This window comes from Manis javanica, chromosome 11 (assembly GCF_040802235.1).
Source record: "Manis javanica isolate MJ-LG chromosome 11, MJ_LKY, whole genome shotgun sequence".
In the NCBI taxonomy this organism is placed as follows: Eukaryota; Metazoa; Chordata; class Mammalia; order Pholidota; family Manidae; genus Manis; species Manis javanica.
The window spans coordinates 15548604-15620692 of NC_133166.1; the positions used below are offsets into that span (position 1 = coordinate 15548604).

The window sequence follows — 72089 nt, forward strand, 5'->3', positions numbered from 1 at the left end:
CATATTAAGGTCCCAGATATTAAGGTCCTTGAATAAATAAAACACCCGTTCCATGTCTTTGAACCTTTGCAGGAGCCTGAAGATTTCAGAAAGCTTTCTTTTGCTGTCTGGGCTTTCTTCTTAGTCTTTTGTTCATAACAGTGCAGCTTGAGGTCAAGGTAGTTGCCAAATTCATCTTCATTCCCCATCAAATGGCACACGGAAGAGGGAAATGGACAGTTCATATGTGTTACATTAAATAAAGTTTAAATTACAGATTTATCACCTAATATCTAAGTGCTTAAAGAATACATATCCCAGGAAAAGTAACAGATATGTGTTCACTTATTTAAACAGATTATTGAGTCCTTAACACATGTATAACACTGTGCTAGAATTTCAGGATATAATGACAAATTAGACCACTTTCTTACCTGAGGATTTTAAACATCTAGTTAAGGAGACATAGTCCAGTACCCGAGAGCAGAGAAACTCACGTGGTATTTATTGAATAGTAATGTGAGTCTTGGATTTAGGAGCTGTGGTCCAGGATTATTATATTCCCAGCAGCCAATGAATGATTAGCAGGTACACAATGAACGTTGGATAAATGGATAACTGAGGCTGCGATTTTTCCCTTTTTTTTCAATAATACCAATGATAGTTCTCCTTTCTTTTCAAACAACTCAATATAAGGTGAAGGAGAGAAGTAGGGAGAAAATAAAGTTTGGAGATTTTCTGTTTTTATCGGGCCAGCAATCCAGCAAACCTCCTTCCCCTGGGCTTTTCCACTGCAAAGATTGACTCACCCTAGGAAAGGCCAAATACCTCCCACCAGAATTTTTCCATAGGGTTCTTTCTGGTTCTAAAATATTTCTGTAGGAAACTGAGAAAGTCTGTTTCAGGAAAACACTTCAGTGAAACCTCTACCACTCCAGGGCCTCAATGTGTCACTGTACCCAGCTGACTAGCTGGGAGGTGCTCAGGAATTGGGGAGATCATGACTTTGTTATTTTAGGAACTTTGCACATAAGTAATTTGCATGCAACGTCATGTTTACCTAGAAAACAGCATCTACTTGTGGCAAACAGGGAAAACATGATATTTTGCTAAATGTGCTATTAAATGCCCAGGATATTTGTTTCCCATCTTTATTAATTGCCCTTACATTTGTGAGCAAACAGAAGTTTTGTCTCCCTGACTTCATTGAAATTTCATTATAAGCAAACAGAAGTGTTACAAATGACCACATATATATGCACATACACAGCTACAGGCTTTTAAATCATTTATTAATTTAAGAAAGGTGATTTTCTTTCTAAGTGGGACACACTGAGGAGAGGGAGCCTGCCCAAACTCTAGTTGAGACCTTACTGTGTGTTTGGTTCTTTGCCTACCTACACAATTCCGTTAAATCCTCATGACCATTAGTGGTTTTATATTGTCATATCCACTTTAAAGTGAGGAATCAAGGACTCAGAGAGGTTACATCATTTACCCAATGTCACAGATTAATAGGGAGAACTAGAATTCAAACCTTGAGCTAAGTGTGTTTTTTTAAAACCAAAGAGCTTGTTATGTCAAAATGACATGCAAAGATAAATACTATTACTTGTCCTCCAGTAGATTCCTCTTAATCTAAATCAGTCATTCTCAATAGGGGTGATTGTGTCTCCACAAGGGACATTGGTCTGGAGACACATTTGAGTGCCATGACTGAGGGGCTGCTACTGGCATGTAGTGTGTAGAGCCAGGGATGCCGCTAGACCTCCTCTGGTGTGCAGGGCAGCCCCACGTGAAAGAATGGTCCCAAATGTTAGTGGTGCTGAGGAAGAAACACTGGCATAAGTGAGAATAGAAGATACCATGTTAGCTACAATTCTTTTAGTCGCTAGAAATAAAACCAATATCTACTTGAATATTTTTTCAAGAATTTACTGGAAGGATATTGAAATATCTAGTGTCGTTAAAAGAGTTGAACAACCCAAGACTCGGGAGTGGCAGGTTGTTCAAGGGTCTTAGTACCAGGAATGCATGGACTTCAGTCTCTGGAACACTGCAGTAAACATACCTCACTCAACCGAAAGCATTCAGTCTCTCCATCTGGGAATAAAAGAATATTAACTCAATTTGGGTCAGATGACCATCTCTGTATATCCTGGTTCTGTGTGACCACCCATTTGCACCAGGGACCACTCCCCAAAAAGGCAACCTCTTCACAATAGGTCCACCACCAACCTGTATCGTTTCCTTCTGACATGAGCCAGTAAATAGTGTCACATGAGGACATCTGATATATGTCATGTGAGTTCAAGGTGAGTGATCCCATGGATCTTCTTTAGCTTGTTAGTGCCAAAGATTAACTATGTAACTTATTTTGTAAAATCCTTGGTGGTGTTTTGGATTCTGACTAAATGATCTCTTGAGCCTTCACTGAAGTTTGGGCTTGACCAGATCTTTAGATCTAAAGCTATAATTTAGTTCTTGGTGAACATAAATCTATTTAGCTTAGTTCTTAAGGAAACTGGGCTTTTTCTCATGGATCTCACCTTACTTGTAAAACTGTCAACCCAATTCTCTCGTCCAACTATCACAGGCACTATAATTTCAATTCAGGTTTATATTTGACAAATGTATATAGAACATCATTATGTTCTAATCACTTAATTTTAAATCTTTCTATCATTTAACAGTAGTTTATCGTAGACAGAGTAAGATTCATATGGTGAAGTTATTTGCATAATTTCACATAGGGAGTGGAGGAGCCAAGCCTCAGACACAGGTGTGCTGGTTTTTCTCTCTTACCACCTCCTTCCCCATCAATTTTCAGTCCTGTGCTGTTCTGTGCCCTGCAGCTGGTCCTTCTAGCATCTTCAGGGTTCTTTGCTCTCTGGTCTCTGGTCAGGTTTGGGCAATAGGAGGCAACCACTGTACACAGGCTGCTAATGGAAGAGAAAGGTTAAAGTATTGATGTCCCCTCTCTCCAGAATTTTGAGACCTGCTCTTTGGCTTCACTCTCTGTGCCTACAGCTGCTGGTGGGGGAAGCGCCCTCCGTGGCTCTGGCTCTCCCAGGCCCCAGGGACCCTCTCTCTTCCCCTTGATGTCTCAGACACAGCTGTGGGAAAATACCCTTACTATTGCTTGTCCTTCCCTGAACATGTCAGCGTTCTTACTGTTCCATTTAACCTTGACTCTTTCCATAGAAATTTCTTCATTCAACCTTCTTGACTTAAACCTTTCTAAGTGGAATTTAAGTGCTATATTTGGGTGCTTTGTGTGGTATATTCTCACCCTCCAAAGCTAAGGATGAGCTCTTCCCCTGTGTGGACCACCTCTCACCCAAGTATCCCATTTAAAGTTAGGCTGGGAACACAGCTTAGGAAATACAATTTACCACTAATAGGTTCCTAGAATATTGCTACTTAAATTTTATCTGGTATCTTTTAGATATATCAGTAATCCCCAAATGACTTAAATATATATATTTCCATAAAATCAAAATTGCATTTATCTTGGCTGCTAGGAAACATAGAACAAAATGTGATAATCAATTACAGTAATTCTATTTGTTTATTTTTAGAGCATTTTATTACCTTCTTCACTCTTTTTATTGCCATTTTAGCATTAATTGTATATATTTAATTCAGTCCATGTTCTTGTTGAGGAAAGATGGCTTATATACTGTTTATAATAGGAAAACAATTTGGCACAAGGGGAAAATAATGGAATTGGACTAGAGACTTGGTTTCAACATGAAATTGCAGTCATTTTAAAATTTAGTTTTCTCATCTGTAAAATGGCATTAATGTCTGTCTTACCCTAATTTGTGTAGCTTCACTTAAATTTGAAACAGATTCACAATTAGAATGTTGTTGCATGATGTTGTTAATAATATTCTTACTTCTAATTAGGTAATGGACAAGGTATGTTTGACAGTTAGAGGTCAAAACCCTCCAACATTCTTTACAGGAATGATAGGCTGACTAAGGGAAGCAGGGTAGGAGGGGGCACACAGGAGCACCCACCGGGACAGCACAGACACGGAAGTAGGACGTCATGGTGCCAGCACAGTACAGTACATTGTAGGTGCTCCATAAATGTGTACTGAATTGATGAGTGATAAGTATTAGAAATTCTTCCAAGAATAGTGGAGAGCCTTCTGTACTGACATCTGATAGAGGTTCCTGCTAGTTATTACCACTATATTCAATGATTTTCATGCAACCAAAACACAATTCAAGGGGATCAGTGAGCTCTGGGACAGAAGAGCTCTAACTGTGCCTACTGGATGACTGGGTTGAGGGGAAGGAAGGGGAAGTGTGTGATAGTGGAGAAGAATAGGAGAAAGCCTAGCTGGGAGCTTGGCATTCAAGCTCAGAATTCCTTCTGTACGTACAGAGATTGGCAATAGTGATGGATATCAGGCTAAGACAATCAGGGTATAGACCAGGTGTGTGTGTGTATCTTATTAGGTTTTCTACTTGCTAGCCTGTGACCTGGGGAAATTATAAACCTTTCTAAGTGGCAGGATTTTTGTTTGTTTTGATATCTAATCTGAAAATGGAGATAATGATAACATTTGTAGTGTTACTGTAAGTATTACACATGAAAATGCCTGCAATATGCTTAGTGATCAAAAAGTTACTACGGTTATGGCTATTCGCAAGAATGCAGTTCCAGGTCAGAGTTGTACCAGACATAAGTTCCCATAGATGCCTCTGACTCAAGGACTTCTAATAAAATATACAAATGACAGAGTATTTTTTATAGAACTGGGTAGCCATGCCACAGCTTGAGTGGGAGCCTGAGGGAATGGTGACAGGTTAAAGTGGAGGCTGATCCTGAGGATCTCTCAGATCGCATCCTGTATTGTGAGAAGACAAACCAGAAGCCACCAGAGAATCAGAGCCAGCAGAAGACTGGTCCACAGAGAAGAGGGGGCTATAGGAAGCTACCTATGGAAAATAGTCTTTAGAATCCGTAAGAAAGCAAGATGACTATTTGTGTGGAATCTATTAAGAAATGTAACTTAAAACATTTGGTTTATATTAAAACAAATATGGCTATAGTATGGAATATAGTGCATATAACTTTGAAAAGCTCCATGTGCCTGGTCCATAGTTTAAGTGCCTATTATTTGTCACCTATGTCAATTATTTCCCCTCTTTTCTACCACTTTGTACATGTTACCAGACCTACTGGAAAGCAGTGATACTTTCCTGTATGTTTCTTTTTCAGCAGCAATTCCTTGGTTCAATTTTATTGTGTTCCACATCTCAGTAGGCAAGCACTGGGTGTAACAAAAAAAATTATGAAATGCAATCTGTCTCTTTAATAAAAACAAGGAAATTGCAATCATAAAATTCATTCATAAAATACAGAAATAATTAGTTCACTGCACTGTTCACAATATCCTGTTTCTAAAGTGCCCTAAACCAGAATATTCCACTGAAACTCATGACATTTATTGATCTAATTTATAGCTTTTTGTTGTTTGCTGGAACCATAGGTTATGAAGGCTAGACAGTATTAGCCCAGGAAATCAGGATTCATCTAATAGTAATACGAATTCTGTTTATTCTCTTCATTTCATGGATAAGCACCCAGTTTTCTTTCAAGTTCACATCAGGTACTACAGATATTCACAGGCTGGCATTTATGAACACATGAACTAAGTAGATGGGGTGAATACTACCTTGTTATTTAAAAAAAAATCCTAAATGAAGCTTGAAAGAGGTGAATTGAGGGTAGTTAAGTGAATGTGCTGCTTCACCTACAGGTAGTAAAATTAAGGAGCTCATCAATCCCAGCAGTGTTATCAGTTTATAAATGTAATAAGAAAGAGGCAGTGCAATATGCTGCAAAGAGGCAGGCACACCTGGGTTTCAATCCAGCTCCACTATGTAAATAATTGCTTAAGTGTTGCAATTTGCAGTTCCCTTGTTTTTGAAGCTGGGCATTATGGTACTTGCCTTATAGGGTGGTTAATACAGAACAAGAGTTGTCTCTGCGGAGTACCAAGCACAGCGCTTGCACATGGAATATGTCCCATAAATGCTGCTTTCCTTCCTTTTGAGTAGATTTTAATAAAATAAGGGATGACAGATCTCTCTGTCATTCTCTAAAAATTGTCAAGACATAAGATTTCTCTCTTCTCCCATTTTTTCCAAATGAAAACATCTGTGGTAGCTTATTATAAAAAGACTTCTGCCTGACAGAAGTTAATATATAAGTATTTGTGTATACATACTCATGCACACATATATACATATATATTTGGCAGTTGTTGAATAGAGAAGAGTGAGAGTGAGTAAACAGAAAATGTTAATGAAAAATAACTTTTCAAGAGGGGGAAATGCAATCTACCTGACCACAGCATCAGGATTGGCTCTGCCTGCTCTGGGACCAGAGGGATGAGGAATGGGCAGGTAAGAGAGGTGAGGGGAGAGAGAAGCAGAAACCCTGTACCCCATGAAGGGGATACTCTGCTTGGAGTTTCAGGTTAATTAACTGAGAACTAGATTCATTGTGATTCCCACTTGCCTGTGTTATTATGTAAAGGAAGGTACACTTTCAGTAAGTGTAAAAATCTCCTATTTTTGGCTTTCTTAAATAAATAAATATTTATTAAATATAATATTTAATTATATAAATAAAAAATAAAAAGTCTTTTAAAAAAATAAATAAAAGACTTTCTTAAATGGCTTCTCTCCACCTTTTTATTCCAACAATGGTGAATCTTACAAATGGGGTCTTTCATTAAGGATCTGATATTACCTATGAGTACCCAGTCTCAATAAAATCCTTGTCAAAGAAATTGTATTTGCTTGATTCCATTAGTATTTTATATAGTGATCTTATTAGGAATGTCAGGGTTCAGTCCTTTAATATCTTACCAGCCTATTAAATATATTATACTATTTTCACTCTCAGAAAGACTCAAAATTTGGCTTTGGGGAACACCTGCTGCCCTGACATACGTCACCTTGGAGGAGGCAGACAAGAGTGCCGTGCTAAGATTCAGGGGGAAAGGTCAGAACACTTTGAGAGAAGCCTCTCCTGTTCCTGTCTCTTCCACTCACTTCTTTCTCCTTTAAAACTGATTTTATGTATTAGAAGAGAAAATGTTGATACAGAATGTCACCATCAGGCTTTTAGAAATGAGAGGTTTCCTGTAACACTTTCTCTCTTTCTCAACAAGATGAATGTTATATGAGGAGGAAAGTGTTAAAGAACATCAAAAAGTATGATTTAAAACTGGGGATTTCAGAAATCAAATCTGTAGAGAAAAGGAAACAGTATAAAGCTACTTAGCATTCTAATGAAGATGGCCTGGCTTTGAATGTGGGCGCACCCAAAGCTGAAGACAAGAGGAATCAAGGCTGTGCGGGGTGTTTGGTAGTGTCTCGCGTATGTGCCATCGGGATCGCAGAGTAAATGATCTCGATAGTTCTGCTGCTTCTCTAAAATGGATCAGTGTCTTGAATGATCTGCCTTTTCATTTTCCAAATGATTTATAGCAAAGTCTGCTTTAAATTACTGAAAAAGAACGCTTTCTTAAGACTAAATGAAAAAAGCCAAGCTGGGGGTATAATAATAACCATAACAATAGCAACAGTGCTGTTAACTTTTTTGAAATGGCAAAGCTCTTCAAGAAGCAGCATGGCGGATTCTGGACTTGAGTTATACAGATCTGGGTTCAAATCCTGTGTGACCTTGGACAGGTTATTTAGCATTAGCTTCCTTTTACATAAAATAGAATTAGAAACTGTACCTACCTCATCGGGTTGTTCTGATATTAAACATGGTAATATGTACACATTGCTTGGTACCAGAAAAGATGATAAGTTAGCATTCTTTGACCTATTTTTACATTTTATAAAGATCTAAATTACAGATGAGGAAACTGGGACACAAATCTTGAGTTAAAAAGTTAATAAGAGGTAGAATCAGAATGTGAATTCCAGGCTTCTTGCTGAATCTCATTCTCATTCCTTATATGCCATCACACAGTGATTCACCATAGTGCAGTTTCTCTACCCAGCTGAGGCTCATCAATAATCCCAATTAGTTACTCTTTTATTAGAAGAGTAAATTTGCATTTCTTGGGAACTCTTATTATATTCTCTTATTATATTCAAAAAGATATTTTAGTGCAGTACAACCTAGGCATAGTATTACAAACTTTATTTCCGTAAAATATATGGTAGCCCTATTGTGAAGCTTTTGGAATAATCAGCATTAGCCAGCTGCTGAGAACGTGAATTTATGGGTGATCAACTTATATCTGGGTTTTCATTATGTATGACATGTTATTGCAAGATTTTCATATAGTTAATCATTTCATTTGGTGAAAAAATTAAATATAATATTGATGTGGTGTAACTGCAAGATTAATGGTAATAGTAACTATGGCAGGAAATATGCTTCCATAAACACTGATAAATATCAGTTTACTATAGAGCCTCATTCCTGGGACACATAGGAAGACCTCATTTTCCAGCTTGCCTTGCATATGCAGGGCTGACATGGGAAGACTACATTTCCCACCTTCCCTTGCATGTGACTGTATGACAACTGGCCGATAGGATGAGGGTAATCAATTGAAATAACTTCCAGACCAGATCTTAGAAAAATCCCATACAACTCTTCATCCTTGATTTTACTTTCTGTAGTGGCCTTAGAAAGCACAATAGAGACAGTGTACTGGTAGGATGGGAGCAGCCAGGGGGCCTGAGCCACCATTCAGAGAACTGCTAAAAAGAGCTGCCAAACCCGCGCTGATGGCACTGTGAGTGCGAAACAACCTTTGTTGGGTTAAGCCTCTGAGATTTCAGAGGTAATATGTTTCCACAGGTAGCCTATCCTGTCCTGGCTAGTATGACAATGAAGCATTGAGCACTGCCCTTGTACTAGACACTAAATCAAGTACTCTATATATCTAATTTAATCTTCAAGACAGAGAGATAAAATAGGTATTACTGTGACAGCCATTTTTCGATGAGAAAATTGAAATTTAGAGCAGCTAAGTCATGTGCTTGTGATCAAAGCAGCTAGAAATGCCCAAACTGGGATTTGAATTCATATCTGTGTCTCCAGAGCCTGCCAACTTGATGAATAGGTTATATTTCCATATATTAGGTAAATAAACCATTAGTTGATAAGTAAGAAATCTCAGTAGGCCAGTCAGCTAATCTGCTAATCGTGAGGGCCTGGGCTCCAAGGCGCCTGTGAGGAGAAGGATGAAGGTAACAGAGCGTGGCAGGCAGTACACTGCTTAGAGTCTGCCAGTGTAGACTCCAGGATAAATGCAGAAGCTGTTTTCAGAGAAAACACCATCTTCAATGATGTTGCAGAAAAACTGCTCTATAATTTATTTTATGATACATTTCTGGGGTGGGAAGAATCTCCTGAACTGAGTAATGAGAGGAGGTAAAAACTGAGGTTGTGAAATAATACCTTGAATGTTTCATTATAAAAAATAATTTCATTTTTTATATTTTCAGTTAGTAAATGAAGTTTATGTTTGTTAGCTAGGAATTATAGAAGATATTCATTCCCTTGTCATCTCCATGTCACATTTCAGGTGACTGCTGCCAATTTAATGGCAATAACTCCTTGTGAGTTGTCTAGTGAGACTTTTTTTAGACCAAGGAAACACAAAGTATAAATTATTGGTTTGGGTTTTAGAAATCTTTTTGTTTGGTTTGGGGTAATAACATTTTATCAGTGCACATGTTAGAGGGAAAGTACTACATAGAGTATGAACCATTCCTTTGTTTTGAAGAAAAGCGTATACGCGCACACACACACACACACACATACAGACACACACACAAACATGTCTAATGTATATGTAACTATATATATAAATGTGTGTATACACATGCCCATACATAGACATATAGACATATATAACAATATGTGTACATTTGTGTGTGTGTAGTAACTACCATAACCTTAAAAATACATTGTCTCTGATAGAAGGAAGATTTCAAAAACTTTCAAGGACAGATGTTTCTTAAACTATGCAAACATAGATACATAGCTTAGCACACTGATGACAATCTCTAAGAGGCATCCATGGCATCACATGCTGTTGGAGCATATAATTTTACTAATTTCACAATAAATAGTTATTTGAAAATTTACTAATTACTAACAGCTTGATACATGATTAGAACAAGGTTTAGAAAGTATTAACACTCAAACACATGAGTTAACTTTTCTTGTAACACTTAATTTCAATTCCCTTTCAATGTTGTTAAAAATAAATAAACATATAGCAAATGCCTTGAATGTGCCTAAGCATTTTGCCATTAGGAAATTCGAAATGAATTGTGTAGCACTCCTGCTCAAAAGGAATTTATAAGCTTGTGGGAAGACTAATTACCATTGGTATTAGAGCAGCTTCTGTTTTCCCTCCTGTTTTGTGGAGCAATGTTAGTTTCCCACCATGGTGCCTCATGTGATGCCATGTGTGTACTGCACATCCCAGCAATTTGCTATCACTGACCTCTCTATACATCAGGTCTCCAAGCCTCTGAAGAATGAGGACTCAACTGTGTCTGGCTTATAACACATCAGAAAGAAGGTGTTAATTCACTTTCTTAAGATTGCTAATTAGGTGTGGAATATTCATCCTTGTAGTGCAAAAGAGAGCTGGCTCATACCTTTTTCAAGAAAGATTGTAAGCAGTTTTTCCGTGTAGTCATTCTTGCTGCATCTTTTACTTCCAGATCTGAAATGTAAAGTTCGAAGAAGGCAGCAGTATGCATGTCTTCCTTGTTTCGGGGTTGGGCGTTGAGTCAGGGAGGACAGTGGATTTGGGCTCATAGCTTCCTCTGTCTGGGCAGACTACAGATGAGTTATGCCTGTTGTCCCATCTGGGGCGAAGTCACAAGTATGCTGCAGGATTAAATTGTATGGCATATAGAAAGCAATAAACAATAACTATGAATATTTGTAATATAATTTATTATTTATATATCACAGAGATTAATTCCTTTTGCTCCCAGAAATACTTAAATTTTGTCCCAGTGTTTCCTTAACTACTTCAAATTATCTATCAGACATGAATTCCACATTGACAGGGTCAAAATATAATTTGCTTTATAGGTAAAAAGGGAAACAACTTAAATTATAAATGTGCTATCTTGTAAGATATCACAACTAAAGTCTCTCTCACTTTAAATCATTGAAGTGTTTTTTTCTCATAGTTTATTTTAATTAAGGTTTTAAAGATTATATATAATACATTAGCTGATTTCTGATTTATACTTTTGCCACTTAATGGTCCTTTAAAAAATAATTTATTGGTTTCTTTCCCTGTATGGTTTTTAAAATATTTTTAAACACTTGTAAACAGAGATATAAAGGATCTGTTATGCTGTAAGGTAGAATGTGTGACCTATAGACCCATGGATGTCCCCATGACCTTTAAGGACTTCATGAGGTCAACTCTATTTTCATAATAGCATTAAGTACTAAGAAACAGTACTAGTACCGAGAAATTCTTTGCCTTTTAAACTGTGTTGACATTGTACTGATGCTTGTACTGGTGCAAAATCAATAATGCATTAAATCCATGACCATTAGCATGAGTGTAATTGCATTTATCATCACTTCCATTTGTTTTGTTCTTTTTAAGTGAATTTCACTTATGAATATCCTTGATAAAAAGCAGTAAAATTATTAATTGTAGTAAATCCTGAACCTAGAAAACATATCTTCTTTTATTATTCTGTATAGTGAAATGAATACTCATGTAAAGCAACTGTTGCATATTAAAGTGTGATGGTTGAAAACACTAATGAAAGCACTAGCTTGATTGAGTTATGAGCTGAACTAGTCACTTTTTCACGGGACATCATTTTTACTTGAACTAAGGATTGAAAGATAAAATTATGGTTATTACACTTGGTTATTTGGTAGACATTCTCTTGAAAATGAGGGGCATGAGTCTGTCACTTCAAAGAAAACAACCAACAGTATTTGTTGATAATGATAAAATTAAAGCTTCCAAGTAAAGGTTAGAATTTGAGAAACATGTTCAATACCATGAGCTTGACAGCTTCCAGTACTAAAAATCCTTTCTGTTGAGATCAGGATGATACTAGAAAGTACAACTTTTTGATATAATATTATGAAATGCATCAACATTTGGAAGATCTGCATAACTCAATAAATCAGTATTTTTCTAAATGCCTAATGTGTAATATAAAATCATGCATGGGCCAAAGATCCATTGAAGTGCAAAATAGACCAATACATTTTAATGTAACACAAAAATTTTACTGACATGCTTTCAGATATCACACTGCAAATAACCTTTAAAAAAAGCTCCACTTGTCAAGTTCTGGTACAGTACCAATTATCTGAAAATGCTATTAAAATTTCTTCCATTGTCTAACTACATATATTTGTGAAGCTGGATTTTTTTTTGTATAGTTCAATAAAAACAACATATCAAAACAGATTGATGCAGAAGCAGGTATGAAAACTCAACTGTCTCATAGTGTCAGACATTAAAAAAAAGGTGCAAAAATGTAAATCAAGGCCATTGTTGAGTTTGTTTTGTTTTGTTTTGTAAAATAGTTAATTTTCAGAAAAATAAAAATCAAAAGGTCATTTTGCTACTTAAAATGCATATTGTTTTTAATAAATACAGCTGTTGTTATTATGGACAAAGCCAGGAATAACAAAAACATAGACCCAGATTAATTACACTGAAGGAAGTTGCTGGTATCATCTGCTTACATCATTCCAGCCACCAGGATGGCTGCCTCCAACTCTAGGCATATCAAAGTACACAATGTACAATTGCCATCGTCTTTTTATTCCTTTCTTTTCCAATGTCTCAAGGATTAACTTCTGCCTTGAACCTCTACCTTAAAGGCCAACAGTAACTCTCTTCTTCCCTTTAGACATTTCCTACTTGTATTTCTGCCTGTTAATCCAAATGTAAGCAATGTATGTTCCTTATAGGCAAGTTCAAAGTGTCGCCACGGTGTTTGTATTCCAGTACTTCTTACCACAGTTCTTAGTTCATTCAGGCTGCTGTAACAAAAATACCACACACCCAGTGGCCTCAGCAATATTTGTTTCTCGCAGATCTAGAGGGCAAGTCCAAGAACGAGGCACCAGCCCATTGGGCGTCTGGTGAGAATCCCTTCCCTGGATCCTAGATGGCACCTTCTCTTGGTGTCCTCTCATGGTGGGAGGGGCCAGGGAGCGCTCCGGTGCTGCTTTTGTAAGGACGCTAATCCCATTCGGGAGGGCTCCACCCTCACGCCCACTGCACCTCCCAAGGACCCCACCTCCAAATACGATTACTTTGGGGATTAGATTTCCATATATATGAATTTTGAGGGGATACAGACATCCAGCCTGTAGAACACAGGATAGATACTCAATATCTGTGGGATTTGAAGAAATAGCTGATAATCTGAAGTACTTCAATAGAGCAACAGTTTAAAAGGCCCTGATCAAAACTATAGCAATAAAAGAGGAGCTTTGCACTCTTCCCCTCTTTTTCTCCCTCCTTCTGCATCTATCCATTCATCCACTTGTCCATCAATCTCACAGGTATTCACATTAATATGGAAAACTTCTTGTATTTAATTCTAAGATGCCAGTGATTATAAAATGCACCAATTTAGCTACAGCTTACAGGAGAGGAACAGGGGAAAACATAATTCTTAAAAAATGAACCAATAGTACTATGCATTTAGCTACACAATTTCAAACAGTACTCTTCATTATAACCATCAAAATTTTTGTCTAGACCTTCTTTGATTGAGTCTAAAGTGTTAGCCATAAATCACTTTTAGCCACTAACTAGTATACATAATATTAGTGACAACATGCTGCTTCTCTGCTTGTCATCCAGACCATTTTGTCCTATTTCAGACTGTTATAATGTTTTTTGAGCCAAATTAAAAAGAAATACCTGGATTTTTCCACATTTGGATGATCCTGACATTTTGAAATTTCTGTTACTGGATTACATATTATGGGAAGTGAAATAGCTCAATTTGCAAGTCAGCAAAAGGCTTTTGACAGGTAGATGTTATGTGCCTGAGTGTAATCCTTCAAGATGCATAAATTGGTCACACTACCTTCTCCTAGGGTTGAAAATACCGTTATATAATCCCCCAAATTTGACAGTTTCTAGGACCTTTAATTGCAATGCCTGATGTATGATAGACAGTCTTTGACATATAAAATAATTTTATATTTCAGTGGAGCTTCATGGTACTGTATAATCTTTTTGGAGACATTTTAAATGACAATTAGGGATCCAAATTTAAGTCAAAATGTAACTCTGTGTAATGTTAATAATCAAAGGAATCCAATTCAGGTACAATAGTGTGAATATAGCTAACTAGTATGTGCACAGACAAAGACAAGATTGTCACTACACACTCTTCTGCCTCATGGCTGAGATTTTTTTTCCACAGAAGTTATAAAGTATATACCAATTTCAGATACTTTAATGTATAAAAAAATAGGTAACTTTAAATCAAGGAAATATGGTAATATGTGATACATATATATCTAGTCATACATATGTAAAATATACACACACATACCATACATGTAGCCTATGTAGTGCATATAGCTTATACCATATATAGGATATATTTAAACTAATTGGATGTTTGTTTGAGGATACATATCATTAATCTCTCTATAGACTGAGTATGGAATTGTTTCCTAAAAAGTAGCACATTTGTAATAGCATTGTGAATAAGTAGGAATAGTTGATTTTTTTCCCCCTAAAAATGTGTATCTGTTGCTTTTCTGGCAAAACCCCTGATAGACTTGTTCTGGGAATAAAGAACACTTAAGTATGGGGCCTTGTTAATGAGAAAAACTTATTTGACACTTGTTCAAATGGTAAGTACTTTATTTAGTACTTTATTTGGTATTACTACAATGGACATAGAGACTACTGCAATGGCATTTTTCAGTAGGGTAAGAGATTGAGCTCAACTGCAAATACAACAGGTGAAGTGGAGATTTATGGCCAATGAGCAGGCTGGGAACTTTGACAGATAGAAAATTATTAGGAGGAAACCTCAAGGATGAAGGGGGATTTCTGACTAAACAGACCTCATAGATGCTTCCTGAGGGCAGGCCAGAGTTATCAGATGTTACCTGGTGATTAGGAACCTGATCAGGTGTCAAGAGTTTTCAGCTATTGAGAATAGGTAATTCTGCATAAATCACCTTGGTACGATTCTTGCTAAAATCAAGTAATGCAAAGATGGAAATCTAAATGTCAAGGTCTGGTTAAGAAGAGGATTCAGAAGAGCCTGATCAAACCAAGTTTGCTCAGAGACTCTTTTTTCAGCCTAAGGTTGGGGGAAAACAAACGTGGTTAAGTTACATTGTAGGGTAAAGTAAGATAAGTTTTCAGTCCAGGAATCAGGTCTCACAGAGGTCAGAGAGGGCTAGGAAATAGAAACAAAAATGAGATTTGGAGTAAAGGGTGGAGCAAGGTGATGAGAAGTTGAATCCCAGGGAGAAGTGGAAAAATTGCCGAGCCAGGTGTGCACAAGGGGCTTTGCAAACAGGAACATCTAATATTTCATTTTAAATTGTGTATCGTGATGCATTATAATCATCCTAATTCCCTGTTCTTAGCCTCTCCCTGTTTTAGAGCAATGGTGAAAATCAAGGAAAAGTTACTGTGTTCTTTGCTTGAGTCAATAAAAAAAAGTTGAGTGGAAAGATATGAATACCATTTAAAAAGGAGAGTATAGAGAGCCAGGGATTTCAACAGAAGCATAAATATGAAGTAAGAGGTTGCAGTCAAGACATGAGCATCTTGAGAATTATGAGGTCAGTGGAGTGGGGAAGTTTACATTTCCCACTGCAGAGATGGAGCTTTAGAGAATTTTAATTTTCTTTTTATTGACATACAGCATATGCACAGTCAAGGACACACTTCTTTAGCATACAATTTGATGAATTTTTACATATGTATGTACTCATACAGCTATCACCCAGATCAGGAAATAGTACATTTTCACCAAGTAGAAGGCTGTCTTCTGCATTTCCCAATCAATAACCCATAAAAGGTACTCACTCATTGACCTTTATTGCTAAAGGTAAGTTTTTTGCAAGGCATTTTACTCATTTAAAAATTTACTGTCTTTTAAATATAATGAAAAAAGTTGACCCCAGCAAGATGGAGGATTTGAGGACATCTGTGCTGTTGTCATCTATAAAAGCTGTGTACATATAGAGCTCTTGGCTCATCATTTTCCCAAGCACTCAGCTAATAAGATAGATGGATGGATGGATGGATGGATGGATGGATGGATGGATGGATGGATGGATGGATGGATGGATGGATAGATGGATGGATGGACGGACGGACAGATAGAAAGATAGACAGACAGTCAGACAGACAGATAGATGATAGATAGATAGATAGATAGATAGATAGATAGATAGATAGACAGACAGATAGATTTATAGTTGTAGTTTAAGAAGTTGAGCCACAGATATAGTACATGAAAGGCCCAAAGTCACACACCTGCTAAGTGCTGGAGTCAAGATTCAAATCCAGGCAATATGATTCAAACCAAAAAATTTAACCAGTACTGTCTAGTCCAATTTTATGGTTTTCACATTTTAATACTAGCAGTATGGTCTATTAAGAACACTGAACCAATAGTGTACAGACTAGTGCACATAGCTCTAGTATTCACAGAACAGCACCCCAGGCCAAGGACAATCTTCACATGTCTATCTTTGGTGGAGGAGTCAGCATTTGCATATAGTTCTGTCTGATGAAAAAGCCCCTGAGCTTTCTACAGAGCTGAGACTGTATTCAGTGACAGGGTCTCATACAGGGTAGGATTTTCTATTACCATAGGATAGTCTACCACTATGAAATTCCACCAGTTGATTCACTTACATGGAGTTTTGCTACACAACACCTACAGAAAATAGAATCAGGAAGAGTATATTTCATGTATTACAAAAGTATTCATCAAGTTAGCTTCAGGGTGATTGTAGGATACAAGGTGACAAAGGTTGCTTCCCTCATGTCATTTGTACATCATTAAAGACTAACTGTCTGGAAGTGATATTATTATGCAAGATCATGCTCAGGAAACTGCATTGGTGCCACTCAGGGCTGTGTGCCTCCCTCGAAGGCTCACAGCCTGTGGGGTGGGGTGTCCCAGTTTGACAATCTGACAAAAGGTTGCCACCATCTATTCTTTTTGTTTTGTTATACTAAGCAGAGCTCTTTGGGACAGGAATCTCCTTGCTAATTCTAAAGAAAGTTCATAAATTCTTTGTATTTTAACAATCCTCAGATTACTATATGGAAATAGAGTATAAGAATATATACTTGGGAAAGTGCCAAAGGTTCCAATTCCTTACAAAGTTTTTCCTCACCACTGTTCTCTTCTTACTTTTGGTTTAGCCCCTGTTTTCACTAATAGCTAAGTTCTAATGAAATAGACTTTGAGCTTCCTTTCATTCAAGGTGATTCTGTCCCCCAGGAAGTTCATTCTCCCAGGCTTCAGGTTTGGAAGAAAAAAAAGTAGCAGGACAGAAATGAGTTCAAACATGAAACCTAGTGACCCGTTTCCCCCAACTGAGAAAGGGCTTTGCATGTGGAAGCCTCCAGGCTCACTCAGCAAAGGATTGTCTTCTTGGCCCTGCAGCCAATCAAGAGAGCTTCATGTGACTATCCATCAGAGGGTGGGTAGACGGAACACTCAATTGGGAGTCAGGAGGCCAGCGATATAACTTGAGTTCTGTTCTTTAAAAATTGTCTTTGACCTTCTGCCCACTGTATGACAGGTTCTAGAAGACAAGTATTTACCCCACAGTATAGATAGGAAAATTGAGTTACAGGAAAAGTACCCGAAGTCATTCCACTCAAAATAGTCTTATCTGGTTTTAAACTCATTTTCTTTGAAACACCAAAAGGGTGTGCTATTTTCCTTCATCATTCCTTACTGATTTCAATATACCATGCAGTTTCACTTCATTTAGGGCCCTAATTCAGCAGAATATTTACTAAGTACCTGCTATGCACCAAGAATTATGCTATGTTCTGGGTGTAAAATAATTAACAAAAATAATCACTTCATATCAAGGGGGAAGAGAGACGTTAGCTAAATAATCACATACAAGTCACTCACCAGTGTCAGGGCAAGGTCCATTCAGCTATGGAAATATGTAATAGAGGAAAATGAGCCAGACCTGTAGGGTCAGGAAAGGCATCCTCCAAGTAATACCAACAGGATGACAGTTAAAGGATAATAGGCAAGATGGGAGGGCACAGGAAAACATCTCAAGGCCAGGCACAGCACAGCAAAGTCATTGTGGCAGGAAGAAGCACTGAGGATAGAAGACTCCAAAGGCCGAGTATCGGGTGGCAGAGGTTAAGGACGAGCATGGAGCAAAATGAGGTTTGAGAGATCAGTGGGAGCAGTACAAGTGGGGCTCCACAGGCCCTTGTAAGGAATGCAGTCTCTACCTGAAGTACAGTGGAAAATCATTTAAAAGTTTAATCGCATTTCATAAGACCCAATATGTAATCACATTTAATGTGATCAGCTCAGGGTTTCAAAAATATCAGAGAATAAAGCAGAAAACACTTGAAGGAAAACAAACTTTAAGGACTTAAACTACTAGATATGGGGATCTACTATAAAGCTAGAATAATTAGGAGACTATGATATGATTGTAAAGACAGACAAAATAGGTCAGTAAGACAGAATAGAAAGCTCAGAATCCGATCCACACATTTAAAGTCATTTGGTTTATGACAAAAAGGACACTGAAGACATACAGAAAAAAGAATCATGACCCCCATCCTTCTCACCACATAAACTGCAGTCCTAGAAAGACCATAGATCTGAATGTGAAGAGTGAATCAGTAACAACAAAAAAAGCAACTAACAAAGACACAGACACAGGAAAGGATCTTTATAACCTTGGAGTAGCCAAACATTTTTGAACAGGAGATAAAAAAATGCTACCTGTAAGGAAAACATTGATATCTTGGACTGTATGTGGATTAAGAACTTCGGTAATAAGAGAGTAAGAAGGTAAGCCATAGAGCATGAGGAGTTATTTGCAATACACAGATCTAAAAATGGACTTATATCCAAAATACAGACTATTCTTATATAGAACTAAAAATCATAACAATTCAATAGAAAAAAGGCAGGAATATTTATTTTAAAAAGATACACTTTAGCATTATTGGTCATTAGATAAATGTAAATAAACTCAATGCACTGCCACCTGTAATTACTAGGAGGGCTAAAATGAATAAGAAAATAATACCAAGTGTTGACAAAGATATAGGACAATTGGAAATGGTATATAGTACTGGGGAGAATGATTTTGCTATAAACACTCTGTAAATTTTATAGAATTATTTATGGATATATATTAATGATAGACATGTGTAATGTATGGTTAAGCAACTCCACCCTCAGGTATATACCCAATAAAAATATACACATATGTTCATCAAAAGACAAGCATAAGAATGTTCCTGGCAGCACTATTTTTAATAGCCTCAAACTGGAAACTATTATATGGTAAATTGCATTATGAGTCCTGATTCTTTAACCTTCCTGTGTCCACATCCTTTGCCATATGACGGCATTTTTGACCAACTCCATGGGCACTGTCCTCTTCCTTGCCCCTTGACACCGGATTCTTCCACGTGGCATGTTTTCTCCAATGGGGTGTTAGCAGATCCGAACTTACCAAAGGCTGAAATGCACCTGTCTGATCAGGCTTATCCTCTTATATCTCAGCCATTGCTCTAAGAAAAAAAAAAAAAAAGTTTCAGATAATTCATTAGTCAAATAGGATGAAAGACACAAGGGAACCTAGCAACTCACAAATATGTAGCTTGAGGCAGAAAGACTGATCCGAATTAATAATAGGGTTGTTGTACTCCTCCCAGCAGCCCCGAGGGACTCTTTTTATAGTTCCATTGAGTAAATCAAGTACCATATTCTCCTCGTGGCTTCAGCTCATTCCCACTACTCTAGGTTTGGAGAAGACACTACCAAGAGGAAAAAGTATTGCAGGCCTGGAAAATATGCATCAAAGCCTCGCCTGAGTAGCCAGAACCCCCAAACCAGCCCTAGTTCCCAAGTTCCCTCAGGATTGAGTCCAGAGCATTGCAAAAAAACAAAAACAAAAACAGAAACAAAAATCTCTGGTTTGGAGTCAGACAGTTATGTGAAAAAATTTCTGGCGTATCACATCAACTGGCTGTGGGCAGAATCCATCACTGTTCTGAGTCTCAGTTTCCCTACATTTAAATGGACACAATTCCTTGAGAGTTGGAGGATGTTCGGTATCCACATGGTCCAGCATTCCTTGCCTGACCTCAAATAATGATTAAAATGTCTTCCACTTTTCCATCCATAATCTAATTATTTCCTTACAAAAACCTTGAGAGATAGATACTATTATCTCTGTTTTATGAAGGAGGACACTTAGAACAAAATGTTTAGACTTTAGTAGTAACCTTGCATGGCTACAGATGGTAACTAGACTTATCCTGGGGATCATTTTGTAATGTATACAATTGTCAAATCACTATGTTATGTACCTGAAACTAATATAATTTTCTATGTCAACTATACTTCAATAAAATAAGAGGTTTAGACTTCATTGTAAAGCATTTGGAATTGCAGCATGGCTGGAAGTAAGGAAACAGTTGGAAGATAACTGTAATTAGTCCAAGTGGGAGAAAATTACAATGTAAAATAGAAAAGCAGAGGGAGGGAACAGATTCCGAAGACATTTGGAATATAAACCTGGCTGAATGTGATGACTGATTGGACATTAGAGTGCTGAGAAGCATAGAGAGATTGTGGCCTGGTTCCCTTCGTGTTTGGAGGCACCATGCACTGAGATTGGACACCCAAGTTGAGGACCAGGTTTAGGGGGTGATAACAAGTTTATTTTTGGACAGGTAGAGTGGGAAGTGATTGAGGCATGTCCAGATGGAGATGTTTGAAGGGAAATTGGATAAGACTGCAGTCTCAGGAGAGACTCTGAACTTGGGTTATAGAGTTACAAGTTATCCTTACTTAGCTGATAAAGCTACTTCAGAACATACACTGTGAACTCCACTGTACGTGCTTCAGTAAAGCACTTAACCCTTCTGAACAACAGTTTCCTTCATCTTTTTTAAAAGAGAAAAATAACATAACTTACCTTGCCAAATAAATTATGATAAGAATCCCATTATATAATGTGTGAAAGTAATTTGTAAACTTTTTTTAAAGTGCTATTTAAATGAAAGAATTATTCACCTTATTGTCATTGGCAGCTGGGTGGAGATAACCTCCTAAGTGTCTGTTCAAGTCTCAGTATCTCACCAAGAATTGCTGGTATAAAAAATTTTTTAAATACTATTACTTTGGATTACTATCATTTTTAACAGCCACATCAAAGCAAAATAGATAAAGTTTAAATAGAGTGAATGAGTAAGTTGTACTCTTATCTAGCTATAAACAAATATTGCAGGCACACCCAGGCAGTTTTATTTTTAAAAAGACTACAGTTTCATGTTCATGTGACAAGAGAACCGGCACTGCCTTCTCCCCATCAATAACAGAGTTGGTGATTGAACAGAAAATATTACCTTTCTTGGACATCTTCATTATAAAATATACTCTCTGGTAACCGAGAGAGTTGACTTACTGTTAGAATTGTTAGGCAAACCTATTTAATGTTGGAAGGCTTCTGCCAAAACTGAAACTTCACTGTACAGTGATTAGGCTAAAGCCCTTCTTCTTGACATGATTAGAGATCAAGATCAGTTGTCTATTATGTCCTCTCCTATTTTGTAAAATTAAATATGCACCTTCAGCATGAAAAAGGATATTTATGGATTCTCTATCAATGAGGGCATAGGTTCCACTCATTCAGAAATGTGTATGTGTTAATTATGATGTGAGTTCAAAAAAAGGAGTGACTGAACACACATCTGTCTTACTCAGCTTGTAATTATCATCTGCTCCTTCAGAATATCATTTCTGTAGGTCCTAGACTTCACTGGGCCCTTAAGATTCACATTTGTCTCCATAACTTGGTTCCATTCATATAGCTTGGACCACAAACTGTTTATATATGTACAGAGTCAGAGGGTTAGAAAATCATTCTCTTCCCTGGATTTAATTCAATTCTACTTAAAAGCACCAATTCCCTTTTTGTGTCCAGTCCTAAGATACTGAAAAAAAGCTATTGTAAAAATCTTAACAGGGGTGCTTGATAGGCAGAAATGGAAAAGCACAAAGGATGCTTGGGAAAGAAGCATTGTGCGGAAGCTCAAATTGGAGAGTCCTGGGAAATGACTGGGTAGGTAGGTGGGGGACAGGCCAGAGAACACCAAGAATGTCAGAAAGGGGTCCTAATTTCCTGATTCATAAAATGTCCCTCACCATCCTCACCACCACCACCACCATCATCACTGTCTTTGAGGTGGTCATTGACATCATCATTATCATCCGTATGTTAGAATTCAGTGAGAGGATGTAGGTGTGATAAAAGCCTGATGCCTACAATGCAAAAGTCTAGCTGGCCCCTTTCCTTCCACTTGAAGGCAGAAGGAGAGACTTTTATCTGTCACAGGCTTGCAGGTCTTTGGGAATGTTTTCAAAGGAGGCTTCCTAGTTGTTTGGAAAGAGAGCAAGGGAGTTGTGCGGGAAAAGGGGCAGACAATGAAGCCCATCCATCTCCAACTTTCTTTTAGACAGCTCCAGCTGATGCTCAAAGTCCCATACAAGAGTTTGATTTATCAGAACTGCCCCATTAAGACCATACCAAGAGTAGCAAACCACAGCAGCGATCTTGGACAATGGGCAGGAGATCATGCAGCGTTCTTCAGGACAGGAAGAGCTATTTAGCTGTTTTTGCCATTACAGCTGTTTTCTTTTTTGAAAAGAAACGAAACAAATGCGTTAAAGGAAGAAAGACAGACACATGAAACGTATTTGGGTTATCCTGTGTAAGACCTAGAGATCAAATCGAAAGCTTCTCCTTGCTTTGGGCACCTCTGATAGCGAGCTGTCTTTCTGGATCTGTCAGTAAGTGTCCCTGGAGCTGGTTTCATCTGAAGCAGGGACAGATCTGAGTTCCTCCTGACACAGGTTGAAATCACCTTTATTATCTGAGCTGTCCATCTGGCGAGTACGTTGTATATTTGTGTGTGTGTTTTCCTTCCCATCTCCCCAGTCCATTTCCAATACTGAAGGTGATGTAGGAACTGATAATAGAATGACCTTGAGGCCAAAAAAATGCGGAGTGAGTAACGTTCAATGAAATGGACTATGACAGATATTTCATAAAGGAGGTTTGTGAACAGATGACTTTTTACAAAGAAAATAAACTAACATTGCTTTGTTGTTCCATGTCAGAGTGATCTGCTTGCTTTTCTCTGCTCTAGCAGATTCTGACTGACTTTTTTCTCCTGTGAAAAATGAGGAGAAGGAGAGAAAAAGATTGCTCTATGTTATCCATTTGACAAGAGACAGACCATTAAATTTTGTGGGAGTTTCTTTCTTCTCATTTTGCTATTTATATTAGTGCTAATGGAAGAGAACTTCAATTTACTTCAACTTTATAAATAATAGCCATCATCGTAAGAGTTAGTATTTCTTGAGTACTTACTATGTGCCAGTCATTTTACTAACTATTTTGCAGGTTTTATCTAATTTATGCACTACCTCTGAGAGGTAACTAAAAGAAAGGGAATTTAAGCAATCTGTCCTACATTTAGGAATGAAGCTAACACTAGAACTCAAGTATCTCTGAAACCAAAAATCTATGATTTTAAACATCGCCTCTTTGTTGAATTCTTTACTGTTCCCTGCTAGAGGTACTGTGCCAGGTACTGGTCAAGAATAAAAAAATGGAACATGAGAGAGATCCTGAAAATAAACTCTTCTGAGACACTACAATAAAATGCACAAGGCATCAGAATGGTACAATATGGAGGTACCAGAGTGGGGACCATAGGAAATTGGAGGACAGTCACCTATAAAGAGATATATTGGTGTGTAGATAAAACCAATTGGTGTCATGGGGGAATGCACACCCAGAGTGTCTATATTTTCTGATATTTTTTTAGGAGAAGCTAAAATTCCAGATTTTTATGTGATCTTTTCCAAGTTGAGAATTTATCATCTATCTATCTATCTATCTATCTATCTATCTATCTATCTATCTATCTATCTATAATTTATCCGTCTACCAAGCTAAAGGACTATACAGATTAAACTAAATATATTTGTGAGACAGATTAAGCTAGGTTCTCTTGTAAATACATGTGGAATAGAGATTACATCCTTGAAATTAGATTGGCCTAGATTTTATTTCCACACGATTGCTTATTAGCATCAGGAAATTGGGCAAACTTGGTGTCTCTGAGTGCCAGTTTCCTCATCTGTAGAATGTAGAGAGAGTATTACTAAACCTGATAAGTTTATGGAGAAGATTAAATGAGATAAATGATGTAAAGCTGATAATATAAATTGAACACACAGTTGACAATATTTTCTTTTTCTCTTTTACCATCCAACCCAGAGGAGGATAGAGCCATGAAAGTAAAATATGCTTTGGTTAGGAGTATCTAGAATGGCTTACAGAGAAAGTGGCATTTGGGATGGGCCCCAAAGGAGTGGTATGATTTGAATTATTGAAGATGGGAGGAAAAGTAACTCTTATAAGATAATTTCATGAATGAAATTCAAGTGCTAGGATTATTTAGGGAGTGTACAACTCCTGATTGAATGACACATTCAGTCATTTGATAGAAGCTCTTGACTAGGGATTAGACTTGGATCTTATACTGTGGCCACGTATAGGAAACTTCAAATGGCAAAGTATGGAGCACAATAATAATTGAGAATGAAACAGAGAACTGCTGTGGTTGTTCCTGTCCTTGGTATTTATGGAGTGACATGATCAAGTTGGCTTTAGGAAGATTAATCTTGCAGCACCACAAATAATGGATGTTAGAGAAGGACCAGCAGTGGGGAAAACAGTCAAGAAATCATTCAGCCAGTCAGGATATGGTCAGTGAGCTACAGTTAGTGGGAACGAAGAAGAAAATCTAGACTAAAGCAATCCTGAGAGGTTAGTGGGAAAGACCCTTATACAGACAGCTCCCTTGGGTGATGGGGCTGCTGATGGGAGAGGGGTGCAAGCAACAGAGACAAATCAAATGTAACTTTGGGCCTGGGAGGACATAGTAATGAAGGCACTCTTCAAAGCAGGGGGTTCAAAGCCTTATTCTGCTGCGTGCTGCCTGTATGACACAGAAGTTACCTCACACTCAGTGCCAGCTTCTTCCTGTGTCAAATGAGAATAGACATACCTAGCTTCAGTGCTATTTTGAGAATTAGGTGCAGTGGGATATTTAAGTAGGATAGCCCTGATATACAAGTAGACTCTCAAATTTAAATTCTCTATTTTCTCCCTCACAGATAGGGTGCTCCTTAGAGAAGGATATGATTTTCTTTTCCTACCTGCTTTGTCTCTGTCAGAGATGTCAGACCCTTCTGTCATGTGCTCCAGTCACCCCTTTCCAGATCAGCAGAGGGCAGCAGGGAGCTGAGACTGGGTTTAACTAGCCCAACCCCTCAAGGAATTTCTCAAGAAGGCTTGCTTTTTGGGAAAACTAAGTCCAGTGTTCCATTAAAAGCACCCGGAATGGTGTATATACTTAATCAATAATAAAACTGATTTTTAAAATAGTTTGATGTTTTCTGGGTGTTTTGGATAATGCCTCAGAGCTAGTTATAATAGCTGAAAAATACCACCAGGTAACTAGATGCATTTTACAGCACGTTCATATATGTGCAAAGAAAAAACCACCACAACCAAAAACTTGTGATTTGTGTCTTCACTCCTTTCCCTCTTCACAAAGAAATTCGTAAATTCCATGGCCCAGAGTAGCTAAGGGAAATGTTATTGTCTTGTTCCAGCTCAGAAGCCCTTCTTTTATTGCACTGATTCTAAAAAGTCTCTGATCATTTCTGTATCCTACATTGCTTTTCACTGGACTTTCTTTACTAATGTTGACAAAGTAATCGCAAAAAAATTTCTCAGTTTCTTGTTCTACGTTGCTTAAGCTTCAGATTTAGAGTATAGAGGCCTTAGCGATTGCATTTCTATAGTGTTAGCTGCTTCTGTGGCTTACGTGCTTTCTGTGTAGTGCTGCGACTCAAGGAGGATCCTCTTCTAGAATGTGTTCCAAAAACATGCCTATTGTCTCTTCCTGGAATAGACTCATTTCTGCAATAGTTTGGTTGGTGGGAGAGACACTGGCATGAAAATGATGAGTTCTATGCTAAGTACTACCTACAAAAGGCTTTCTCATTGTGAATAAATGAATGGCTCTCAGGTTAGTTCTTAGGTTATTCCATCAGACATTCTCCCTGAATACCCACTCAGGGATCTATTTCATGCCCACTTAGGCACGGGTTTTACTGTGATTCTATATAAACTTCAAAACCTCTTCTGGCTTAAAGAAGGCAAGCAAACACACAATAACCTTGTGGTACATTTGTAATTGCTGAGTATCTGCCATAGGTTCTGGCACATAGCTGCTGTCTCTCATCCATTCTCCTGCTTGCCAGGGAGGCCAGACCTGAAAGGAGCGGTCCCAGGAGAAGGTGCACATCCGATCAAACTCCTCTCTGTGGGGCTGTTTTACACATCTGTTCCTCTGGCCCGAGTCATTGGCAATGTCCAAAGGATAGAAAAATCCACTTATCTGCCTCACAGCCAAGATGACAGGGAGAAAGCAGACTTCCAACCAGAGCATGGAGCCAAGTGGCAAGGGGCCTCTCTTCCCTTAAGGATATAAGTTATACCTGGCAGATGACCTATATTCAGAGCACTACTAAAGCCAAAAGCATTTTTCTTTAAATACTCTTGAACTCTTGAACAGTGTTATAGAGAAAGCTGCTTGGGTAAAATATCTCAGATGAACTTGTGATTGTGTTATTCATGATAAAAAAATATGAAAAGCTAGAATTATTAGGTGCCTGTCATGCAGCAGCGCTGTGCTGAGCACTTGAGTTACGGATTCCTGTTTAATCCTTACAACGATGAGGGAGCTGTCACTACCATACCCATTTTGTAAATGAGAAAACAGAGAAATGAAATGACATGTCTATGTGTCTGCTCTTAGATAATGTGTCTGTTTTAAATATTTCTGGCCTTCTAGCAGATGCTGGAAGAGCTGTGGAGTAACACAGGAACCCTGTGCGGAAGTCAAGAAAGATGCTTGTGTGTCATTTTTACCAAAGAGGAAACTGAGGTGGGGAGTAAATGAGTGGCTTGCCCCCCATTCCACTGCTAGGCAAGTCTTGGAGCTGAATTCACACCAGATCTTCTGATTTCACCTGCACTTGTCACCCAGTGTAGCTGGTGGAACTTTCAAAGCCTTCCTAAAGTGAAGGTAAAGGAGAAGGCCTGTGACCAGACTGAGTGTGTTCGAGAGGGCATCAGTGAATTTGGTGTCATCCAGGTTTACGTCTCTGAATGTGGGTTTCTTTACCTGAAAAATTAAGTGAAAAAGAAGAGGATAAAAATCCTTAATGAAGTCCTGATAAGAATTGGCAACAAGTTTATCACAATTCCTATTCCTAATTTTAGTGTATAATGCACTCAGACAGTAGGAGTTTCTTCCATGTTTAAGTGAAAGAGTGAAGAAGACAGAAATAGAATGAATGAACTGGTGGTGCTAGAGCTTTTATTTGTTCATTTGCTTATCGATTAATACATACAATGGTAATGGGATTCTTTCCACAGACCCAGCCCCATCGCTCCCAGAGTTCGCATTTATGTTGTGGAGGGGTGAGATTTTGATAACATCCCCTCTCTTGCTACAAGAGAGTCACTAGATGGGATCTCAGGCAAATTTGTTTTGACAAGTAAGGACTCCGCCCAAGATGTTACTCAAGATTAAGTATAGAAAATAGATGTCACTCTAGGTATTGTAAGCAAGAATCGATCATAGGGATTCATGGACTTAAGAAATACATTACATAGCTTGAAGGAATGGAGTCTAACCTGGGTGTCCAGAAAATACTCCCCAGTAATACAACTAATCCATAAGGAACCTACCACTCCTGGGATAGCTTTGGAGCTGTCCCTATGCTCTAGACTTGCCACTGCTGCCCCATGGTAGACATCTAGAGTGTGGACAAAGGAAACCCATATCTACACAACAGGAAACAGGAAATCCGGTCAAGCAGCATCTGCCATCACCACTGTTGCTTCTCCCAGACTCCCAGGAAGCTGGGCATGGGATGGTGCTGCAGAGAAACTTAATGTTCTCATAATGTGCCTGCAACAGGCTCAGCCAGGAGAGAGAAGAAAATGCCTTCTGTCTCAATTCTGCCTTTAGATCTCAGGCAGATACATCTAATTCCACTCTACACCCAGAATGCTATGGATAAGAAAGTCTAAGGAAATATATTTTTGGCTTCACTTTTATAACTTCCCATGAGAAATAATTTGAGATGGAAGTTGAGTGAACAGCCAGCACATTTGATGACAAAGTGTAGGTGAATGGCCTTTTTCCGGACCAGAGCCAGGCTTATGATGTTTGCATAGAGGAATTACCACATCATCTTGGGAAAGCGATTTCACAGTGTACTCACTGCTAAGGAGAACTTAGAAGCTAGACTTATTATTCTGAGGGTGACATGAGATAATACATAAATTGCCCCACATAGAGCTTACCATATCATATTTCCTCAATAAATGCTAACTGTATATGAAAAGTGTAATATATATAAAACTTTCCACAGTATATTGCATGTATTAAATGCTCAGTAAAAGTATGTGTTGAAAGTGTGAAGTGTATTATTTGGGGTAAAATTATGTTCCAGAATTTACTCAAGAAAAAAAAATATGTTCCAGAATTTATTACAAATGCTTTGCTTCCCTTTTTTAATTTAATCTTCTATAAATTAGGTCTTGTTATAATTTTGTTTAAGGAAGAGAACTAATCTCATGTGCAGATAAAGGAATCTCAGCCATTTCCTGAATATTGAACACTCCTTATAGCATTTCGGGGTGACTCACCTGGTAAGTGAGCATGTGACTGCAAATACGGAACACTCAGATGGAATCCCGGCTGCTGCTTCTGCATCCATTAGCTGCCCTAAGGAGAGAAGATGTCTTGCCTTTGTTAAAAGAAGTTGTTCGGGGCATGGTGTTCAAACGTGCCTAATTTAATTGAGGGTTCATTTTTAGCCTAGCAGATAATCAAAAGAACTTAGAGAAAGTGGGCAATGGTCAAATGTCTTGTAGATCTGAACAACAACAGAAGTGTCCAACATGTCTATTGGTAGAAATATCCAGCAATGAGCCCATCTACCTACACTTTGCTGCATTTAATGGACATTAATGAAGCCATTTCTAGATTCATCCAGTAAGTCCTAAAACTTTGATGGGCTAGGGTCATGGGTAAAGACTGCATTTGTATGCTCACTATGGGGATTAAAGGAGCTGACCTCTAATATATCTTTTTTAACAGGAATATGTAACTAAATTTTTAAGTTCATCCCAACTCCATGACTCCATACCAGACACCCAGTTAATACCCGGCCATGACTTTGTCCAATGGAATAGCATGCTCTGCTTTGTCAGCTCAGCATGGAATACAAAACAGTGTAGAGAGAGCAATAACTTTGGTGTTACCTGGACACAAGTTCACTTTGTACTCTGGCTACTCCTTATCTCTATGATCTAACATCTCAAATCATCAATGTCTTTCTATGCAAAATGGGGATACATATCTCCTAAGTAGTTGTGAGGTTTAGAGTTCCTAACATTTATAAAATGAGCAGTATGTTAATGACCATGTAGTTAATAATAATGTTGCTCTTATTTTTATCAATAAAATACTTCAGTAAGTTTCTTGAAATTATTTTTGCCCGTTTCAGTTAGAATTATATTTATTCAATATTTAGTTAGATTCCCAGGTAAATGTCAGAAAATTGTGTTTCCAAGAGTCTGAACACATTTTTCTTTGAGAGTATTTAGCTTGACAATGATGGAGAAAGAATGATCAAACCAATTGGTATATACTATCTAGAATATAAAAGCTTAAATGAAAAGCTTAATTTGAAGTTTCCAGAAGTAATACTTATCTAGAATCAGCTTGCTATTTTATAGTGGCAAAATATCCTACCTCAGTGACACTTAAAATAAGGTGGGTGGTCCTATTGGGGATGTATCACCTCCTTCATGAAGCTCCTCACCTACTTGTCCAGACTAGTTGAATCAGAATTAGTGTTTTCTTTTATCTCTGAAAGATGCAAAAATATGTAGAGGGAGTCTATTCTGATGGAAATAAGATGTGACTTAGAATCCCTGGATTTTGAGTCTACCTTTGGCTTGAGAGTAATTTTGATAGTTCCTGAACCCCTTTAAGCCAGATTTTTTGCTTATGAAATGGTGATAAGATAAAACCTGATTTGTAGATTTCTATGAAAATTTAAAATAAGCCAGTGTCTCTCCAAATGATGTGGGTAGTGGAAAATACAGCTTCTGGGGTCAGACTGTTAGTGTTGGACTCCATATTTCACCACTGACCAACCAGCTGACCTTGAGCAAGCTCTCTAACCTCTTTTTGGTTTCTCCTATGAGAAAAGTAAAGGGGAGGGGGCAGGTTTTATTACCCATAGGATATTAAGAGGATTAAACAAGATAATGCACATTAGGCATTTATAGCACTTATACAGGAAGTGGCCAGTAAACATGAAGTATTGCTATAATTGTTTTGATAAACTGTGTTGGTTTCATTCTCATCCTTCTCACATTGTGCTAAATGATAACTTGCCTCCATGTCTGTCATCCTAGCTAAGATGCAAGTTCTTTGAGGACAGATGTCATGTTATAATCATCTTTGTCATGTCAGTACCTAGTATTGTGTTTTGTACAAAATAAGGACTTGGAGATACTTAATAAATAAGTGAATGATTTTTGGATCATTTTAGGAAGACTTCAGAGCAAGTGAGCCACACACTCAATGCACTTTGACCTTTGTTGATGCATCATAATTCATCAGTCTCTGTGGCACATGCTATAGGATATAGAAAGCATGAGGGCCGCTATTTACTTACCTTGCAAATGCATATAATCTAGTTGGAAACTAGCAAAGAAGCAGGTTTTAAAATGTGATAATGCTCAATGCTATCTCAAGGTACTTTTCATATCTACAGTGGCCATTTAGGAGATTCATATATATGATCTCAAGTAACATGTGTATCTTTTTATCCACATAGAAGTAAACCGGCCATAAGTGTATGATGCATAATATTTAGTAAAAGAATCAGTCTCTTTTGGATTAAATTGTATATGTGTAAAACAATCTGTGACTCTTTAGTCTTTCATTCATTTCAAATGCATTCACTTAGAAATCTCAGAACCGCTTTTCAAAGTGCTGTGTTGTGATCCACATTCAAGAAATAAATATTAGGTTCTATCTTGGCATTTTCTGCTTAAAACCCTCCAATCGCTTTTTGCACACTCAGAATAAAATCAAGTTCGAATCTTGGCCTACAAAATGATCCAAGGCTAACTCCTACCACCTGTGCCTCTGTTCTGTATTCTCCAGTTTGACCACCTGGCCTGTTTTTCTCTCAAGCCTCAGAAGCTCAGCCTGGGAGAATCTACACCCAAGTATTCACATGGCTCATTCTTCCCTTCTTTGAAGTCTTTGTTCAAATGACAACTCCTTAAACTTTTCTTCCCTGACTACTTTATCTAAATTTGCTCCCTTCTTATCCTTTACCCAGTTTTATTTTTATTCATGGATCCTTTCTGTTCCAAATTCATTCACGCACGCATGCATGCATTTAACAATTCTGTGTTGAGCTTTCGTGAGTGCCATGTTTTGAGAGGAGGTCTGTGGATGCAATAATAAACAAGCGAGGCACAGAACCTGCCCTCAAAGAACTGTGTCTAGTAGGGAACACAGAAGAAAGAAGTATGTCTTAGTGATTTAAATGCTATGTTGGGCGTGCAAAAGAAGCGCTATGGAGGCCATAAAGGAACCACATAATCTGCCTCAATGTGTGAGGAAGGCTTTCTAGGATTATTAGTAAACTGACACCTTAAGGTTGGGTAGGAATTACCTCAGGGAAGGAAGATGAGGCAAACACTGCCCCAGACAGAACAAAGTCCAAGTTAAAAACAAATCACAGAAGGAAAGGGATCACTGGCACTTACGAAGAATTGGAGGACACTTACGGTGGCTAAAATGTTATGTTTTAAGAGGGAAAGAAGTGAGGCAAAGAAGAGGTGTCAGATGGTTTCAGATGCAGGCAAGGGGCAGACCGCGAGCCACGGTAGTGAGTCTGACCTTATTGCAAAGGCAGTAGAAATCATTGAAGGGTTTTAAGGAAATGACTTGATAAGATTTGCTTTTTTTTAAAGGATCTCTGTAGTTACAGGATGTTAAATGGACCAGAAGGGGTATGCTCACTTAAGATGCTGTTGCAGCAGTACCTAGGAGAAACAATGAAGGCCAAGACCAGGAACCTAGTGGCCAGAATGGAGAGAAGTAAATGTGTGGGAGAGAGGGAGGCACATGGTGACTGCTTGGAAATGCAGCGTGAGAGAGAGAGAGGGTCTGAACATGGCACCAATACATGTGGTTAGGTCTGTGGGAATCACTGAGGTACAGAGCACAGGGAGATGGGTGTGTCTGGGTAGGAAGATGATGAGTTTTGTTTTAAGACTCATGTATAAGATCTCAAAAAGAAGAAGGATTATATATCTGTAGATTTTCTCTCCAGTTATAAATTATTATGTTGCTTTCTTTTTATAGTGAAGATGTAGTTGCTTTATGTCTTGAATAAATCTTCCCCTGTGCATAAACTTATTATCATCAGTGCATTGCATATTTGCTAATGTCTTTATTTGCAGGCATTTCTAGTGAATATTTAAACTATCTTGGAATTTAGAACCTTATAATTTAAACAGATACCCATATATTACCCTAACAGAACACTTAACCTTGCTAGGCTTCAGAGAAATGGGAAATAAAACATTGCTGAGTGGACTTGGGGCTACAAGAAATAACTGCGGATGCAGTTTAGTCACTTAGCAGCCCTATAGTGAGGTATGTACACAAAAAACTGTCATGTGTTGAAATAGCTTCCATAGCATACAAGAAATTTCAAGAGCTATCACTATTCCACATCTTCCACTCTACTTTCTCACTACATACATTCATCCTGACTATCACTGTAACTAACAATTATGGAGCAAATATTACCAGGCATTGTACACTATCTCTATAAATCCTCCAAATTGTTTTGTGAGTAGGAGCTGTATCACACCCTGTTTTAGAGATGAGAAATCTGAGACTTGGGAAGTTTAAGTATATTGTATAAGATTAGAAGCTAATAAGTGATAGCACCTGAACTTAAACCAGGCCCATCCGTATTATTTTGTATAAAGATTGTCATAGCTCATGTCAATGATGTTACAAAGCTATTACAACTGATAGTGTACAGCACCACATTGACTATATGGCCTTTTCCATGTATACTTAATCATTTAATTCTACCCGTGAGGCAGACGTCTGTAAATTGAGGAGGAAACAGTTTCTACTTCAGAGGGTTCTTGTTAATATTAAATGAGTTTCTACCTAAAAGGGCTCAGAGCTTTGCTTGGCATAGTAAGCACCATGGTGTGCAAGTAGATATTTATCATCATCATCATTATTCTAAATTTTCATATGAACAAAGGAAGACAAGTAACTTTTCAAGACCACACAATCAATAATGATGACAGAACAGGGATTTAATCCTGAAATAGCTCATTATAGGGTTAAATGATCTTTGCACAGAGCTCCATCTGACAAAATTGGCTTGCTGGGTACCAAGTGGCTTACATTTGGCAGTCCTCACCCAATGACAAAATCCAAGTTTTATTACTGTTGTCTGCTTCTTTGTGTGATGATCATCACATCATAGAGTTATAAAATTGTATTAAGTATATTTGAATAGGTATCCATTTTACTATGTACTCCAACTCAGAAGTCTGAGGTGTATGTAAGTGATTTACACATGCACACACACACACACTCTCTCTTAGTGAAAAATGTGCATTTATGAATCTGAAATGTAATTTACAGTGAAAGTTCACAAAGCTGTGAGCTTTATGGGAAAGGGCAGGCATCTGCCTTATACATAATTGGAATTCACAATACAGTATAGTACCATTGTCATGCATCTGTTAAAGGCCAAAAATTTATTAAAGCAAATTAAAAATTATAGGCACTGCCCTTGGTTAAAGGAATCCCTCAGTAATATGCAACATCACTAGGAGAAAACCGTTAGAGAAAGGAAAATGATGGCAGGTCACAGGCAGTGACAGGATCTTTGTGATGCAATGCTGAATATTCTTTGAGAATGATTTTATTACTTTGTTATTTTATTCAACAGACATTTCTTAGTGCTTACTGTGTGCTTGGCAGTGTTCTACGTAATGGAAATATAGAAACATTCAGAGTTCCTGTGTTCATGGAGTTTACATTCTACCAGTCACTAAGGAGCCTTATTACTTCACCTGTTGTTAACAGTCTCCAAATGGGAATAATACAATTGAACATATGGAGCTTCTGGATATTAACTACCAACAAGCATGTATAAAGCCTCCATTACACTTATAAAGTGTCATCCAAGTGTAATATATGCATTTTCTTATCTGTAATATGGAGAGACACTGTCTCAAGCTACCTCATATATTAGTGGTTAGGATAAAATATACATGACAATGTTGCTGCTAGCTTCTTTACACTTAATAAGTTGCAGATGCTATGTTATATACTTTAGAACATGTCATTTAAGTCTTACAACCTATCTATTAGTAGGTGCTGTCATCCCTCCCACTGATTTCATGGGGAAACCACATTTGAGAGGTTAAGTACCTGAAGCCAGTGAGAGAGGTGGGCTTTGAACTCAGGGCTTTGTAATTTCATCCTGTGCTCTTGAGCACTACATTATATTGACTTACGAAAAAGAAAACAACTTTAGAAGAAAAAATATTAACATAACTGCACATGGGAATTCTTTCAACTGGGTGTCTATAAGAGATTGAGAATAAGATGAAATAGTCTGTCAGTGAGGCCACACTGCAAAATCAAAGGCTGTCACACATCAGAATCCTAGCTTCTAGTTACGGTTACAACTAACTACCTGGGTAACCTAGGGCATGCTACTTTGTGGAATAAGATACGCACCCTCAAACCCACCAACCTTAGTTTCCTCTTTGTAAAACAAAGGGTTTCACTTCCCACACTGGCAACCTATGATTCTACTTAAAAATCACCAACAGTAGTTTGAAATGGGTGATATAAAGGCATTTACTACAATGGACTCAGCTTTGCAACTCCCTGGGTATCAATCTGCAGGAATTTTCTAACAAGAGCGTAAGAATCAAGTGGAGTCCAAGCTAAGGCACCATGGGGAAGTCTGAGGGGGCAAGCAGATCAAGGCTTTTGTGCAAAGACCTTATCAAATGGGATTGAGCTAGGCTAATACCCTCAGCCCTGAGAAAGCCCTGTTTTGATATTCAGTATAGTAGAGGCCACAGGAGATTCTGGGTAACCTGTCTGGCTTGTAGCTGGGACACAGGCAGTTATAGGAGATCTGGTTGCTAGAGTTTAGTCTATGGGGAATAAAGACTGTCAAAGGAGACCTAGATATCAAGAGTTCCTATGGAGTGCCAATCCTATTGGAAGAAGTGAAAAACCAACCAGAAGCTGAGATGTAAGGCCAATTTCTAGAAGAGCTAGGGTACCAAGTATTAGTAAAAGAATAGAGCCCTGAACATTCACAGATAACATAATAACCAACAAGCAAGCAATTCCAGTGTGTGAGAACCAGAGAGGCTGATAATCCATCTACACTCCTAGTCAGATCAGTACTTACAGTCTTAATGGGGTTGGAACTGTAAGATCCATCTATGCATTCATTTCAGTTTATGAATTCAAGCTTGGGCACCAGATGGCCTGAGCTGAACTGTTGATTCTGCCATGGAACAACTGACCACGGGCAAAATATTTAACCTTTCTATACCTTGGTTTCCTCATTTTTTAAGTGAGATTAATAATAATAAAGGTAATTATAATAATACCTACCTCAGAGGAACTTTTTGCTTTGGAGAAAATGGAATAGACATACTTTTCCTGAGCCTTCCTGCTAAGTACAACTAAAACCCCTGCACATATGTAACAAACATCTGAGGATTCTGAAAACTGGGGAGAAGAAGAGAGACTGCTTAGGCAAGTTGGGACCCAAGAAACAACATAATGCTAAGTTCCCTGGATTTTATTTTTGCCTCATATATCAAAGTTTGAAATTGCAGAAGCTGGCACACCCAAAATGCTAACAAGCACAGACCAAAAAAAAAAAAAAAAGCAGCAAAAGTCTGCTCTCTGTCTCTAGAGCCAGGGAAGGGGCAGCCTAGAAAGAGAAATGATTTTTAGACAATAACTTTTCTCCTATAGCCAAGTGCCAGAGAAAAATCACTGGACCCCTACACCCAGTGAGGGTGTATTTTATATTAGAACTGAAAAATACAATAACTAAAATTAAAAGGGGAGTGGATGGGCTCATGCCAGCAGAGACCAAGTTGGGGGAGTCAAGATGCTCATCCTTATGAGGCTGTAATGAGGTGCATCAGCACCCCTGCTGGAGTGGCATTAGGGAAGCCCAGTAGGAAGCTGGGACTTGCTCCTCCCACTAACCAGTAACAAAACTGTCTCATCCCCATATTGTGTCAGTAGAGGCTATGAGAGGGACTGTAGACTTCCATCCCCGCATGGTAATAAAAAGACACCCCTCTCTCTCCCTGTTGGGGTGTGTGTGTGTGTGTGTGTGTGTGTGTGTGTGTGTGACAGGAGAGAGAAAAGAGAGTCAAGAGTTTACCATCACTCAGTGGTTACAAGACCACCCCAACCCTACCATAGTTTCTGTGAAGACCACATGGTAAGGTGAAATCCCACCCCTGCCTCAAGTGACAGTAGAGGCTGTATAAGGGACTTCTCTTCCACCAATGAGTAACAAGAGGTCACTTCCCTCTTTCTCTGCTGGGTCAATGTCAAATAAAGCCAGTACATCCAGTTTAAATAGGATCCAGAGTCTCGTAACATGTTATAAAAGCATCAAGTTTCAATCAAAAGATCACTTATATCATGAGTCAGGAGATACCAAAACTGAATGAAAAATGATAATCAATAGATGCTAATGCCAATAACAAATATGCCATAATTATCTGACAAAGAATTTGAAAAAGCCATAATAAAAATGCTTCAAATAGCAATTATGAATATGCTTGAAACAAATGCAAAAAGGTATAAAAGCTCAGGAAAAAAAAATAGAAGATATGAAGGATAACCAAATAGAAATTTTAGAACTGAAAAATACAATAACTGAAATTAAAAGGTGAGTAGATGGGCTCAATAATAGAGCAGGTTGGACAGAGGAAAGAATCAGTAAACTGGAAGACAGAATAGAAATTTTACAATAGAGGGAAATAGACTGGATAAAATTGAACAGAGCTCTGGAACATGTGAAATTATATTAAAAATAATCTAATATTCAGGTCATTGGAGTCCTGGAAGGAGAGGAAAAAGGAGGTAGATATGAAAATGTGCTTGAAAATATAATTGCTAAATTTTTATAAAATTTGGCAAAAGATATAAACCTATAGACTCAAGAAGATGAAACTCAAATAGGATAAACTCAAAGAAACTCATGTCAATATATCATAATTAAATTTTCTGAAAAATAAAGACAAATAAAAAATCTCGAAAGCAGCCAGGGGAAAATGGCAACTTACTTATGAGGGGGGATCATTCAAATGACAGGCATTTCTCATCAGAAACCAGAGACCAGAAAGAAGTGGCACGATATATTTTCAAGTGCTCCAAGAAAAGAACTGTCAATTCAGAATTCTATGCCTTTCATAAGTATCCTTCAAAAAATAAGGAAAATCAATATATCCTCAGATAATAGAAAACAGAATTTGTTAGTTTTTGAAGTTATTCTCAGTATTAACTGATAGGTAGGTAGGTAAGTAGATAAATGATAGATAGATAGATGATAGATAGATAGATAGATAGATAGATAGATAGATAGATAGATAGATAGATAGATATAGATAGATGATAGATATAGATAGATGATAGATGATAGATAGATAATTGATAGATGATTGATAGATGATAGATATAGATAGATGATAGATGATAGATAGATAGATAGATAGATAGATAGATGGCAAGATATGCAGTCAGGCAGACATAACACTTTACTAGTATTGTCATTTTATTAATTCAAATGACGTATAGAAACTTTACATTTGTATAAGTCCCTTTCCCCTCTCTCACTTACACTATGATTGTCTTAAGTATTTCCACTACATATATTGAGAACTACATAAGTTAGTGTTATAATTTTTGGCTGCAACATAATTTAGGAAGTTCAAGAGAAGAAAGTCCTATTGTATTTACCCATATTTTTGCTTACAGTATTCTTTCTTCATCTTGACATTCCAGCACTTCCTTTCTATTTGCAGACCATATATCCAACACAAGACTAGCATCTAGAATTAGTATAAAGAACTCTAAAAACTCACCAGTTATGAAACAATGCAATTACAAAAGGGAAAAATATATGAAGATACATTCACCAAAGAGGATATACGGATGGAAAATAAGCACTAAAAAGCTATTCATACTCATTAGGGAAATGGAAATTGAACCAAAAGTGATATATCACTACACAACTATCAGAATGACTAAAATAAAAAATAGTGGTAAAACCAAATGCTGGAGAGGATGTGGAGAAACTAGATCATTCATGCATTTCTGTAGGGAAAATAAAACAATCACTCTGGAAAACAACTGAGCAATTCTTAAATAACAGACAAAACAAAACAAATAAGCAGGCATCTATCATCTATATAAACCAACATTGCACTCCTGAGCATTTTATCCTAGAGAAATGAGAACATGTGTTAATGAAAAACCTATCTATAAATGTTTATAGCAGCTTTATTCCTAATAACCAAAAGCAGGACACAACCTAGATGTCTTTCAGTGGGTAAATGTTTCAACATTATACAGTTATATAAATATTATATAAACTATAGTGCATCCATATGTCAAATTATTACTCAGTAATTAAAAGAAACAAATTTCTGATACCTGCAACAATCTGCATGAACCTCTAGAGAATTATGCTGAGTCAAAATAGCCAGGCACAGAAGGTTACATACTGTGTGATTCCACTTACATTACATTCTTGAAATGAAGAATGACAGAATTGGAGAATAGATTAATATCAGTGTCTTCCAATGGTTAAGAAAGTATCAGGGACAGGTAGCAAATGGGTGTGGCCATGATAGGGTCATATTAGGGATCCCTATGGTGTTGGAAATATTCTGTATCTTGAGTATATCAATGTCAATATCTTGGTTGTGATATTGTATTATAGTTTTGCAAGATGATAACATTAGGGGAAACTGGGTGAAGGATATAAGGATCTGTCAGAATTATTTCTTAACAATTAAGTGTGGATCTTAAACTACCTGAAAATTTTTTAAAAACTTAAGAAAAATCCCTTACCCCAAAGTTATGACTATGAAGATGAATTATTCATACAGTGTCAGTCCTTGGGTACATAGCTCTCAAAAACTTTCAACTAGTCTTATTTTCATTTTATGAAATAAATCAGTGAATGGACAAATGAAAGAAACTAAGAGAATACAGAACTATTTCCTAGAAATAATAATTATTCAAGTGTGACTTTTTTTTGGATAGGGAGATAAGAGTCAGTAAATGCTGTTCAGAGAAGTAAATCAGTTTATTCGTTTTTGTTCCTTTCCATTCTACACCATAGCATCAGTGCACAGTCATTTATTGAGCAGTTATTTGATTTTAGGCCATGTGTTATGATTTTATATATAACACAATCTTACCATAGGGGAATTTGTTCATTTATCAAGGGGTATGTGTGTATCGGGGGTAATGTGTTCTTAGGCAGCATCAGTGAGCACAACAGACAAAAATCCCTGCCATAGTGGAATTCTCATTCTAGTATCTATGTTCACAGCTTAATAGGAGAATGATACAGGTAAAAATAAATTACATTATAATTTAGCAATAGATACACACATATGGAAATACCAAGGAGTGAGAGATTAACTCCGATATTGGAAGCTGGGCTGGACAGCACTGATTCCTAAAGAGGTACCTTGCCAATGGGTTTCAGTCCTGGACAAGTTCACTGTAGCTTCAATGAGACCGAAATAAATGACAGTGGAATGCTCTTGGGGTGAAAGGGTTTATACCCAACTTTGTTTACACAGTGGCAGGTCAGTCACTAGAATCCCACCCATTCAGTGCAAATCTGCATGCAGCAAGCCAGTCTGGGCCTCTCTTCCCCTGCAGCCATCTTAGTCTGTGTCCTTGGTATTGCCAACACTCCAGTCTCTGCTCTCCTGCAGCCTTGCTGCCCTGCAGCCATGCAGCATCTCAGAGCAATGGGCGGAGCTCTTTATATAGAGTCAGTGACAACATATTGCCCACACTTGTGTAGTTAGCAAGCTGACTAGGGCCAGGGGAGAGTCCTGGCCATAGAAACTTTCACTGTCTCCACAGAAGGTATCACCAGATACAGGCTTTGAAGACTGTGACTTCACTAGGTAGTCTAGGAAGAGGACAGGGTTTTGGGGAGATAGAACAAAGAGCGTGTGTGGAGTCAGAGTTGCATGAGAGTCTACACAAAGTTGAGAGCAGATAATCAAAGACAAAGAGCCAGGAGGGTAGCTCAGGACAGAAAGGGAACCAACAGGGGAAAATTAGGGGGAGAAGAGAGAAAAGACTAAATTGAGTCCTGGAAAGCTTTGAAGGTCAACTCAAAAGAATGCATTGTGAATTGATTTAGAAAGCGACGTAGAGCCAATGGAGCATGTGTGGCAGGAATTGAAAAGCCATATCACAAAAGCTATCAAAATACTCGGGCATGATTTGTGCTTAATAAACCTGTGGTACTCTCAGCCTGTGACTCCATTGTCCTCGGAACTGTCATAGATTTTGCTGGTAATTTTGCATTAGCTCCCTAATTGCTGATGCCCTCCAAGAGACATTCTCGTAGGTAACCACCTGATTATGGGAGACTTAAGCTGATTTACAGTTTTTGTGAATGTCCTCTGTCCCCATTTCTTCCCTGATACAAGGGACATTTTTTTTTTGCAAATCGTAAGAAAAATATTAGAAATGCTGGCATTTGTAATAGGTTCATTTTAGAAATATGTCCTGTTTTTCTTGTTGAGTTAGGTTTTGTATTCATTTCAGGCTGCAGTGATCAGTGCTTTTGTAGATGCCTTTCAGCAAAGTTTCCTGAATGTTTGAAATCCTCACCCTGAGGTGTTCTGTTTTGTTTTGTTTTCTTTTCTTTTGACTAAGTAGCTCATTCCAAATTTTAATGTTTTTCTGTGAACTTCCGCATTCATTTGCCCAATCTTCGTTCCACAGGCAACTTTTGAGCACCTACTAGGTGCAGGAATCTGTTATATGTTCAGGATATCCTTATAGAGGATACAGTCTATATTTTCAAAATGTCCACAGTCATGTGGAAAGAGAGACCAGGAAGCCTGGTATGGTATGTGCTGTAATAAATCTGGCACGATGTGGTGTGGGAACACAGACCCAGTATCCTATCTCAGAATGAAGGAACTGGGGAATTGCTGCAGAGGAGGTGAACTCTCAGAGTGGCCAGGTGCTGAGGCAGGGGATAGGCATTCTGAGTGTTCTGGGCCTGCTGGTGCAAAAGCAGAGACCCAAGAGAGCTTCTTCATTCATAAATTCACAAGAAGCATCTGGCTAATAAAGCTGAACTTGGGAGAAGTGATAAAAATAAGTTCAAGAAAGAGCGAAGGATAGGATGTTCAAGAAAATTCCATTCCATTCTAAGGAGTTCGTACTTTATCCAAAAGGAAATGAGGATCCATTGAGTGATTCTGACAGGGAAGTATAGGATAGAGGATTGGGCATTAGGGCAGCCACTCCAGTGTCTCCACCATTCCTCTGATTAACCTGTATTCTCATGTCCACACCTCTCATGAGCTACCAAAGCTGGATGTCCCAGAGGACAAGGGCTGAGTGTCTTAGCATTCCAGTGCCAGTTTTCCACCAAACCTCAGCTTCCTTCCCCGTGAGAGGCTTCTAAATTCCTGCTGATTGTAGAGCCTGGGAGATTCCGAGCTGCTGATTGATTTGATTTCATTCTGCTGTAGTGCATGTAATTTCATGCTTCCAAGTCAAAGACATTTTCTGAAAATTCTCCAATCTCCCCAAATTACCTAGCTCTATATAGTTATTCCCAGCTTCATTGGACTCTAAATAACCCAGTTTGGGAGAAAATGCTTGGCATCTGAAAGGTCTGGTCATCAAGACTCAACAATTACTTTGATTAGCTCTCAGACTATTAGAAACTGTCGCAAAAGAAAGGAAAAAAACTAAAGCTGGGCATGTTATCAGACTGAAAAAAAAATATTGCTTTCTGGGGATGCCTACACACTCTTCTGCAAGGCAAAAAGGGGTTGATTCTTCTTAAGGAAAAATACACATTAGGAATAAAGTGGCAGGATGCCTCCAAGAATTTGATTGGTCAACTGGTAGAGAGAATAGTTTTTTAACAAAATGACACCTGCTTTAATATCATTTTTAAAATAATCAAAACAGAAATAAAAAAATTTGAAAAACAGTTTCCCAAATCATATCACTGTTAATATTTTCAAGAACATTCTTTAAGATATCTATGTATGTATATATAAACAATGACATATAATTTTGTGTAAATCAGGGCACCTTTGCATGTTTTAGAATAAATTTTATTTTAGAATAGTATTAGATTTACAGGAAAAAAAGGAAGATAGCACAGAGACTTCCTATATATCCCACATTTAATGTTCCCTATTGTTAAAATCTTATTTTAGTAAGGTGCAGTTGTCACAATTAATGAACCAGTGCTGATACATTATTATATTAATTAAGTCCATGTATTCAGATTGGCTTAGTTCTATTTTTTTTAATTTACTTATTTTCTCATTTACCTAATGTCCCTTTTCTGTGGCACGATGTCATCCAGGGTGCTGTGGGCTTACTCACGATGTCTCCTTGGGCTCTTTTATGGCTATGACTGTTTCTTAGACTTGGGAAACCTTTACAGCTTTAAGGAGTGCAGGTAAGATAATTTGTGGAATGTCCCTCAGTTGAGATGTGTCTAATGTCCTGGCAGGATCAGACTGGGGTTGTGGGTCTTGAGAAGGAAGATCCCAGAGCCAAAGTGCCGTATCATCACATCACATCCAGAGTGCATAGTATCCACATGACTTGCTGTCATTCAACTTGATCACCTGGTTGAAATACTGTTTGCTGAGTTTCTCTACAGTGAAGTTACTCTTCCTCCCCTCCCACTCTCCCCATGATGCTCTCCATTCTGAAGGAGGTCACATGTGTAACACACGATTAAGGAGGTGGGAGTTAATGCTCCACCTTCTTGAGGGTGGTATGTAAGTTATTTGGAATTCCACATGAAATATTTGTTTCTTCTTCCTCAAGCAATTACTTATATTAGTATGGACTTACGGATATTTATTTTATATATCCAGTACTCATTAATTTTTATCTTGTTCCTCATATTGTTCCACTTTAGCCATTGAGAACTCAATCAGTTGTTTCCTGTGTTATTTTGGCATATCCCCATTAGTGCGTGCGTGCGTGCATGTGTGCGTGTGTGTGTGTGTGTGTGTGTGTGTGTGTGTTGCAGCACTTTTTATTTTCTGCCACTGTAGGATACTCAAAGCTCATTTTCTAGTCTAGCCCCAGTCGTAGACTCAGCTATTTCCCCGAAGAACCCTGCTCCCCTTACCCGAGATTGGTATTATCAGCCAAGGACTGAGCAGTAAGTGTGCCTGTTGTTTCCAGGGTCTCTTTGCTTCGAGGCCCTCCCAGCTCTCAGAGCAAGGAAATGCATGCATATGTAGTAACCCATGTATATACACATATCTGTAAATATTCATTTACATAACCATCTATATTATGTAAATATGAGTTCATATGGATGTCTCCAATTCTAATTCATTACCATGTAGGTCGCCTACCTCTTGCTTATTTATAGCCCTACAAGTCTAACAATGAGAAATCTCACTTTCTCCCATCCACTTACTTAATTGCTCAGTTCCAAAATATATTTACAGTGGTTTCAGAACTGTTAACCTCTAGCCCTGTGTAAAACAATTTTACGAAGTAAAATACAGTGCTTATATTCAAGTCCATGCTGTTTTTGTAATCAGTTATTTCTTAAATAAAAATAACTATGTTAAAGTATCCTTTCAAGTCAATAGAGACGTCTCTCTATATAGGCTGTGTTTGGGTAGATTGTGGCATGTCTTATGTCTTATAAGGCATCGTAAGAATTTTGGCATTTTCTCTAAATGAGATGAGACCCATTGCTTAAGGATTGTCTCATAAACTTGCAAAGATCAATCTGGCCACTGTATTTTAAATAAAGTGTAGTAAGGCAAGAGAAGAAGCCAGAAGGCAGGATGGGACTATAGCCTCCCACCAGGAGATGATGGTGACTGGGGCCAGGGAGGTAGCAGTGGATGATTGATAAGTGGCTATATTTTAAAGATTAAGCTGCTAGGATTTGCTACTAGACTGACTGCGGGAGCAATATAAAAATCAAGGAGAATTTTGGCTTACATACTGGAAAGATAAGGATATCAGTTACAGACATGGAGCAGACTACAGGGGAAGTAGAGTATTTTGTTTTTGGGGGTGCAGTGATGACCAGAAATATATATGTGTCGTTTTAAGTCTGAGATACTATTTTTATATTCCAGAAGAGATAGACATTGGCCAGTGGATGGCCGCAAAGTAGAAGAGATAAGGCCATGGGTATCAAATAATCTCCTTTATTTCCATTGATGAAAAATCCACTTTTGGGTCACTGAATAGGTCTTCAGAGCCAAATACTCCCTCAGTATTTGCAAGAGTTGCTCAGCAACTCAAGTCTATATTCCCCCTGTCATCATAGCATCATTTGCCCTGTGCATCCTTGGATGTAAAATCCACCCCAGCTTTTTCCCAAAATTTCCCTCACAGTAGGGACCACATGCTGCTTGGTGGCTTGTCTTGTGACAATTAATTAAGTGGAATCCCAATACTGAGGCACCTGGGTGTGATACCCATACAGCTCAGCCTTACTGGTTGAATTCCTTCTCTGTTTTTGACTCAGCTCATCTTTTTCCATTTTATTTTATGTTTTATCCCACTATCAGACTTACCACACTCTGATCTTACTAACATGCATCTTTTCCCTCTTCTAAAATAAATTTCCCTTCAGATCTATTTTGCCTAAGGCATACTTGATACATTTAAATTTGGAGAACAGTTTTGTTTTGTTTTTTAATTATCTACTTAATACTTAATACTCATTAACTGTGGATATACCGTTTGACCTCCTTGGCTTCAGGGTTCTCATTTGTAAGATGGGTTGATGAACCTGCCTTAGTATTAAGAGTGTCAATAGCCATTGATATTTTATTTTGATGTTTTCAGGTGATTTTCACATCTGTCATTTTATTTTTCACTCCAGTTCTGTATGACAGGTATAAATCCCTAGTTGAAAATATAGAAACAATGGTTCAGAAGGATTTAGAAACTTATTCAAGGCCGTTCAGTTATTCACTCAACTAACATGTACTTCATGCATATTAATATATGAGGAGCTGTTCATGGTGCCAATGATAAAAAATAATGGCAGAGGCTCTCTCATTGCCATGTTTGCCTATGGTAAAGGACACAGATACATATAGAACACCATTTAATGAAATAGGAAAAATATCTAAAATCCTCTTTATAGAGTTATGCAAAAATATGAGGTATATTAAAAAAATTCCTTGCACTGGTCAAGTAGGAGATGTTCAAGAAATGTCAACCAGTACAAGTATCATTTGAGTAATGACATTTGAGGTGAACATAATTATAGCAATTGTCATTTATTGAGTGCCTACTATGTTCTACCAGTATTCTAAAATATTCTTTTTGTTAGAATCTTCTCTTTGCAAGCAGCAGACCTTGAGGAGCTGGCTTATGCAGGGAAGGGGAGAACTTATTATACAAGGTGCAGAGCTGTCTTGTGGAACCTGCTGAAGGTCAGGCAGGCTGCCAAGCCTCACAGAGGAAGCAGAGCCAGAAGCAGGGAGAGTCAAAAGGAACCCAGGGACTTTTCCCTCTGATTCTGTCTCAGCTTCTCTTTGCAAGTCTGTGCCATTGTTGTATTTTTCTGCATATCAACTTTCTCTGTTACTTGCCCTAGTTCTGGAAAATGTCCACTCTTTGCCTCTCCAATTTTAGTTTTGTTTTTGTTGCTGCTGTTGGTGGAGTTTGTGTTGGTGTTTTTTTGTTTTTTCTCATATCCCATTCAAAAATCAGTCAAGAATGCCTTGAGAAATCACAGGCTCCATTCCAAACTTCTGCTGAATTGGGGTCCCTCCACCTGTGGTGTGAGTACACAGAAGACACCTCAAAATATACCTCTGTGAGAATCTGTTTCATCAGGAGACAAGGGGGGATCATTTCCAGGGTAGAGAGAGGCTCACTGTGAGCTGAATGTGTACCTCAAAGGGTATCTGGTCTGTCTAGGCCCCCAAGGCCCCCATAAGGAAAAAGGTAGAGCCACTTCTCATTTCACAGATGTGAATTTATTTGTTCAACAAACACTTTTTGAAAGCCAATTGAATACCAGCCATGGAGCTAAGTGATAGGGAATGACAGCTTGTAAAGGTCGATTTCTATCAAGGATTACAGTCTTCAGATAAATTATTATATAACACATGTAATTTCAGTTTTAATAGAGGCTACAAAGAAGTGCAAGGACTATAAGAAAATATAGCAAGGGAAATGGATCTATCCTGAGGCAGCAGTGAGTGCAGAAAATACTATTACCCTATGGAAGTGAATTTGAATTGACGTCTGAAAGATGAGTAGCAATTAATTAATGTATGAAGGACCAGTGAGCATTCCACACAGATGGATGGAAAGTCAGAAAAAAAAAAAAAGCCTTGTAGACAAACTCCTAAAGATGAGAGGAATGGCATTTGGTTAGCAGTTGAGGTAAACAGGGGCTGAAATATGAGTAGTTCACAAAATTTGTTTTTTAAGTGCAATGGAGAACTTCCTTTACAGTCTTTGAGTCAGAAGAATGACAGGATCAAGTTTTGTGTTTTATAAAATCACTTGGACTACAGTGTAGAAAAAGGATTGAAGGAGGGCAAGAGTGTATGTGGGGAAAATACTCAAAGACTATTTCAGTGGCTCAGAAAAAAAGGATGGGAGCTAGATAATGGGAATGAGTAATAAGGATGCAAAGAGACACAGACTTTCTTCTTTATTTTACTTTGTGGAATTATCTCATTATAATAGGTCAAGGAAAGCCATTGAGATACAGGAGCAATGGCTGAAATGGAACTTTAATCCCGGTTGTAGGCTCCCAGTTTTATCCCATTCTAGGTGACCAGGACATACGTGAGATAATGTCCATTTGATTTTTTATTAACATGTGATGATATGGAGCTAATGAAAAGGCAAGTGACATATAGAAAGATATTTAATATTAGTGAATTGAGAAGGAAAGAAAAATGATCTCTTGGAGCAGAAAATGTTGAATTCAAATTCAAAACACAAGATATTTTACATTCTCTCAATATTCTCTTCTTTATAGCTTTATTTGCTTTACCATGAAACATCATGTATACACACAGATTCTTCATAAAAGATATGCCACTTTTTTTCTACTTAAAGAAAGCTTTCCTTTCCAGCTTTTAAAAGAAAAGTGCAGATGAAAGACTGAGAAAAAAAATCATTTGCCTACCTACAGCAGGAAACCCAGGAACAGGCAGATGCAGGAACATGCCCTCTATCTTTTATTTTGTAGCAATAGCCAAGGTTTTCATCTCTGCAGGGATCTGCTCATAAAACCCCCTGAGCTCTAATGAAAGCTACCCCACTCCTTAATCAGGGAAGCCTGTGAAGGTGAAGCAGCGGAAAGGGATCAAGAAATGGAAACCTTGAGTTGCCCGTTTAATGCTCTTCCTTCCCTTAGATGGTGGTGGTACTTATGGTTATGTGACTTTGGGGAAATTACTTAAGCTCTTGGCATCTTCATTTTCTCATCCGTAAAATGAGAATACAAAGAGTATTTTGTTTATAGGGTTGCATTGAAGATATAATGGACACCAAATGAGAGATTATTGAGATGGTGGGGAAAATATTATTTATAAATTCCAGATTATGTTAAAATTCAGAAAATGCTGGAGGGAAATGTGCTATCTTAAAACAGAGCCCCTTGTTGCTAAAATGAATTTATGGGTCACACATAACTTATAGTGCATACAATTCATGACATATATTCATTACATACAATAGACTATAACTCCAAGGAAATAGAGATGATTAAGATGTGGTCACCAATCCCTCTCTCATTCTCTTTTGACTCATTTCAGTCAGATATCCATCTTCACCCCCCCATCAGAAAAGGGCCTACTGGTATCACTAGTAACTGCAGTTTTGATAACCCAGAGGCCATTTCTTGGTCCCTGCCTTACTTAATCTCCAGCGGCGTTTGACATACTGTTCCTGGGAACATTTTCTTCACTTTCCTTCTTAGGACATTAATCTCTCCTCTTCACTCACTCACTCGCTTCCTCGATAAGTCATCATCACCCCGTACCTCTCTGAACGTTGGTATATTGTAGAGCTCATTTCTCCCATGTCGTCTACTTTCTACCCACAGTTATCACTAGCTGACATGATCCAGTTAAATGGTTTTAAGTGTCATCTCCACCACGTCATGGATTTACATCTCTAGGTCAGGTCTGAACTCTCACTCCAGACTTGTGGGTATACCTGCTCAATTGGCATCTCCATGTAGCTGTCTGAAGGCATCTCAAAATTAAGAGTTCCAGCCCTGAGCTTCTTACTCCCACCACCTCACAATCTGGCTCATACTACAGTCCATTCCTCTTAGAAAATCTCAACTCTATCCTTCCAGGAGCTCAAGTAAGATCTCTGGAGTCATCCCTGATTCTTCTCTTTTACACCAAACATCCAATCCATCAGCCAATTTGTGTGTTCCTATCTATAAAATATACCTGCTCCTCATTTACTTTTCCTCTACTCCTCTGGACCAAGTGAGTCCCATCTGTTGCCTTGATCACTGGGACAGTCTCTTAATCCGTGGAAGAGACTCCTTCCCACATGACCTCCTTCTGTCTGTTCTCAATGCAACATAATAACTCCTTGAAGTGCACATTTAATCATTGCAGTCTTCTGCCCAAATTTCTCCAATGTCTGTCTATTTCACTTAGAGTAAAAGCCAAATGCTTTACAAGGACCTGTGAGATCCTCTGCTCTGGCACTTGTCACACCCCATCACCTCTTCATCTTTCCCTATCTTTTTTAATTCAGACACTGGTCTTCCTGGACTGAAGAAGACCTGTCTCAGGGCCCTGAATTTCCACTCTCCCTATGACATCCCACCTTGGCTTCAGATGTCTCTAAAATGCCCTAGTATGACCCTCTCTAATCCTCCTATATAAAGCTAAATCTTCCCTGTTAACTGACTACCCCTTCCTGATTTATTTTCTCCATAGTGTTCTTTTTTTCTTTTACCATTTCATGTACCACACATTCATTGGCATGTTTTCTCACTCCAGAAGGCAATTTCTACTTTGTGTGGACTTCTTGTGCACCCCTGCCAGGAGCGGCCAGAGCACTGCCTAGCATGTGGAAGGCACACAATATACCTGCAAAATAAACAGATGGATTAAGAGTGCTGTCTATGCCCTCACAGACCTCCCAGGTTTTGTTCAGTAAGTTCAGCTGATATTTTGGAGCACCTAATCAGTGCCAGGTCTGGTTCTCGGAGCTGGGCTGTATACATCACAGAAACTTTTTCCCTTTAGGAGCTGAAAACCTGGTGGTGAAGCGGATAAAAGTTTCAGATTGGGTGCTCCTCTCACCAAAACTTTGCAGCCTGAGAAAGGGCTTGCACCTAACTATGTGAGTGACCCAGAGATAGAGGTTGAGTACTGAGAACAGTAAAAGAGACATGTAGTCAAATCTAATGTGAGTGTGTGCTATCAAGCTGGTCCCCCTATGGGCAACTGGAACTCAGATCCACTGTGCCCCTCTAAAAAGTGGTATAGACCATGTCTCCGAATGACAGGCTTGTGAGGCTGAAAGGGAGCCTAGTTACCAGTCCCTCCTCCACCACTGGCTAAGGGTTGCCTATAGCATGCTAGCTCTCCCATGGTTCCAGGACATGTGTGCCAAGTGCCATGGGCATTCGAGAAGACCCCAGGAAAAAGCAGATGCCCAGTGCGGATGACCAGGGCACTCCTGGCTTGTGAGTGCCTCAAGTCACAGTAAGGGGCTGAAGGGCATAAGGTGGGGCACATGAGGCACCCAGAACAAGTAAAACAGAGAACAATAAAAGAGGTGCTGCAATACATGATTAAGATAAGTAAAAAGAAAATGCAGTAGTAGAATAAGGCAAGAAAACATTGATTATAGCTTTTAAGGGAAGGGAAAACTTTGGGGTAGTGCCACAATTTTAGCAGGAACAGGAAAGGTAGGTAGAAGTTATACTATCTTTTGAATTAGTTTTCAGGCTGATTTCATGAATAAGAAGAGATATAGGAAGAAGTTAGAAACACATTCACTTCAGTCATTTCCATTCAACTTGTTCTAAAAAAGCAAACAGCCACAGTTGATCTTACTGAGGGCTTGGAACATTAGGTGTTTAAAAATATTTGATGAGTGATTATAAACCACAATACAGCACAAACTATACATAGAATAAAGATTTAAAAAAAGAGTTACAAGTAAAGGAAAAAAAAATTCCTATTTCATTGCATTTGCAGTCCAGAAGAAGGAATCAAATTTTTGCATTTATTTTTATAAACACAGTAACATTAAACAACTGTATGCTCCCTATTATTCTCTTTCTCCTTCCTTCTAGTTTTTCAACATTGGGTGCTCTTTATTCAGTAAAGCTTCAGGATGACCCTTCTGGAAAGTTGGTATGATATAACACTAAAGCAAGTGGTTTGTGTGTTCTGATTACTTAGTTATAATAGATGTGCTGTAACTCTGGGGGTAGTTAAATCAGTTAAAGGGAGAAATAAAGTTAAGAAACCCAATTACTTTTTACAAGCAGTCATCTCATTTCTCTCTTCACCAGGCTGCAGCAGAAGAGACTTTCACCCAACCTCTCTGGTCCAGATAAACCCTCACATGTCCTTGTAATTACCTATTGATATGGAGATGGACTATTTCACTCCACCCCTTGGAAACACCTATTGATATGCAGATGCACTAAAGGCAGGCAAGAGATTCTGGAAATATTTCAATTTCACCCACATGTGCACAGCCATGTCTGTTCCAGTCAGACTTTGGGCTATGATAGCCAACTACCATCGATTGGGTGGCTTAAACAACACACATGTATTACTTATGCTTCTGTAGGCTGAAAGTCTGAAATCAGAGTACCAGCATGGTGAGGTTCTTGGTGAGGGCCCTCGTCCTGTTGGTGTCTGTGATGTGTGCATGCAGAGAGAGATCTTTGGTTTCTTCCTCTTTCTGTAAGGGCATTAATCCCATGATGTGGGCTCCTCCCTCATGTCCTCATAACCCTAGTTATCCCCCAAAGCTCCCACCTCCAAATACCATACATTGAGGGTAAGGATTTCGATATACAATTTTGGTGGGAACACAGATATTTTACCCTGTAGCAAAGTCTTTATCAGAATCTTCCTATATTCCTTATAATATTGTAAAGGTGGAATATATGCATAGGTTAAACATGGTGGCAGGTATAAAGGGTCCTCAGAAAGAATTAGTGAGAGCAGGAAAGGATTCTAGACCCAGTGGCTTATAAAGCTGGTTTAGAAGGGAAAGTCAAAGTAGGATTAGAGGACCAGGGAACATGACAGAGCTGCCACTAGCCGTGGACACAGTGACAGGAATTAAGGTGCACACACAGATGCATTATGATTCCCATCCAGAGGAATGTGACATCCAGAGCGAGTATGTTGCTAAATGAACAGTTGAGTATTGAGATGGAAAAGTTGGAGAAAGGAGAAGAGAAAACATTTTGCCCCCATAAAAACAGTTTTTTCTTCACTATTTACCTGAAGTGTGTGGGCCTGAAAATTTTGGGGAAAAAAATACTACTATAGAGCTACTGTACCTGTGTGCAATTCTACCCTAAACTGCATTTACAATATGGATAGGTTTTTCCTAGGTTAACATATATATGACATTTTATTGAAAATATTTCATTTGAGCACTATGTGTATGACTCATTGTGGATGGATGGATGGATGGATAGGCAGGTAGACAGGTAGGTGAATGGACAGATAGATGATAGATATAGATTAGATAGATAGATAGATAGATAGATAGATAGATAGATAGATAGATAGATAGATGACAGATAGATATGCGCATTCCTCAGCTTCAAGATGCCCCCAGCCTACTTGTACAAGAAACCTACTAGTGTACACCTAATCTTGTCATGTAGTTAGTTCTCTGGTAAAAATACACAATTTAAGAATAAAGAAATTTGAGGGTAAAGGAGGGATCTAAAATTTTCACCTTTCAACTCTGAGGAATGGATCTAGGAGAATTTCAAGAAGAAATGACTTTTGGACTCACTCATTCAAGGGAAGAGTATCAACATACTGGAGATGGGGAAAGAACATTTCAAGTAGATGGATAGCAAAATCAAAAGACAATGGTGAATGGTGTCTTCAGGAATGCTGAGTAGACAACAGCATGGCTAGAGGTGGCTGCAAGATTAGGACCATATGCGGGGTGGAGTGGGGAGAGTGGTTTGACGAGCTTGGCAGTGACAGTAAGGTTGTGAATGCAGAGGCCTAACTAGGAGGCCAGGGTAAGGAGCATGGCCTTTGTGATGCTGGCTGGCAATTCCCTATTCTCACAAGATTCACCTCTAGAACAGGTTCCAAAGACAAATAAGTTTAAATGATTCTTTATTGTTTGAAGGTCCATGATGCACATCGGCTTACTAAAGCTGCAGAAAAGTAAGGATAACTTAATTTCCTTAACTTAGTTTAACTTGGTTGAATTCCAACACTTTATAAAAATCTCTAAAACATACAAATATTTCTTTCTCCCCCTCTCAATATCTATTTGAATCCCATTGGAACACCACTGTGGGGAATTCTTTGAAATAGAAGGGTTTAAGCAAGGAACTGCTGAGATAAATTTTGCCTTTTTAATTGTCACTGTGGTTATAGTGTGGAGCCTGGAGAAGAAGATTTCAATCTGGGAACAAGTTGATGAAATAAGAAGCTGTCACAGAACTTTAACTGGAGAGGGTGGAGAAGGAATCAGGTGCTGGTTATAGAAGAGAGTAAAGGGGGGAGTGTGAGCAAGTTTTAGGAGATGACTTGTTGAAATCTGGTGACTTCTGGACTTTGGGGACAAGGAGAGGGATCTTGTGTGCCATTCATGTTCTGGTTTGTGGAACTGAGTGAATGGTGGAACCATTCACAGAATGAGAAGTCTTGGAAAGGAAAACAATAGTGGATGAAAAATTCACTTGGAGACTCTTTAACTTTAAGATACACATTAAAAAAGACAACTAGGATACTGACACCCTTCCAACTTTCTTTAATAAGTCTCCATTGTCTCCTCCTACCATCCCCGACGGCTCATGCTGCCTCACCTCCCTCCGCATTGATCTATAAACCTCACTGTTCACTGCCCTGAGCTCATGGCCATTCTCCAAGCGAGCCATTTACGTTCACAACTCTGTGCATTTGCCCCCACTGCTCTCTTAGTCCAGAATGACCTTCCTGACTGTATGAGTTAGGATTGTTTTTAACTGACAGTAATAGAGGCCCAATTACAGTGGCTTAAAATGTAAAAGTTTATTCTCTCACATGAAGAAAAAAGAAAAAAAAACTTCCTGGTGATGGACTGTCCAGCAACTGATTGGTTTTGCCCTCACAAATGGACCAGGAACACCAATTTTTCTATCCTTTTGTCCACAGTTCCTAGCAAGCAGCTTCTAATCTCAAGGATGTAGAATGGCTAGTGGAACCCCAGCCATCACATCCCACATCTCATACAGAAAGTAAAACCAAGAAAAGCAAAAAAAAGATAGAAAAAGAAAAATTTGACGTACCATCTAAGTGTATCCACTGAAGACACCTTGCAAAATGTTCTAACAACTCACCTTTAAATCCCATTGACTATGTCTACATGTGAAGTGGCCAAGAAATGTAACCTAGTCTTCTCCTGTGATGCATGGCTGCCTAGGAAAAATGTGGGAGGAGGCAGATTTTCCATTAAAAACGAAGAAGAAAATGTATACAGAAGAGCAGTCTCTGCCACCCTGAACCCCAGCCCTGCTCACGGGTGACTCAGCGTCAGCACCGCAGCCGTGGGAAGAACTCCGAGCTGCCCTTCGCGGCCGCGGCGCTGTTCTTCCAGAGCATGCGTGGTGCCTACTGCTCTGTGCTTATTCCTGCCATGCTTGCCTTGTCCATTCATGTTCATCTGCCTCGCTTCTGCCAAAAACTTGTGAGAAAGATATTTTTATTAGTCCCTGTATCTTCTTTTGACTTCTCTGAACCTCAGGGTTTGATGCCACCTCTGTCCCCGTTTAGCAACTGGAGAAGCTGAGTGTCACCTATGATTCTCTTTCTTTAGGATGCATCAAAATCACCCAGAGGGCTTGTCAAAATCAGATGGCTGGGCCCTACTCTCAGAGCTTCTGACTCCCTGGGTGTTGGCACAGGGCCTGGGAATATGCATTTACAAGTTCCTGGGTGAAGCTGACGCAGCTGGTCCGGACCCCACATGGTAAAAATCTTTGTTGTCAGGCTCTCCTACAAGGCCTTCTCTTTCACTACAACCCAGGCCACTTTCTTACTTCCGTACTGGCTAGCTGTACACCTGTCCGCTTCCCCGCTGCTCCCATGCTTACTTCTTCTCTGCTCTCTAACCTTTCCCGTAAGTAAAAGCATCTCAAATAAGCTGACAGTTTGCCAGCTGAGTGAGCCTTGCACAGTAAATGGGAGATGGGTTGATAAATGTCAAGGACATAGTCTGGGTTATCCACACTGCCGTAGTTACCCGGCCTCATTTATTTTAGCCTTTGCCACCATGACCTTCACAGTACATCCCTTCTCTCCTTTGCTGCCATGTTTAGACAATCCCACGCCACTGACCCCCCATTCAGCTCACAAAGGCACAAAGGGTTAATTCTCTTCTGGGAAGTCATGCTAGCCCTCATAAAGGCCCCTCATTGCTAGGAGAACTGCTAACCCCCCACAAATCCTCCCAATGATGTTTGTGCAATATTTCAGTGGAACTAAAAGATTTTCTCCAGGCCAGTAATTATTGTCATTAACATTTAGATAAGTTGGCCATTCCCTGCTCTGCATTATTCTGTGTTCCAATCTCTCATAATGGAGATGGGGAGGACTGAAGAATCTCAACCCAAATGCTCTTTGCTAATAAAGCTGACTGCTTCACTTAGGATGGTTTCTATTCCATGCAGCTAGCATCAGCCAGTTGCCACCCTCCCCCAGCCTCTGTGCTCCTCTGAAGGGGCCTGTGGTGGCTGTGGACCCTTCTGCTCTTTAATCTCCCAACCAGAAGAAGCCTGAGTTCTCCTCTTCCTTGTGAGCAAGAGTCAACTCACTGGGGCTCCAAACCTATGTGGTTGTCCTGTGTGGCTCCCAGGCTGCTACACCCTCACACTCCATCTGTTGTCACCGGGTCTGGAATCAGGGGCCCCCGAGCCAGGCTTTGATCAGTCACTTTGCCCTTAAAACACAGCAAATCCAGATCTCCTCCCAGACTTCTCCAACACCAGGATCTGTATTCTATGATTACCACTTAGCATTTTTTTTTCCAAGTGGTTACTCAGGCTTAGATATAATTATAGTTGGTGTGTCCTTATCAGAAAACCTAATCTAGGGGTATGCAATGGGCTTTGGAACCAGGCCAAATGAATTTCCAGGTTATATGTATCAGGGGCAGCAGGCTGAGAAAGTGGACAATTAGATTCAAGCCTGCAAAGTAGAGGTGGCTGCGCTAAACTCTTTACCGGCCAGCTGGTGTCAAAGGGGACAAGCAAACCCTGAGAAGGACCTAGAATTACTTGTGTAACTCTAGTGGGTCAGACACTTGACAGATGCGATTGGCACACAGGTCCACCAGGCTGGGAGTGTAAAGGGCAATCTTATTAGCTTCTAGTTGCCTGCATGAGAGCCCTGCTGACTTGATTGCTCTGCTCCAAGTAATTCTGTCCACATTACCTTTTCGGTTATCTTTTGTCCTACATTTTTAAAGTATTCAAATCTACAAAAGAAGTTGAAAAACAGTACTTTTCTTTTTTTACCTGGTTTTACATTAACATTGTGACATATTTGTTGTAAACATCTTCCTTTCTCTGTGCGTCTCTCTGTTCACCTACCATACACACACGTATATACAAAAACTATACAAACACTTTTTTTTAACACTTTGAAAGAAATCATAATGTTCAGGTCAGGTTAGTCCCCTTTACTGACAATTGAAGGAAAAAAACCATTGGCTAAAACAATAAAATCCTGTTCACAGCCTGATGTGAACACTTTGTCCTGGCCTGTAGACTCAGTGGAAAGTGCCTGGAAACTGCTTCTTGTCATGCCTACAGGGATGGTAGGGTGACCAAATAATCTTTCACCCATACCAGGACACTAAAAACTGAACACTGAGTGAGATTGTCACTGTTGAATGGAGAAGGTCTCTCTCAGCACTTTTTGTGGCCACAAAGCAGTAGGATCAGGAGCCCAAAGTGTGTGGATTCAAGGTTTATCTCTGCCACTTATGAGTCTTTGGCCCTGGCCTTGTTTCACCTCGAGGCCTAGCTTCTGTGCATTGTAGCAATACTGCAAACAAAGCAAGACAACAAAAACATACTTGTTAACACATTTTCAATGCTACAACATGCTAAACAAATAAGGAGGCTAGTCCACGAAGATTCATGCACTTAGAAGCAAGGCAGCCTTGCTCTATTTTAGTTTCATGTAGTCTATAATGTCAAACACAGTGGCCGGGCCTTTGCCGTTTTCATGGAAATCCTCTGCCCTTTCCTACCTCTTCACCTTTCTCATGCCATTTCCTCTTCTAAAATTGGCCTCACTCATACCTTTGCCTTAAAATCTACCTATTCTAATACCCTGCTGAAATATCACCTCCTCTAGGAAGCCTTCCTAGATTTTCACTCCCAAAGAAGAGACTTTTCCTTCTCCACACACCCACAGCAACAATTTTCCCCTGTCTCACAGTCTTCTGCTTACAGGTATTTTTCTTCATGAGATGTCTTTCACATGAAACTAAGCAATACTTGAGAGGAATAACCATACCTTTTTTGTCTTGCTTTATCTTTTGCCCTGCACCTATACCATGGACTTGCAAATTCTTAGATTACAGGTGTCTATCAAGTATCTTGTAGCCTTAAGCAACAGAAACAAGACTCAACATGCTTTGACTCATAAGGAGATTGATTATCTCATGTAACGGGAAGCAGAAAGAAAAGGGGTCCCCTAGTGAAGGTCCACCGGGGCTCCTGCTTCATCCTCCTTTTGTTAAAGGCCACAGAGATTGTTAGCAGAAACTAAGGACACAAATTCTCTTCTTTAATTTAGCAGACACAGAAAGAAAAAGGAAATTACTCACCTAGCCAAGGATTATAGTCCTATTCTTCAACCATCTTGAGCCAACTTAGCCAAACTATGCATGTGTGGGCCAATAGTAGTTGCCAGGGGAATGCCATGCTTTTAAAAGCAGGGTTCTAGAACAATAGGTGTAGAACTGCCATGGTGATCTAGTTTCTCAGCACTGTCCAATTGAACTTTCTCCGATGAGTAAACACACCATTCTTCACTGGCCGATACAGCAGCTACTGGCCACATGTGGCTATAATGCATTTGAAACCTGCAGGTGCAATTGAGTAAATAAAGGTTTGATTCTAATTAATTTCAATTAATTAAATAGCTACTGGCTACAGTATTGGATAGCACAGGAATGTGATCAAGATACGTCCTGGAGCTGGAGATAGAGTTAAATTTTCCTGAGTCACATGGGCTGTAGTGGGCAGACTGGAAACTGAGTGAAATTTAGGCCCTGCTTAGGAAAGAACAGAGGGAGATAGGTTCTGATAGGACAGACAGGTCCTCATTCCCTTGCTGCTCAAAATGTGGTTCATGGATGAGAAGCATAGGTGTCACCTGGTAGCTTGTTAGAAAAGCAGAATCTTAGTCTCCATATCAAATAAACTGTATTTTAACAGGACTGCACTTGTTTGGCATATAACCTGTGGTTGGGTATGAAGACTTGCATTTTATAAAGGACCTGGATTCTCAGGCTGACTCTACTATTAACCAACTGTTAGTTAGGCAATTCACTTAAGCTAAGTCCCAGTTTTCCCATCTCTAAAAATGGTATAACAAAAAATTTTCATCACAGGGTTATTGTGATTTTTTAAATGAAATATTATACATGAAATGCTTAGCACAGCACAGAGCATCTTAATATATGCTTATTAAATCATGGTTTTGCTGGCCTCCCCTGTAGGGGACAGTATGTCTTACACATGGAGAAATCCCCAGCCCTTGCTGTGATTGCACATAAAAGATGTTGAACAATGTGGGCTGAAATAATAGCAAGATGAAAGAATAATTGAGTGAATGATTAGGTCCAGTGCCTTCTAAATCACAGGTTGGTCAGTAAGTATAATGACACATTATTTTAATGAACAAATACAGTTATTTCACTTGTAACTTCAGGCCAATATTTGATTTTCCAGTTTTGATTTAAGCAATTTCTTGTCTTGATTTCCTTGCCTAGAACTTCATTCCAAATGGGGGCCAAAAGGTATATATTTTTTTCATAAGATCTTCATCATTGTCAGTCTCTTAGTTTACAGGACATTAGCAATGCCTTCCACACACATCTCCCTGAATTGGCTATCTTTGGAAGCATTTATAATAAGGGGATATTGATGTGCCCACACCATACATTAAACTCTTAGCCATGGGCTGCCTGGTGGCATCCTTCACGTTCCTGGCTTGAACAGTTGCTTAACCTCTCAGGCACTTTGTGTCATCCTCACAAATAGGCTATGATCATCCTGGCCCTCCACACCCAGACTGGAAGCTCTCCCAACACCTCCCTTGTCCCCTGTTGTGAGACAGATGGATTCCACTTTGCAGTAATGTGTCCTGTACATTCTTGTTAAAAGCCCAGTAAACTGATAACTATTGTGGATAACTTGTGGCCCGATGTTAGGGAAGATCACTGATCTTGCCCCAGATGACTGGAGTTGGCAACAGGCTCTACCATAGACCTGGGATATGATCTTGATCTTGAGTGAATTTACAGTGTCTCTGATCCCCCATGTCCTCATCTAAAAAAGGGACCAAAAAAACCCAAACATACAAACAACACCCCCCCAAAAAAATGTATTTTATAATGCATAAAATTTTAAGTATTACAAAAATGTAAAACAGTATTTGTTTCTATTCCTTATCATTTCTGTCTACAATTCATTTATTCCTACCTTTACTCGCACACCTTTATTGTCAACTTAACTATGTAGGCAACTCTGTATCATGTGCCAGGGTTACAGAAATAACAGAGGACATAGTCCCTGACCTCAATTAGTGGACAGTCTAGGATGTGACATAAAAGAGAAGATTGTGAAAACAAAGATGGGACCAACTAAGGTGACCTCAGGTATTGATAAATGCTTCCTGAGAGAGGAGAGCTCCAGGTGAGTCCTGAGAAATCAGTAGGAATTAGCAGACAAATCAGGTGGAATGACATTCCAGATAGAAGGAACAGCAAAGGAAAGCAGTATTGCTCTTATTTTGCTCTGCTTAAAGAGAAGTGTAAAGCTCTTTGCCTACTTTACATAAAACCCAGGAAGCACAGACTTTATTTGCAGAAGGAGCTTTCTGTCTGTAACATGGTCTACGTAGTTCACGTTACAACTGACAGCAGGGAGGCTCCGCAAGGCGCAGTGGCATCCTCAAGGTCTCACAGGTTGTTAGGAGTGAAACTGGTGTCTGCAAACACCCGCTCCTGCCCGCTCTCCCTCTCGTCATCCTGTCTCTCAGACTCAGGGGCCAGGTGACAGTTTAGCATTCCTGGTAGCCTAGACTCTTCTGTCAACACCAAACACAAATGAACAACTAATACTCCTCAGCTGGATCCAGGACGTTTGTCAGCAGAGTCTGTGTAGTGGATGTTTGCTATAAAGAAGAATTTTAAAAATTAGATCTGGGAGTTCTTGGCATGGTCCCAACTGGCACCCACACTCACTTAGATTCCCAGAACTCTGAGGCTTAAGGAAAGCTTAATTAAAACCGAGTCAATGGAGAACTCTCTGAAGCACTAACAAGACAACACAGAAACAAATGAGGCGTTTTATCATTCTCTGCCTTTTTGCTGCTCTTTCATTCTCAATCCAACCTTAGAGTCATCTACACTATATATTATAGGTATCATAGATTTATATACAACTTTATATATATATATATGTTATATATAATTTTTATATTTTTGCCAAGCCTGTCATTTATTATGTATAGGCCAACCAAGATGCTTAATATTTTGAAAAATGTAAAATGTTGTATATTTATGATATAATGTGGTATATGAGAAGGTGGGGTTGAAAGATTACTGGGCATGTGCATAAAACCTAGGTCTGAGGCTGTGTGCTAGAGATAGTAAGTTGTGTGTGCTAATGAGGCTGGAATGCCCAGTATGTGTTGGGCCCATAAAGTGGATCTATATCCATCAATTACATTTATTACCAAGATCTTCTTTGCCTCACTTTCTTCACTAATAAAATGGAGGTAATTCCTGTTCCTTCTACTTGATTAAAAAAAAAACAGGAAACAACTCATGTTCTAGTGTGTATTTTGGATATGTTTGCAAAATACTGATGGCAAATCTGCCCTTTGGGTTGGGAGAGGGACATGGCAGAGAGTGTGAACTAATTCAAATTGAATGTCCAAGAAGGCTTCTCTGAGGAGGTGATTTTTGAGCAGAATTCTAAGTAGAAGGATCCAGCCATGTAAAGAATGAGGATAGATATTCTAGGAAAGAAAATGAACAAGTGCAGAGACCTTGCAGCCCCTAAGGCATGAGTGAAAACCCAAACGTCACTGACTGGTGTAATCAGAGCACAGTGAGCAGAGAGGGAAGCCGCTGGAGGTAAGATCAGAGCGGCCCACAGAGCCGATCGGGAAGGTGGTTGGGAGTCAGGAACTTAATCTAGGGGTATGGGAGCCCCCTGGGGATTGAACTCGATATTTTTAATTAGTATGTGACCTCAAACAAGCTACTATTCCACATTTGCTTCTTCCTCTACAAAATGGGTATCATAATATCCATCTTTAAAAATTAAGTTGAGAATCGCATTCCCTATTTTATAAAATGCTTTTAGTACTGGACCCCTAACAAGTATGGTGCCTATTACCAACTGTGGTGGCCACTGTGGTTGACATTGTCCTAATTATCCCTAATGTTACGTGATCTAACTCCAGGAGTAGCTGTTGGGAAGAAGGAGGGTTGGCAGAAATGATAAGGCAGATGGGGCACAAAAACATCTCTGGTACCCCAAAGCAGGGCTTTTTTCATTTCCCTAAATCAAATAAATAAGCCTTGTCTTTCTTTGTCCTCATATTTCATTTTCCTTCTAGTCACAGACATACCATAGCCTCTGACTTTAGAAGCCCCTGTTTAAATCCATGTCAGGTGGTGCCAGGCGTCTGAATCACTCAGAGCTTGTGTCTCCTGGCCTGTGAATCCACAGGTCATGCAAGGAGGCTTCTCCACCAGAGTGTGCGCCGAGCACCTAGATCGCAATCCAGGAGGTCAGGCAACCCTCTGGAAGCTTCCACAGCTGATAACTGGGCTTGGATGTGGATAGCAGGTATTTTGACTCGTCTCTCTTGAAAATAACAGTAATAAAACAAAACACATTTACTTCAGCTGTACTCTCACTATGTTTTGTGCAGAGGATGCCCAGCAAGCCTTGGCTTAAGTGGAGAAGCCAGAGGTGAGCTGGGAGTGTTGCAGGTCTGATGACTTCTCAAATGCGCTTTGTAGAGCTCTTGCTTGCCTTTAGCTTATGCTCAGCACAAATGCTAAGAAATCTCCTGTTGTGGACATAGCAATCTTGACGAATAATCCTACAGGCAGGCAGTGTGTCTCACCTGCTCCTCCACTTTCCCTTCCCTCTTCCTCCATTTCTTCCTTTTCTGCCTCCCTTTCTCTCCCACTCCTTTCCCATTACTGTCTGTATTTTTCTTTACCTCTTTTTCTTGTTTTCTCCTCCTTTTTCTCTCTCTCATCATGGACATTGGGCTAAAAGCCAGAGACCTCTCTGGGCACATGAGCTAGAAATATTTTAAGAAACTACAGACAACCCAAGGGAGAAAATGTCCGATGACATGTGGGTTTGTAGAAGCACAGAGGAAGATGGATTGATCTTAGGGCATCAGAAAAGATTTACTCTTGGATTTGTTTGGGCAGATAAACAGATTGACAGATGCAGACAAAGAAGCAAAAGGTATTTCAAGCCAAGGGAACAGCAAGAACAAAGACACAGAAGGAGGAAACATCAGGATGTACACAAGTAAGGCTGCTCGTAGGCAAGCCAAGGGGCTTTTTAAGCCATGCTAAAGAGATGGGCTTTAGAAAGGAGAAAAAGGAGAGCCGCTAAAGAATGTTAAAGGAGAGCCGCTGAGGAATGTTATGTGAGGGCATGATATGATCAGATCTATCTGGTGGAAGTATCACTCCATAGTATGTGGAGTATGAAAAGGAACAGGCCAATTAGGTTCCTATTGTACTGTTGAAATAAGAGTTGATGAGTGTCTGAACCAAACCTTTGGACTCAGGATGGTTTAATCCCATGAGTTACTTGCTGTGTGACTTCACACCAGACACTTAACCTTACCAGGTTTCTGACACCACTTCTTTTCACATCAGGAGTTCTGTAGTCATCATGGACTCATCTGTGATACCTGCCAGACTCAAAATTTCCCTGAGAGAGGACTTATTTTCCAAGCTTCAAGCATAGTATCTTGCCAATAGGCTGTCCTTAGAAATGATCTGTTTAACTAAATTGATCCTCTTATGTTCTCATCTTTATGTTTCTCTTTTGGTTACAGAGGTGTATCTGTTTAAATCTCCTCTTGCTTCTTGTCTTTATCATTCAATCATAAAGATGATGGATAATCAGAAAGAAAAGGAAAGGAAGCACATTTATGGTATAAACTTTAGAATCAGTTCTGAGTTTAAATCACAGATCCCAAGTTAACATTTTTGTGTGACTTTGCACAAAATGGTCAGTCTCTCTGAATCTCTCCTTCATGTATCAAACATAGATGATACTAGCTACTTCTCAGAGCTGTTATAGGAAGTAAAGATAATATATGTCAAGCATGTAGCAGGCGCCCATACCTTTTTATTGTTATTTTAAAGGTCACTGGGATGGATAATTTCTTAAGGAAAAATGCAGTTGCAAAATAAACATTGCCTATCATTCTTCTACTAAGTTTATGTTAAATGATCTTTAAAATGCATAGCTGTGTTAGAGTTCTGTGCAAACCTTGATTGTCATAAAAATAGTTATCTCTAGCTTATTTCTTGGTGAAAAACTATAAACAGTTGTCCAAGTGCTCAGAATTTGCTGTTTGCCTATCTTTCTATTTGCCTTGCAGTGTATAAGAAACAATACAGCTTTAGTTCTGCCTTTGAATCCTGATTCACCACTCACTTAACTCAATTGCCTCGACCACATTGCCTGTTTCAAGCCCTACTTTCTCCCTCTGCAAAATGGACACATAATTCCTTATTCGGTAGGGTTGCTGTGAAAATTGAAGATAAGAATGTGTCTAACACATTTAACTCATAATAGAATATAACCAGTAATTGATACAGATTTTTAATATTGCATACATTAAATTGTACATAAAAATGTAAACAAATACCTGCATCCCAGGAGACCTCCCTTGTAGTAAAGCACAGTTATATGAGTTACACAATACAGCTAAGAAAGAAATGGAACAGAATATCTATGAAGGAAAAAGAAAATATTCTAACATGAATAACCACGTATCAAACCAGTGCTCAGCTTCCAGGTAGCCAAAGCAATAAGTGCAGCTTTGAACCAATAGAGGAAAAATGTAATAACAGAGAAAAAAAACATGTCTTGTTAAAATAGTCTGGGGCCATATTTAGCATGTGGACCGTTAAATAGAAAGCACAAAAAAAATCTTAGGAAAAAAATGCCTGAATTACAGCTTTGCAAGAAGTTAAAGCGTTCTTAGAGCATTTGACTTTATATAGGTAAAAGAACTAAACTCAAAAGTTTAAACAATATGCTCAAGATTACACTAGTAAGTGGCAGAGATGGGACTTTGACCCAGGATTTTTGTTTATTGTATATTCTGTTTTGTTTTGCCTTTGAGGCTGTGCACAGAGAAAACAAAAAAGTCCATGAACATTGTTCTCAGGGAACTAGCTTTCAGAGAATGAAGCTCGATGTAGTTTGCCTTTCATTAAGATCCCCAGTGTAATGAGATACATCATCTTGTACAAGCAGTAAAATGTCTTTTTAAACACTTAAATGATAAGTTTCAATTTGGGACTGATCCCACTATTTAAAAGATTAGATATGGCATGCAATCCTTTTCAGTTTGCTCATTGCATTTCCTGAAAAAATAAGATTTAAAAAAGGGACTGTGTGCAAACTTTAGGCTCGTAGCAGTAGTTCACTGTACTAGAAGTTGACCATGAATATCACATTAAAATGGGTGTAAATTTTATTCCCTCATTTAACATGCATTTATTGAGTGCCTATTATGTTCCATTTACTGTTTTGAACCTGGGAGAAGAGAACAATGAATAAAACACCGTGAACAGTTTTGGCAACATCGCAGACTGGCCAGAGAGACTGATGGATAAACAGATCGGTGCAAATTATTGTGATCAATGCCAACTAATAACAGTTTAAGCCATGTGTTTATTGCCAGCTGAACAAAATACAGGTGGTCTATGATTAGTTCAGCAGCCCAAAAATAGCCATCAGGGACTGTTGCAGGTTGGGCTCCCCAAGAAGCAGACTCTGAAATTGATTTCAGCTTGCAAGGGATTATTAGAGAGTGCTTTTGGGGTCAGCATTATGGGAAAGAAGGACAAGAGGAAGCACTGAGCAGAAGGAGGTGTCAAGCTGCCGTGAAGGCACAAGGACAACCTCAGCTGACCCCCGTGAGGAGTTCTACAGGGTGGATGACCCTGCATAGCTGTGACCCACAAGGATGAAAAGGCTGGGATGTTGCAGCTTCTGAGTCCAGCAGTTATGTGATGTTAGCCATCCTAGCAAAGGAATGTGGCTCTAGGTATGGTAACTGTATAGCTGAGATTCCACAAAGGAACTAGAGGATAAGGGCCACTTGTCAGGTGCCCTCCCAGCAGTAGGACTATTTGTCTTTGGTTCCCACAGTGAGATCTGGGCAGCACATCCCAGCATCCACCGCAGAGATCTGAACTCTGCATCCTTCCCTTCCACCATCCTCAGGATATAGCCTTGTGTCCTCAGAAGATCTCTTATGCTCACAAGATAGCTACGCAGCTCCAAATATGACTTTTCCACACAAAGCATACACAACAGGGAGAAATCATACAGAAAAAGGGACCAATCTCACCTTGTTCTCTCTCTGATCAGAGAAAAATATGTCCCAAAAGGTCACCAGGAAGATTTTGCCTTCATGTCATTGGCCATAAGTGCTGTCAGAACACAACCAATGTTTGTTATCCAGAAAGACAGGAAAATGGTCTCTGAGCAGTGTTATGGGCTGAATGTTTATGTCCCCCAAAATTTACATGTTGAATCTTAATCCCCAGTATGATGGCATTTGAAGGTGAATCCTTTGGGAGGTGATCAGGTTATAAGCGTGGAGGAATTATTGCTCTTGGAGAGCCTCCAGAGCGGTGAGGAATAAATGTCTGTTGCTAAGCCAACCAGTCTATGATAGTTTGTTACAGTAACACAAATGGACAAAGACATGTAGGCTGTTTCAGACTGACCTGGCACCATAGTGGGATGCCCAGGTTGTACCAGGGATCCATGGGAGAGGTCCTGGGGAGCATGCCATGGGACAGACAGGGATGTTCCTGTGGTATCCAGCAAGGCTTCCATGTTCAGGCTTCCTCCCAGGGTTGTGATTCTGCAGCAAGTCTGTGAATATTAACTATGTGGCCAACATTGCTCAGCCTTGGTATCCTTATCTGCAAATTGGAAATAATAATAAAAATAAGGCAGTTGGAAATTTTGGTATATTATGGAGTTAAAAGCTTTCTATTAACTAAAAGAATTAGGGAAGTTGTAAGTATTCATAGCAATTAGTCTTAATGATGCTACCCACTGACATTCACTAGTGTAAATGTACAAAAACAAGGAGCTTAGTAACAGACCTACTTCAATAAAGTATGCCATTAATTTAAAGATATGATATAAATACTCCTTAGTACTTTTTGTACCAGGATCTTTGCCAAGCCAATTTGATGCTATTTCTTCTTGGTTAAATGTTTTCAAAGAATCTCCAGCTTTCTTGTTAAATGTCAAACTCCTCACATTAGCAGACAGAGGTCTTCTGGTCTCACCCCCCTTTCCCTCTAGTCCTCATTGCCTGGACCCTCATTTAATATTCTCCAGGCACAAAATCCCATTTTTCCTAGATGCATCAAACCTTTTCTCACATGTCGTCTTTCTGCTTCGAATGCCCCCTCCACTGCTGTTTACCTCTACCTCTTTGGCCTCGACGCTGCAAGCGTCTCCTCCTTTCACACACCTCCTGACCCTCCATTAGATTGAGACACTGGCACTCGAGCTTGCCCTGTGAATATCACCATCATACTTCACTCTGCACTTTGTCATTTTCATTTTTGTATCTTCACCTTGAAACTCTGATCTCCTTGATGACAGAAGCTATCTGCTGTCAGGACTCTGATTCCTCCTGCCCACTGAGCATGTACCATGTTCTCAGTAAATGTGTGTGTATTGCATGAACACATTACGTGCCTCGTCTCAGTATAGTTGGCAAACATCCAGTGTTATGAAGAGAATAGAATATTGGCGTGAGACTGCCTGAATTTGATCCTGGTTTTACCATTTTCAAGTTATGTGACTTCTGGCAAATACTTAACCTTTCTGTGAAATGGAAACTAAATAAAATTTTAAAAATTGAAGAAAAACATGGAAGATACCCAAGAGTGCTAGACACAGAGCAAACACTCAATAAATGTAAGCGTGATGATGATGATAATGATAGGAAGATATCCCATGAATAAGTATCAAATCTGTCATAATTTCTGATACTGTAAAATATTACTTTGAGTTATTCTTTGACTCCAAGAATGTGTATGGTCATTCCTTATATGAGACTTATAAAAGGACATGAGTAACTATTGATTCATAATAAATACTAGTATACATGTGGTATACTTGCTGTATGTCAGTGTTCTAAAGGGTGTCATGTACATTAGCTGATTAATCCTTATCAATCCATTGAGTTATCCCTCATAATCATTCCCACTTTTATAGATAAAGAAACTGAGGCACACAGAGGTTAAATGACTTACCCTCCTGGTAAGTGGCAGAGATGGATCCAAACCTAAGCAGTCAAACTCAAGAATCTATTCTCTTTGTTATTATATTAACATGAATGAGTAAATGAATGAATAACTTCACCCGTTAAACACATTCAAAAAGGGATCTATATGTCCTGTTCTCAAAGCTAGTATAATTTAAATGTATCAGTCTCTCTCCTCTTTTTTTTTCTTTGAGCAACATTTTAAGTTGCTTCTACTTTCAGTTTCCCCACAGATACACCATGAAGTAAAAATGAATTATGTGGAACGTGATGCTAGAATGTAAAATGTGAACATGTCTGCATCTCTGGGTTTCATAACTAACAATCTACAGATGGTCATATTAGATCAGACTGGTCTTGTTGTCTGAGTTCTACTCTCTAGCCGAGCAAAGCTATCAACAGCCCTGTCTCTGAGGTTCTGTGTGACCCTGGGCCAGGCTGATCAGGTGAAATGTTTAACCACGTCCAACAAGAGCAGCAAGGTCAAAGAGCACCTCTGAAACATGGGAGGGATCAAAAGCCAAAGCATAAGTTGGCAAAGTCATGAAAAGAAGGATAAAATATAACCCTATACGAAAAATAAGTCATATGTTAGAAAGCTAGAATGATCCACAGTAGATTGTGAAGTGAACAGAAGCAGGTCAGGGTAACTAGTAATATTGAACCTGTGGTGATTTTTCTGTGATATCTAATTAAGACAGTGAAATTTCAAAACATCCTACTTTCCCTTAGTAACCCTTTATAAATTTGTCCTGTGTGTATTTACCTTAACCACATCTTAAAATGTTAACTCGTTTAGCCAGAAACTGGATGCCAAAAGGGAAGAGAATTTAGAAACCATCTATTTATCCCTTTCATTTTCAAATAAGTCAGATCAGCCTGAAAAAGTCAAGAAGTTGCTCCATAATCACTCAATTAAAGTAATATATTTTACAAGATTATAGCTGCTGTAGAGAGTGAGGTTTCCTCTTATACATCCCAAACTTACTGTTTTAGTTTTCAAAGATGTGCCCTCAACCTACTTTGGAGATACTGTAATTGAGTAATAAGTCCAAACTCCCATATAGATATAATCTCCAGTCTTGCATGAAAAAGCCTGTAATTTATGAAAAATGATTTTACACCATTTCAGAGAGGAGCCATCCATTCATGAATGAATGATTGAAGGTATATAATAAATTTCAGTTGAGTGAACGCAGAGTGGCATGGTCATGACAGTTACCTTCTGGTCGCTGCTGCAGGGCTTCAAAATTTGTGCTACAAGTAGAGACAGCACAGAGAATTGGGGCTGGATTTGCCCCTTCAGAATTCCAAGCTCTCCCTTACAGATAAAGAGATGAAACAAGTTGGCATCACTACCTTACGAACGTGACACACTGAGGACTCATATCCCCTATGCAGTGTTCAGGCCAGAAGAAAAAATGAGTTTAATCTGAATGTCAGAAATTGATGACAGGATAAAAATAGAAATGACCTATGCTTTAGAAATACCCGTGTATGTGTGTGTGTCTGTGCTTGCACTCACGTGTGTTACAAGTGTGTATTGAGTATAAAATTACAGAATATACTAGAATTATAGGTTGTAAATAAATCCAAGCTATGATTGACTTGATCGATCAGTATTGTTTTCTTACAGATGGTTTCCATTTGTCAGAAATTACTGGGAACAGAATGGACTATTGAGGGTGATGAGTTTCCAAAGATAGCTTTTATGCCACTTGGCCAATCGGACACCCCATCTCGGCCCTGTTGGGCTTATTACTGCTTATTCAGACATCTGAAAAATCTCTTGACAATTCTCCTTCATACCAAACGGAGCCAGCGCTTTCAAATGGATCTCATTAGACTTCTTATAAAACCACTACACAGTAGAAAGAGTTTCCATTGCAGAAGGGTTTCTTGATTCAAACTTATCAAGCCTCTATGCAATTTTGTTCTTGATTAGCAATTTGTTCTCCTAAGAGCTTTAAAGATATACCTTTATATCTCTGTAATTTCATCCCTTTCCCATTTTTCCTTTATCGGCACATTCAAATGTATTTTACTCTTATCTCAGATCTGTCAATCAGCATATGTCAACTTCAAGAGTTCTGGACTATAGCAGCAACTGTCAGTAATGTTTCAGGGAAAAAAAGAGAAAGAAAGAAAAAAGTGAATGCATGCAGCAGATCTCAGAAAGCTACCTGCCTTGCAATATGGGATTCTAGTGTGAATAGAGTATTTATTCTACTATTCTAGAATAAATAAATTAGTCTAAATTATTTCCATCAGACAACCAAATGTCAAGCTACACTTTTGTCTGGGAGGAGCAAAGAAATTTTCTTTGACTATTTGTTATCAAATACCATGTCTAATCCATCCATACCATTTTTCCTTTTAATGCTTCCAACGCTTTTATTTAAGGCTCTTCTTTCTGACCTCCTCCTCCTTAAACCTCACACCCTCAGCCCCAAATTTCCGTGAAGTCTTTCTTACAATCCCTGCTTTCTGTCCCATGTAGCCACCCTTTCTCTCCCCTTCCTGTCCTTCTCTGGGCAAACCTTGATCATGCTGCCTGCCACATTTCTTTGGAGGTGCTTGCCTCCAGATGCTTGCCCACTAAATTGATAGTTGGATGGATAGAAAGATGGATGGATCCGTGAATAACTGTGTTGCTTTCTGGAAGCATGTGGGATGATGCCTACACATAGTAGATACTTAGTCAAAGTTTGTTAAATTGATATCCAAAACGTAAAACAAAGTTAAACAGAGAAATACAAAAATCTTTAGAAAAATTACCTATTAAGGGATTTAAAAGGTAAAATATGAGAGCTAGAAATAATGTACAAAGTAAGTAGGAAATGAGAGAATTTTAAAATAGCTGTTTACATCTCTTTCAGCAGAGAAAGAATTGAACCTTGACTCACACAGAGTACAATGAGCTTTTCTAAAACTGCAGACAAGGTGACGGAAAATAGCATTTTCCTTATTCAGTGATCATTTTTAAAGGAAAGCCTAAGAAATGTTGGATCATGTCATAGCTAATCTAATAATTAGTAGTTTTTCTCCAACTTGCTTATAGTGGATTGGGAGTCAGAACAACTTGTGTCGAAATCCTGACTCTCCTGTTAGCTAACTACATGCCTAAAACTGTATTGAATGCAAACGTTAAATGATCACATGCTCATTAAGTGCCTGCTCCATGGCAGACAACGTACTGGTTCACTGTCACAGCCACTGAATGAAACATGCACTTTCTCCACATTACAGATGGTAAAACTGAAGCACAGAGTGGCTGGGAAACTTACCCAAGGTCACAAAGCTACTGTGTTAGTGTCCTAGTGCTGCTGTAAGAAATTGCCACACAGTTGGTGGCTTAAAAAACACAGATTTATTATTTCACAGTTCTGGAGGCTAGAAGACTGCAGTTTGTTTCTGTGGGCTTACGTCAGGTTGTTGGCAGGGCTAGTCCCTTCTGGAGGCTCAAGAGGAGAATCCGCTCCCTTGCCTTTTGTAGCTTCTGGAGGCTGCCTGCTGGCCATGGCTCCTGGCCCCTTCCTTCCTTGCATCGCTCCAACCTCTTGCTCCAGCAACACATCTCCTGCTTCCTCTGTCCTGTCACATCTCCTCTGTTCCCTTCCCAGAAGGACATTTATTATTACATTTAGGGCCCATATTATTATGAAAAATAATCTCCCCATCTCATGATCCTTAAGTGGATCTCGTCTGTGAAGTCCTTTTTGCCATGTAAGGTAACACTCCAGGGATTTGGGTCTGGGTGTGTTTGGGAGCCACTCTTCAGCCCATCACAGCTTCTGAGCTCTGGAGCTAGGATTCAATTCCGGGAGTTCTGGTGCTGCAGACAGTAGTCCTATGACTAGTGTGCCATGCTCCCCTCCAGTAATGGGGTGCAGATGCTCAGACAGTGAACAGTGCCATAAAGAAGAAGCTACTCGGTGGAGCCTAATGAAAGTAGGGTGAGGTGCCTCATGGAACCCAGGGCCAAGGATGCAGCAGCACCAGAGGAGGGGCCTAAGCACGTTTAGAGGAGAACTTAGGACATATACTTCTGTGTTTGTCTTCATTCTTATTTCTTTTTGAGCTCACCTTTCTCTGCTTTCTGCAGTTCACATGGCAGAAAGGGGTCACAGCTCAGTTTTGTAAGTCTGAGTTCTATCTATACCACAAAACACAAATGCGTCCCTCCCCCTCTCCTGTAAGGACCACTGGATCTAATCAC

General features: G+C 38.9%; 1 long non-coding RNA gene across 1 annotated transcript; it reads right to left on the bottom strand.

Annotated features, from left to right (window-relative positions):
• Positions 1–19571: 19571 nt before the first annotated feature.
• On the bottom strand, positions 19572–57959 carry LOC140844178 (uncharacterized). The gene is made up of 5 exons (XR_012122385.1): positions 57879–57959; positions 29102–29180; positions 22823–22930; positions 21310–21384; positions 19572–19799 (listed from the first exon to the last, which is right to left on the bottom strand). It is a non-coding gene; the product is annotated as an uncharacterized lncRNA (long non-coding RNA).
• Positions 57960–72089: the final 14130 nt, after the last annotated feature.